The 72,089-nt window shown below is 42.2% G+C and overlaps 3 protein-coding genes and 1 pseudogene across 5 annotated transcripts; 2 read left to right on the top strand and 2 right to left on the bottom strand.

The window, feature by feature from the left end:
• Window positions 1–12,937: 12,937 nt before the first annotated feature.
• Window positions 12,938–24,569, bottom strand: vps72a (vacuolar protein sorting 72 homolog a). The gene is made up of 6 exons (XM_083646932.1): window positions 24,233–24,569; window positions 22,314–22,469; window positions 21,257–21,377; window positions 19,318–19,494; window positions 16,871–17,015; window positions 12,938–14,081 (listed from the first exon to the last, which is right to left on the bottom strand). Exons 1-6 carry the CDS (start codon window positions 24,347–24,349, stop codon window positions 13,691–13,693), a joined length of 1,107 nt encoding a protein of 368 aa, XP_083503058.1. The 5' UTR covers window positions 24,350–24,569; the 3' UTR covers window positions 12,938–13,690.
• A 1,577-nt stretch (window positions 24,570–26,146) lies between these two features.
• Window positions 26,147–27,964, bottom strand: LOC310784932 (leucine-rich repeat and immunoglobulin-like domain-containing nogo receptor-interacting protein 1 pseudogene; annotated as a pseudogene). The gene has a single exon. The product of its transcript is annotated as a leucine-rich repeat and immunoglobulin-like domain-containing nogo receptor-interacting protein 1 pseudogene (transcript).
• Window positions 27,965–36,563: 8,599 nt separating this feature from the next.
• On the top strand, window positions 36,564–44,834 carry ctss1 (cathepsin S, ortholog 1). Of its 2 annotated transcripts, none has more exons than XR_014553186.1 (8): window positions 36,564–36,656; window positions 37,462–37,582; window positions 38,437–38,556; window positions 40,027–40,179; window positions 40,327–40,551; window positions 41,347–41,535; window positions 42,413–42,518; window positions 42,769–44,834. XR_014553186.1 is itself a non-coding variant. In XM_083646711.1 (8 exons), exons 2-8 carry the CDS (start codon window positions 37,463–37,465, stop codon window positions 42,866–42,868), a joined length of 990 nt encoding a protein of 329 aa, XP_083502837.1. In that variant the 5' UTR covers window positions 36,564–36,656; window position 37,462; the 3' UTR covers window positions 42,869–44,834. The 2 variants fall into 2 exon arrangements, 1 of the variants encoding a protein (XP_083502837.1); XM_083646711.1 differs by having other exon boundaries at window positions 41,347–41,512.
• Window positions 44,835–54,126: 9,292 nt separating this feature from the next.
• LOC310785583 (cathepsin K-like) lies at window positions 54,127–67,039 on the top strand. Its single transcript, XM_083646708.1, has 8 exons — window positions 54,127–54,167; window positions 56,519–56,639; window positions 56,828–56,947; window positions 57,261–57,419; window positions 58,715–58,936; window positions 60,490–60,655; window positions 62,148–62,259; window positions 66,381–67,039. The coding sequence occupies exons 2-8, from the start codon at window positions 56,520–56,522 to the stop codon at window positions 66,481–66,483; spliced, it is 1,002 nt and encodes a 333-aa protein (XP_083502834.1). The 5' UTR covers window positions 54,127–54,167; window position 56,519; the 3' UTR covers window positions 66,484–67,039.
• The last annotated feature ends 5,050 nt before the right edge of the window (window positions 67,040–72,089 follow it).

The following is a 72,089-nucleotide window of genomic DNA, read 5'->3' as shown; positions in this document are numbered from 1 at the left end:
AGAGGGGTGAATATGCACGGATGAAAGTTGCACACGTGTTGCAGATAACAGAGCAGAGAGGGGTGAATATGCACGGATGAAAGTTGCACGCGTGTTGCAGATAACAGAGCAGAGAGGGGTGAATATGCACGGATGAAAGTTGCACGCGTGTTGTAGATAACAGCAGAGAGGGTGGGCAACAGAAGAGGGGAGAGGACAAGGGAAGGAGTACAGCACAGAGTACACCACCTACACTCGTCGCCATGGCAACTACCACACTAGAAGGAGTGATAATGCAGTCCCTTCTCTTCCTATTCTGAAAAGTGTTCAGTACTGTAGGCACTGTGCTGTATGTTGGGTTGGAGACAACACTACTGGTATTTGTTGGTGCAGATGACATAAGTCTTTTAGAAGTGTAACATTTGGGTTGATGATTTTGAATTTGACCGCCTGCTACATCCATCTATCTATTATCTCTGCAGGAGTGACTTGATCATCTACAGAACTGTGTATATATAACTCCAAAGATATACAAGTCTGATGAAGGCATGCATAATAATGTTAGATTACAGTGGAACAATATGTGAATATGTGAGGATTTAATGATGAGAAATGTGTTATGAAATTGTGTCCTTAGCCATCTTTCCCTGTGCCTCTCATCCTCCTCTGGAATCTCATGTTGTTTTGTCTAATCGGGTTGGTTAACTGTTCAGTGGCTGCAGTTGATCATGCAAAAAGCACTGCTCTTACCTAACGCTGTCAATGTCAATGACATGTCATTCTTGCTAATAATCATGCAGTGGCCAGGAGCAAAGAGGGGTTAAATGCTGGGCAGACGCATCATACGCTCTTCATAAGGGGGAGGGGATGGACAGACGGACGGACGGACGACTTGGATTCAAAAAAGGAAAAAAAAAGGGACTGGAATTTGGACCCAGACTGGCACATGAGCGACCCACACATCACACATCACACCCTGCCCCTCGTGAAGAAATGCGTATATTGTTTTCTTTTTTGAATATTTTATTTTCAATTTTAACAATATATATGAACAAAAATGAACAAGCTCAGACACAGTAATGGAAAACAAACAAACAAACAAACAAACAAAAACATACATATATCAACAGTTATCATAATGTGGTGCTACCATCCATATAAGGTGCTTCGCGCATGGGGTCCCGCGCAAGGCGTCCAACAGAAACCAGCCAGGCAAGTCACCCACCGCCCCTAACCTCGTCGAGGTAGGCCAGAAACGGGTCCCAAATAGTTAGAAACTTTTTAAGTGAGTTGGTTCTCAAGGATCTGAGCCTCTCCATCCTTATAACAGAGATCATGTCCGTCAACGACAGTTAGAAAGAAGGTGAAGAGGGGGACTTCCATTCTTTCAGAATTAGTTTTTTTGGCAACAGTTGTCAAGAAATGCGTATTACTAGAGAATCTTCAAAATGTGTGTGGCTTTTGTTCTTCTTCATAAATTGGGTGAAATATTGAGTATCCCAACATTTCAAGCCTATAGTATAAAACAGAGTTGTAATGCTGCCTTCATGTGCTCCTTATAAGCCCCTACTTCACAGTTCAGAAGGTATAAATTAAATAGGACTTGTTTTGACTCTTTTGGCGGGAAACAAAATGGATTACTGGTACATGGCGGTTGTTTTAATTAATAAATCCAGCAGGAGATACTGCGGCACTTTGTGGTGCAGCAGTAGGAGAAAACATTCAAAGTTCAACAAAGGGGAACGAAAAACACAATATCACAAGTGATTTACATAGCATGCAAAACAATAACATCATACATCACTTTTACTGTCAATTGTTGACGTGGCCTCCATGCTCTCAAATCATGATTATGATGATACTGTATTTCTGACAACCCTTGAAGGCAGCACAATAGCTACAATAGGTGGTAAAATTAGGCCGCTGATGTCATGCTGGCATAGCTTGTTGCCATGATTTTCATTCTCGTCCTATCAGGTAAACACATTTGTGGCATTTGGTTGCATCAGCCTCACCGGACGTTTTTCAGCCCATTTATTTGGCAGACTGGTGTGATTAATACACAACAGGCTGTCACTGTCCACTCAGCGGATGACAAAAGCAGGTTGGTTGTTGGATGGCCCATCGGGAAAACTTCCGATATTCCAGATGGAGCCATCCACCTCTGCTCTTCACTTCACCAGCATTGTTCACATCATGATACTGTCAAGACAATCTGCCAGCAAACAGCAGCCAGAACCTTGATCTTTTCACGTCTAGGCATTCAGTCATGCAGCCCGGTGCATATGGGGAGATCATGATTACTCAAAATTAGCTACTGTAGCCTAGCCTGGGTAAACCCAGCCTCCACGTGACCTCCATGTAACTATCTATCGCTACATACTAGTCTGTGACGTCACGTTGAAGGCTGGCTTCACCCAGGCTAACTGTAGCCTTATATGTTTGTATCTATTAATGTAATTCTTTCATAGGCTTCATTCAACATAAAAAATAGATACTGTTAGTAGGCTGGATGCAGCTAATGTGCAATGTTTGTCCCTAGATGGGCTTTCAGTTGCCCATCACTTTACCTGTTGGTGGATTAATTAGCATCAGCTTTATCTCCACACCTTCGCCAAGGAGCTGAAAGGCTACAGAATTTGAAGTCACTTTGACACCAGCATTTTCAGATGTTTTAGTAGGAGATTAGGAGACTTGAGGAACGTTATGTGACCACTCCCCCCCTCCATGAGAACCATCATAGTTCCCAATTAAAAATATCCAAGCTGTAGACTAGCCTGTCAAAAGCTTTATAGTCCAGTCAATCTGTGGTTTGAGATAGAACAAATTGCAATAGTAATCATTCAATGTTTTATGTGATCCCTAGGGTCATATCAATAACATATTAAAAGTATAAGATTATATATTTAGTGGATCAATGTAAATTCAGGGGTTGAAGTCTGGGCAGCCTTCTTGTCACTGTCTCACATAAAGAAGTGAGTACCTCTGCTTCTGAACATGTTTTTTAGGGTGTTCTTTCACATAAAACCATCAGATATGACCTGTTCTGAATGTATTAGTATCCTTACCCCAAAATTACCTTTAAAAAAAATCCAAACAAAGTCAATAAAATCAGGTTATAAACGTTTTATTACCATTGAATTTTCTGTACATACAAATTTGTCTTGGTAAGCTTGAAACATGCCTTGACTGTTAGGCCAACATGTAATCTTCACTCCATGTCCTCATCCAAATGATGTGCCGACATATTGGCGCACACACCTCTGCACTCTGAACAGGCTCGGGAGCAATCAAGTCCTTGACGACGGCATCTGCAGCGCACAAGCTCCAACAAGGACTGAGGAGCAGGGTCCTGGTCAGAATGGATGGGAATAAGACATGAGTCTTGGATCCTCCAGCCCTATTCCTCCGGTGTTAGCAAGTTTCCCCTCCATTCCTGAACCTGATGGTACACTCTGAAGCTGTGAAACATGGCAGACGAAGATGTTGGTGGCAAGTTTGCGAGGGTGGATAGCTGTTTTGCTGAAAATGTCACTACCAAAGTGACTCTGAATTTGTTTTTTCATGAAGCAAAAGCTGTATGGCTCCTCATCATCTCCTAGGTAGTCCGTCATCCTGCTGATAAGGTCATGTATTGTCATCTGCTCCTCTTCACTGTGGCGCAGATCATCTACAACTTTCAAAAAAGCATCAGCACGAGAAAGGGACTGGGGCCTCCCAGTTTTACGCCTTTTTGAGCCATCACTGTCTTCATCTAGAAAACACTTGGGGACTTGTCTTCCAGTTCTGAAGTTGCCGTTGCACGTCTTGTGGTATACTGCGTCGGCAGCATGAAGGTCATTCACATATGCCAATCTTCCTCTCACTATATCAGACCAATGGTCCGAACGCTTGGTGCAACATTCAAGTAGCTTTGTCTGGAAATCTTTGGTCCTGACAGGAATCAGTTTGGTTCTTTTCTCTTGCCTGCATATCTGTCATGCACCCCACAAAACAAACAGTGATCTTTGTATGAAAATGAGGGGCCAGACGATCTCCGCTTACAACCAACTACCCCTGCTTCGATACGTTGCTGCTGTTTCTTGAATTGTTCTATTTCATGTGGGTTGATGAATTTCCTCCTGCATTCTACATGAACCACTTGGCCAGGAACTATGGTTATGCCTGCGTTGCGTTGATCGCTGGCTCTGAGAATGGCATCACATCCCTTCTGGGTTAACTTGACAGTCGGTGCTTCATCAGATTTTTGGTTCCCACAGAATACACACTCAGCCATCTCCATCTGGAACAAAGGCATTACACAAGGCACACTTTTATACTTTTGCAACATGTGCCTGGCGGGGAACTGCCCATTGGTCCGACCTCCCATTAGTCCAACCATTAGCGTTAAGGTTAGGGTTAGGGTTTTGGGTTAGGGACATTGAGCGGTCGGACTGGGTTATGGTTAGGGTGAAGGTTAGGGTTATGGTTAGGGTTAAGGTTAGGGTTAGTGGTTAGTGGTCAGACTAATGGATGGTCGGACTAATGGGAGGTCGGACCAATGACATGGACCCGGGGGGCGTGGGGCGCAGTGGATCAAACCATTGTGAGTTAAAGTAATACACAATTTCTTGCGATTTTACATATATATTTTTATATACAGTATTTGGTTTGTATTCTACATTAAATAACCCAATTCATTTAAAGAGATGGTATAAACACAGAGCTGTCAAAGGCTTCATTTATTTTTTGGAAACTAACATAAGTCATAGGCTATAGACTACTGCAGAAACTGACAAATAATCTAGTTACAAGAAAACATTAATTCATTTTGAGTATCATAGTTATTTTATATTCTCTAACACCTTTTGCTTTGGCATCCTACCTGTTTCTATGTTGTGCTAACAGGAGGCTATCATCTTCAATCTGTTGAAAACATCTCACTTAAGCTTTGCGAGATATAGCATACCAAGTGCTAAACACAGTTTCAGAGAGAAAGACAGAGGCCTTCGGCACACAAAATATGACATAGAACGTTAGCCAACCTAAACCTAGCTAAAACAACAGTTGTTAGCTAGCTACATAAATGTAGGTCACATACCTTTTTAGCTGTGACAAGCACCTCTATAGGTCCATCAGTTGGTTGGTCGGTCAGTTGGTTGCTCCACACACACAAAAAGTTGCCGTTATTGCGTATATGCACTTGTTGACTTCCACCTCTGTTGGAGACACACCTGTGCTGTTTTTATTTGGACTTGTATTTGCCCACAAATTGTGCAATGCTGCAAAGCTATGTCAAGCTGGACATCGCACCATACAAGTACTACTGTGACCAGTTTTAAAAGAGCCCTAAAATACTGGCTCCACAGAAATGCACTTTAAATTACTGGCTTCATGGCAATGCACTTTACATTCATTTTATAGCCTTTTTATTTCTTTTAGTCTTTTTATAAGTGATACATTGCCCTGTTGCTATTTGCTTGATCTGCTGCTATTTATTTTTTCTTGAGTTCCTTTAATGTAACCTTTAATGTAACCCTCTTTTATGTTTCTTTTAAATTGTTTTAAGTGTTTTATGTTTTATATGCCTCGTCTTACTATATGTTTTATGTGAGGACCACAATGGAAATAAGCCCTCTGACTTTTTTGTGTTTTTATCCTCGGTGATTGATATATTGTCTGTTCTTTCATTACTATATGTACTGTTGTGTTATTTTATTTTATCACCAAATTCATTCATTCATTCATCATCCCAATCGCATCGTCCCACAGACTGTGGTATGTAGTGCATGCTGGCAGGTTGGAATATACTACTTGGGCACACAAACCAAATGCAACTATGCAGACAGAGCAGATATTTTTTTACTTAGTCTTTAATTAAATATTAGATTGTAAACATTGAGAGATTTAAATATTCGATTTTTACTAAATTCTGACTTAAAAAAGGTAGTAGTACCTCAAATACAGGTATAATACATTAGAATATCCTCTGAAAAAGTATTTTATTGGAAAGATTGACCCCAAAAACCTAGAAAAAGACACCAAACATGTTGGATAGGTGTACATAGACCCTCTAATATTAACACCATTTTACCCAGACTGCGTTACTCTAAAACATGGAAAATTTGCTTTTGACCTTGGAAAATAGTATGTTCCACTAAATCCATGAAGTTATACTTTTAATATATGATGTAGGTGGGTATTAGGACCAATAAAAACTATGAAACATTACTATTGCAATTACTTCTATGTTGGGCCCTTTTTTGAGTTAGATTGACTGGACTATTAGTGGTATGCGACGCGTAGGACCTAAACCCTGGTTCACAAAGCTGATACCTGCACAACAAACAAGCTGGTGATACAGTAGCTAACAGCATTCACCAAGAGAAAAACAGACAGCTGGAAAGTCAAGACATTAAAACAGGGAAAGACAAATGTGCCAGTAAATAACAGGCACAGTGAGGCTACCTGTAAATATGACATAAGGCCCATAAAGAGGTGATATTCAAGGAAATACACTTCAGCTCTGTCCAGTCCAGCGTCAGTGGAAACACGGCACATTGCTTTCTACACACCTCAGCGTGAAGTGCCTCAAAAAGTTCCCATTCATCCCTATGACAATAGGAAGACTTGAAGGTAATTTTCTGAAACTTTTGTCAGTTCAAACTTGCACTGACATCTGTGTTCCTGTCTGCTTTAACTCGTCAGAACAAGCAACTCTGCCATTTTCTATCGGGCTATATTTCTTTCATCAGTGCACACAGGAAAGGCTGGGTTTGCAGAACTTCAAAGGAGGAGGTTAGGAATCAGGGACACGGCTTCTGAGATCATGCATCGTCCGGGAACCGAGCCCGAGTGAAGCACTTAGCGGGTAGCTTTTCTCACCACCACACCGCCATCGCTTTCTTTAAGACCAGCTCGTAGGTTAGAAAACGGCAAAGATTCGCATCAGCAGCCTGGTTACTTATGGCCATTGGCACAGATGACAGAATGAAGACGTGGGGGGAAGGCGCTCAGCAAGGTGCTCTGCTCACCGGCATCAGGACTTTACTGCAACAGCAAGAGGAAATCTGCCTGAGCACAACATGATCCTTTCTGGCAGCAAAGGCAAAGTGGGATTTGGGGGGGGGGGGGGGGCGAGGCATTCCGAAAAAGGTAGCATTTCTGCATGCACCATCTGGTGAGGACTACATTGCCTTGGTGACAGCCAGCGGGATTTGTCCCTGAGACCCCAAAGGAATTTGAGCTTGGCTTGACCGATCAGCCATGACAACACATTCACCTTCATCAAAGTCACCAGGAATTCCCAAGCAGTAAAGAATGTATTCAGGCAGAAGCCAAGCATGGCTTTTTTCTTTCAATGGTGAAAGTGGAAGGTGATTATTTGACGTTCGCCTTTAAGCAGAAGGAAGACTGAAACTTAAGTGATGAACTTTCAGACAATTCACTTAAAAAAAAAAAAAAAAAAAAAAAAAGCCTTTTGGATTTATACTCTGGACACATTAGCCACGAAACGGTGAGATGAGGCCTTTGATTTGAGACCAGAGACTCACCTCTATTCTGATGGCTTCCTCTCCTCAACATCGTATGTTCAACTCTCTTCTAATTCATGTCCTTTATGCTGCTTGTTTTTCCAGATCATTATGCTGTCTGACCCATTGTGTTTATTTGTTATTCCATATAAAGGCCATTCATTTATTTATTTATTGTCATAATATTTCCAAGTTCCTACTGGCTCACACTTAAATGATTTTTAAATGATTTTTTTTCACCGTCAGTTTTCCACAACTCAAAGGCAGAGATTGGGGATACTTTTGATGCCAAAAATCAGGATAATCCTGGTCTCACTGGAGGGGTGGAATTGTAATTCAATCAGGAGAGGCCAGTTGGTAGGATTAGACAAACTTTATTTAGCAATCGGCATGCATGGCAAATACTTTGGCGCTTGACTCCATTGGCCAGTGGCGCTGCTCTTGAGGCAAGAGGAGGGCACCTGCATAGGCTAGGAGACCCCCCCCCCCGTGGGGGATCAGGAGTCAAGACTCGTTGGTGGCGGACTGGGGAGGTGGGTGGGGCAAAACAACGCTTCGGAGGCCGGCTTCAAGGGAGATGGACTGCCGTGAAGCTGCTGCTGCTATGATCGGCCAGAGAGAGAGAGGTGACGTAGAACCCTTGCTATATATATGAGGATTAACTGACGTCATATTTGACGTCATAGCAGACGTCATACTAGGACTTTTGACTGACCACGTTATGCTAGAACTTGACTGTCGTCAGGGGATGATCGGATTATGCGTGAGTGGCCTTCTGCTTGAACTATGGTCTGGAGACCTCACTTCAATCAGGAGAGGCCAGTTGGTAGGATTAGACAAACTTTATTTAGCAATCGGCATGCATGGCAAATACTTTGGCGCTTGACTCCATTGGCCAGTGGCGCTGCTCTTGAGGCAAGAGGAGGGCACCTGCATAGGCTAGGAGATCCCCCAAAAGGAAGATCTGATTACCGGAGGTTAATTGAGATCTGCAGGCGCCAGTAGTTGATTGCACTTTTCCGGCCTTCGACCTTTTTAGCGACTTACAGCTATTTGCGGCTGGCGCTCCCAACTTGGTCGGGCCTTCGATCTTGCTTTTCCTGCCTTCAACCTTTTTAGCGACTTACAGCTATTTGCGGCTGGCGCTCCCAACTCGGTCGGGCACCTCGCGATAGCGCTTCCCAGCTTGGCCTACCTGGCCGCCTTGGCGCTTCGCGATTGTACTTTTCCGGCCTTCGACCTTTTTAGCGACTTACAAGCTATTTGCGGCTGGCGCTCCCAACTCGGTCGGGCCTTTGATCTTGGTACGTACTTTTCCTGCCTTCGACCTTTTTAGCGACTTACAAGCTATTTGCGGCTGGCGCTCCCAACTCGGTCGGGCACCTCGCGATAGCGCTTCCCAGCTTGGCTCACCTGGCCGCCTTGGCGCTTCGCGATTGTACTTTTCCGGCCTTCGACCTTTTTAGCGACTTACAAGCTATTTGCGGCTGGCGCTCCCAACTCGGTCGGGCCTTTGATCTTGGTACACTAATGTTTGACTTGGGCTTCCCGGCTTGGCCTACTTGGCTGCCTTGGCGCGACTACCCTGACTTTCTCCGACTCTCTCTTTCTCTATCCCCCCCAAAAATGAGCCGGGGAATTTACTGCGCCTTACTGGGCGCCATGCTTACGGGGAGCCACCACCAACGAGACATTTTAAAGTCCGGGACACTGTTCGTTGCCATGCTCGCCGATTAAGGGAGGAGGGTTCTTTGGGCCGCCAGTACGGCCGCCTGCTCCGGGCGGATGTGGCTGGAGAATGCCGATGAGGGCCAGCGGCCCATTTGCTGGAGGGAGGCGGAGGACACTCCTTGCTCGGCGGCCGAGGTGGCCGCTCCGATCCTGAAGGAGTGGCTGGAGTAGTTCTTCGTCGGGAGGTTGCATTGCTGGAGCGTCTGCTTGAGGTGCAGGGTGAACCAGGATCTTGTCATGTGGTGACAGGGTGCGATGAGGAACGGGGGAGCCGAGGGGCCGGTCCGGGGCGGTGACGGCCGGTGATGATGTCATCAGATGGCAACCATCTTTTCCCCCTGAGCAAGCGCCCGTTTGCTACGGACTGCTCATAGCCCTGCTGGCGCAGCTGGGGCCAGACCACGGGGGAGTCTGGGCAGATTCACGGTGATTGACGGGAACCGGCTTGGAGAAGCGCTGAAGCTGGAGTGCCGTAGCCTCTCGGGCACTCTGGGCAGACTGAAAGGTCCATGGGGCGAACGGTTCATTCTGGTGGCAGCAGCTGAAATGTAGTGCTTAATGCATGAGATATAAAGAAACTGGTTAATAAACAAGTGAGAGAAAGCGATGGTTTCACCGCCTTGCAAGTGCACCATGGACTGCTAGTTGCAACCCGCAGTGATATGTTATGGTTGGCCACATATAGCGATGGGGTTCGCAGCCTCTTGTTACCTGACTAGCGTGACACTGTATCAATTATTTTAGCTTTGGTATTGTTTATGGTTACGAAGGGGCAAAGCCGTCTCTACTTTCTGAGACGGCTGAGGTCCTTCAACGTCTGCCGGACCATGCTGAGGATGTTCTATGAGTCGGTAGTGGCTAGTGCCTTCCTGTATGCTATTGTGTGCTGGGGCAGCAGGCTGAAGGCAGCGGATGCCGACGACTCAACAACTGATCCGTAAGGCCAGGGACATTGTGGGGCTGGATCTGGGCTCTCTGACTGCGGTGTCAGAGAAGAGAACGTTGACCGGCTACGTTCCACCATGAACAATGACTCGCACCCACTCCACGGCGTGCTAGTCGAACACAGGAGTACGTTCAGTGAGAGACTGATTCCGCCTAGATGCAGTACGAAGAGGCCCGGGAAATCATTCCTGCCTGTGGCCATTGGTCTATTTAATGCCTCTCTTAAAAGAGCACCTCGGAGACGCTCAGTCTCCCTGAGACTGAGCCAGCCGATAGGTCAACTGTGCCTGGCTGAGCCACGTGTAGCGTATAGGGCAAGCCGACTTAATATAGTCCAGGGTGCAATAATGGTAATTGACACGGAATGTATACTTGCCTGACGTATTTTGTATTTTGCTACTTAGACATTCCACTTATTTTTGCTTCTAGCGCATTTACTAGTTATTCTATGCTATGTTGTGTTTTTCTGCTTATTGCTTACTACTGCATTTGCATTGCATTTACTACTGTTTATTTTATTTTAAGCTATGTGTGTTCTGTGAGCGAGCTACTGTAACTTGTCCCAATTTCCCTTCGGGGATCATTAGAGTCATTCTGATTCTGCTTCTGAAGAAATGCCGGAGGCATTTTACTTTGAAATTCGTTGAGCACAGGAAGTGGTGTATTAAGACCGGGTAGCTTGACACGGAAAAGACGTCAGCATTCCCTACGCGTCTGCGTGATTTCTAACCCCACATGGGATAAGCAATAACCACGCCCTGTGGCGCTGGGATTGGCCGGGAGCATTGAAGCTTGGGACTAAAGCACCTGGGTTTTTTTTTTTTTTTTTTTTTTCATCTTTTAAAATAAAGATGTTTAAAACTATTGCTTGTTACATTTTCAGTGCTGTACCTTTTCTCTGGGTAAGAATTGAGCTTGAAATTAACGATATGATACATTATATTATATGAGCTATGGTGAACACAACACGCCGTTTATATTATTGCATGTTTTTTGTAGATTGTGTACATTGTGTAGATTACAATTATTATACTTATTATTATTATTATTATTATTACTATGCTAAGGAAGGTAGGTGACCATAATTCATTTCAATGTCCGCTCTCAATGTCCGCGCTCGAAATCGCTGTCCATTCTCAAGAGCTATTCAGTTGGTTCATGAAATCGCTGGGCTGCGTGCCCTCCAGTGTTGCTCCTGGCTTCGGTCTGGGAGTTGTGCAGTAACGCTCATTCTAGCTGATGCTCAGACGAGCTCCATGGGCCAGGGGTGTTAGAATGGCCCCTTGCGTGGTTATTATTATTATTATTATTATTATTAAATTGTGACTCCCGCTGGCCATTTGCCAGAAAGCGATTTCTCTTCATGAAATCGCTGGGCTGCGTGCCCTCCAGTGTTGCTCCTGGCTTCGGTCTGGGAGTTGTGCAGTAACGCTCATTCTAGCTGATGCTCAGACGAGCTCCATGGGCCAGGGGTGTTAGAATGGCCCCTTGCGTGGTTATTATTATTATTATTATTATTATTATTAAATTGTGACTCCCGCTGGCCATTTGCCAGAAAGCGATTTCCGCCAGCGTTGCCAGACGTACGATAATTATCGTATGTGTACGATAATTTCGACCTCTGTACGATGTACGATCGACGATCCCAAAATCCCCCGCGCCGCGCTGGGGAGGGGGCGTACGATAGTTTCACTCCAAAAACGATAATTTTGACCCTCTGGTACGATAATTCAACATTTGCCATCTGGCAACACTGATTTCCGCTTAGGCGTCGGAAATGGCAGGCTGAGATGCCCACTGGATAGAATGGTCAGATCACGGCCGAATAACTAGTCAGTCAGCCTCGCTTTATTTAGTCAAAGCACGAGGGACACCTACGGTACATGTGGTGTTTTCAGAGCAGTGTAAGACAGTATTTCTGTTTGGTGAGGCGGGCCGTTGCGGGCGGACGGAGTGTTAAATAGATGAATACGTCTGAATTTTACTGGACTGGTAGATTGCCCGTTTAAATACTGAAGTAATGATACTTTCTCTCATGGGTCCTTTCGCGTCCACGGGTGGCTGGTCCTCCGGGGTATGCTCGGTGTGCTGTGGTCGTCGGCCCCGTCCTTGGTAGGGCCTGGGGACGCGATGATCGCGGTGCGGAAGCCTGGATGCTTGGACGCCTAGACACCCGTCCGATGAAGAATAGTGGGGCTGCATGCAGCTGCTTGCTGGACGAAAATGTTAGTCACTGATTGTCAGTCTGAAAGTCTGTTGTTGACGTCATAGCAGACGTCATACTAGGACTTTTGACTGACCACGTTATGCTAGAACTTGACTGTCGTCAGGGGATGATCGGATTATGCGTGAGTGGCCTTCTGCTTGAACTATGGTCTGGAGACCTCACTACCACACACAAACACAAACACGCACGACAAAACGTCATAACAGATTTGTCCGAAAGAGAGATACAGTGGGTCTGTTAAAATGCAATTCTTGATTTTGCAATCTTGTCGTGATATCAGACTGACCGTGAATTGCAAAAAAAGGATTAGAAATTATGCACACAGAATTCTGGTTCAGATTAAAAAGACTCCTGATAAACACTGTCCTGAATCAGTCTTCATGGCAGTGTGATGTAGATGTAAAACTATTATGCGTTATGAAAGTGTTATAAACCAGAGTTCATGGTTATAAATGATACACACATTCATTTTTGTCTAATAAAAGAATCTGATTTATTCCAAGTTTCAAATATTTTATTTTTGTTCAGAGATACATCTGTAGAAATTTAATATTTTAACAGTAAAAAAAAGAAAAAGAAATCAAGAAACATCAAAGCTGATGAAGACTTATTTTAATTCCTAAGGACATTGTCTGGTTAACTTGGATCTGCTAATCAAGGTATACATTTACAAGATCAGCACACAGTGCCATCGGCATCACAATACTTTTATTGTTTCTTCTTCTGGAAGTTTAAGGGAAAGGAAGGGAATTGACTTATTCTTCCTATTGTTAATATTGGTTATGAGTTCTTCAATGAGTCGCCCCCCCTAAAAAAATATAAAAAAAATAACAAACTTGGCAGCCGAAGCTTAGATGTATTGTGTTATCAACAGTCAATGTCTGTAGCATTGAAAATATTCTCAAGTGACCAATCTACAACTGCACTTGCACTGCAATTTCCACATTTCTGTCATTTAAAGTCTGTTGACGGTCCAACTCTTGGCATTCGTGGTGCCAGGGATATTTTGAATACATCAAGATCAAAGCTGTTAGAGCTTCAAACTGAAGTGATTGGTCCATTCAGAAGATTGACTAATTGATGGCCTTGTTCATCCACTCAAGCTTATGAACGCTTATTCAACTGTTCTGTTTCCTTGTTTGACAGTTGGCACATGGTTGGAAACAACTCTCTTACCAGGCCTTTTGTTGTGCTTTTCCCTCATGTTCACTCAGTCAAGTCACTGCCTGAACAGAGATACAAAAAACGGACCAAAACAACTCCAAGGCCTATTTCCTCTATTCCTTGTGGGATTACACTATGTTCCACCTGCACTCTGCTTGACAAGCATTTTCTGGCGGGCACCCTTGGGTGCTGAGGCATCGAGTCCTGTCACCGCTCCCGAAGTGTTTGGGAATCCATGAGCTGTCACGTATTTGCGGTAGGCTTCCCGGATGATGCGGAAGGCCCGCGTGTTGGCGTAGGGGATGTCGGTGACCGGGTCTCGGTACAGCGCCGCCTTGTGGGTGACGGGACATACCTCCTGGACGGGCGGCTGGGGGCTGGCCTGTGCATTGTGGGTAAAGGCTGCCTCGAAAGCCTCCTCGTCACTGAATGTTATATAGGTACGGGAGCACAAGCCTCCGGCGGGCTGCTGGGAAGATGTGGTGGGATTTGCCGGTGCAGTCTGAGGAACATCCTGGTCCAAACTGTGGCAAAAGAATGAATAATGAAAAAAAGAAATGACACCATCTTACATAAACTACTAGAAATTAGCGCACACTCATTTGTAGGGTGGAGACTCTGCAGACGATGCACCATTGGGCGCACATTCTTTGACCAAACTCAAAATTCAGAAAATGCCAAAATTCGGCAGTGCACTCTGTTGGGTCCCCCCAGCAGCGCACCCCCCCCCGCACCCCCAACGGTTCTCGAGATAAAGCACATTTTGTGTTGCCAGTGCGTGGCGCTATGACTATGTGCATGTCTGAAATTTGGCACCACTCTCCGTCGGGTTCCTGACAGCGCACTGCCCAAGGTTGAAGTCGATCGGATGAGCAGTTCTCGAGATAAGCCGCTTTTGGTGTTGCCAGAGGGTGGCGATATGACTACCCTCGTGTCCGAAATTCGGCACCGCACTCCAGCAGGTTCCCAGCAGCGCACTGCCCAAGTTGTAAGTCGATTGGATGAACGGTTCTCAAGATAAAAAGCTTTTTGTGTTGCCAGTGGGTGGTGCTATGATGACTATGCCGGTGTCCGAAATTCTGTACCGCACTCCGTCAGCTATACTGTGGCTGTGTGGAGTAAACAACTGATACGTTGAGTTGAGACTCGCCTATAAGCTTACTTACTAGCTTACTAGCAGTTTTTGTTTTGCAGAGACAGGTTTCCAAACCAGGACACCAAGGAAAAAGACAAAATTGCTCCAATAAAAGCCCGGCAAAAGAGGGTCATCACAGTTTTATCAATGTGAAAACAGGACGGTTTTCTGAGACAAAACAAACGATGTCCCTTTTTACACACTGCCTCACAATTCTTCTCAAAGGTCAATTTAGAGTCTGGCTGTCCTAAGATACTCATGTCCCAAGATAGAATAAGATATATATAATATATAAGATAGCTTTCTACTCCACAGCATGGTCTTTAACTCATTGAGTGCCAAGGACGTCGATCGACGTCAAAGTAAATAGTGACGTAGAGTGCCAAAGACGTCGATCGACGTCAAATGCGTTTTTTGACGGTGGGACGTGGATCAAAGCCTCCTGCATCTCCTGTACAAATATTGTAGCTATTGAAGGTGTATAACCTATTTTACGGACTCATTAGGTGGCGACAGTGCTCTCCAGATTAGAGAAAGGTCCAGAAAACAGCAGGAAAAAGCCCCGTGATGAAAGAGAAACCGCTCATGCTGCAGCCAGAGCCATATAGATTGCTCTGGCTGGAGTTAACGTTGGCTGCGAACAGCAGTCAATCCGCGCCCACAACTGAGCCTCTCTGTCTCTGCTGTATAGTTTCTGCACACGATTAGCCGCCAGAAAAGCAGCACCCGACGCCGAAGGGCCAAACCATTGTCAGCAGTCCGGTTTGGCTTTATGGCAGTCGCGCTGGGAGCCGGCGCACAAAAACGGAGCACTCCGAAAATAGACTGGGTGCGTGTTAGGCTGTGTGTTAGTGTGGGGAGGAGTTTGCTGCTGAGGGGGGGAGAGGGGGGTGGGGCACGCAGGGCACCACACAACTACACCACGTCACTACATCAGAAAATATTATCTTCAGACTCAGTGAATGTGCTTGAAATGCTTCATTTCACAAAAGGCGGAATAACTCAGCTTCTAATTTGAAACGCATGTTTTTGCTCAAAACAACCTATCTTCTCCGGCTCATAACTAAAGAACGGAAAATGGTATCAATAAACTTTTTTTTGCTGATGATACAATAGAGTCAGCTCGTTCTTTGTGCGTGTTCGGTGTTTACATAGTAATATCACACAATATTCTGTGGGCCTCGAGAAATCACTGAAAACGCTCTGAAACTCTGGCACTGGGAGCGTCCGTTCTCCAAAAGTGGCTGGCACTCAATGAGTTAATGATGGTAGTATCATAAATTGCTGCATGAGTTGTGAAACCTATAATCATATATTTTGTTTTGGATCGGTTTGAATGAATGTGATCAAATGTTGTTTACTTTCATTCTTTGTGTTCTCGTTGTCAAAAAAAGCGAACCAAAAGCTAACTCAACAGATTGTGACTCAACTCAAAATACTGGTGAGCTTCATGGCTAAAACATGGGGCATATTATTAGGATGCTGTAATTACATGGTAAATAAATGCATTAAGAATAGCACAACCACTTAAAATTCTTCACTGTATGGCACTGAAAGAAAACTCATTTCTCAGTCGATTAGCAGCGTTCAACAGGAGAAAGAGCTGTGAAGGCTTTTTCACAGCTAAACACAATTAGCCAGAGTTTCTCTGATCATCATGTCACCCTCTGGTGGTTGCATTACTTGTCCGCAATTTTACGCTAAAATTATATTAGTTTGTTCAATTAAACATAACATGACAGGCAATTTACACAATAAAACAAACGTATCAATTTGAATAACGTGTGCTGGTAAAAAACAAGTTTTAAAAATACAATGTGAAATTCTGAACTGTATTTTTGGTTAGGTCGGCAAGAGGGAGTAAACACAGCACCGTGTTAACTGTTGTTGAGAAATATCACCGAATTACATGATTATTAATCATGGACAATATATTGAATTAATCAATGATTGTGAAACCAAATCAAAACACCAAACATAGTCACCTAATCCCTCAACCTCCCCTGAGAAGCTGAGCTTCAGGTCAATGCATTTCCAGCCTTGAAAGAGTGGACTACTTCACGCAGACACAAAAAGTGTATAAAAGGTTTGGAAAGCTCTGCCCTCGTTTGTGAAGGCTGAGAGTCTAGATAGAGATCATACTACTTACATGACATGACATGACATGACATGACTTACCCTTCAACATCCACATTCTCTTCTTTTAGGATGGAATGAGACACGAGGGGCATCAGCACCGAATGGTAACGGATGGTCGGTCCTTCAAAACGCCGCTTCTTGTGGACTTGTTTCTTCTTGTCCGCCTCCAGCCGCTCATAGTTCTCTTCAGAAACAACATAAATAGAGGAATTCATATTTCAAGTATGTTGTTATTTATCATAATATTTTCTTAAGACACGATGTATCGGTAAAGTAATATATAGTTATTGTCTGTTAGGATTTTGGGTATTACTTCCTATCGCACGTTTGCCAAGAATATAGGCTACATTTATTTGTGTCAGATACAATATCCGCTATTTGTTCCCACTCAAACTTGCAACTAACATACTATTTACATTGTAACCATGTCCATCACTATCTCATGCGTGTCCATAGGACTCCAGTAAATCTACATTGCACCTCACTACCTCAAGACTTAAGGTCCTTACACACCGAGCACGTTTTTTTCGTGCGATAAATTCGCACGTCAATAATATTTTCCAAACCTATATCAGTCAATGCAACCGTGCATACCAACGGCAAAGTTTCGCCCAGCGTTATTGCGGTGTTTATTTTTTCGAACCACGGTCGATTTTTCAGAAATTCGCTTCCGACGTGTACACATCTGTGGCTGTGATTGACAGGTGGGTCAAAACTTGCATCGCAATTTCGTGCCGTATATTCGCATCGCTCTTGATGTGTAAGGACCTTTATACTCGTTTCAGTGGACGATCTCACTACTATAATAAAGCAGCGGTGCACAGTTGCTCAACTGCCGAGCAGGCGGGTGCGCGAACCGTGAAAGATATGGGCACGCAAAGCACGCAATATTTCTAGTTAAGATAATTCTGAGGATCTTCATCATCTCAAATATGTATATTTGGTATTTCTACTGTCACTTATCCCATTTGTGCAATAACATTTCTTTGTGATGTTTGCTGACTTTATAACAAAAAACCCTCTGAAATAGTTCTACTGCTTTTACTAGACAAGCACTTCAAAATGCAAAAATGATCAAGTCAGATAATGTGCAATCACGTTAGTCACCTACAATTACTTAATATAATGTATGCTAAAGCATTAGCACAACCATCTACCAGAGACACAGAGATGATTTTGGCACAAATCCTCTCATTACATATTGATATTGGGTACGTAGTGTACGGTGTCCAATAATGGGCCAAACTCCCAAACACGGTGTCATCCTTTAACACATTCAGTGCCAGCGACGCCATATGGCGTCATTAGAAATTTACCGTACAGTGCCAGCGACGCCAAATGGCGTCATAACTCGATTTTTTTTTTTTGACGGGGGGGTGTCGATCTATGCCTCTTACATCGCCTCTTACAATATTCAGAGGTATTGAATGTGTCTAACCTATTTTACAGAACCCTTAGGTGGCGACAGCGCTCTCCAGATGAGAGAACGTGGAGTGAAACACACAGAAGAAGTCATTGGGGGGAAGGAAATCGCATCGCATCCGTCCGTATGCAGCGGCTTCATTGAAGCAACGTTTAGCTGTGCCCCTGCAGCAGCCAATCTGCTATCACAATTGAGCACCTCGATGTCCGCTGCAACAGCCTCCGTGTCCGCTGCAACACATGATCAGCCGTGGATTTGTTATTATTCTCAACTCGAAGCATGGGAGCTGGTACACGCGGCTGTAAAAAAGCAGGATCTAGCTGACTTTTTCAGTGCTGAGCACAGGCAGAGAAAACGAGAAAACAGCAGAGCAGAGAGATACTCCTCCCACAACGGGGGGGGGGGGGGGGGGGAGGAGGAGGGGGGGAGGTGGGCACGCAGAGCCAAGTACACAACACAGACCCAGACAGCAGGACAGGGTTGGCAAACGCAAGCCAGAATATCCGATGCCCACCAGCAGCAAAAGATCAGCAAGAAGCTGCAACCAGCAGCGCATGCAGGCGCCAGCGCTGCTGGTTTCAGCTAAAAATATTATTCTTCCAAACAAAATTCCCTTGCCTTCACTGTTTTATTGAAGGAAATTATTTTTGAGGTGTGACTACATCAGAAAATTAGCTTCAGAGTCAGTGATGTGCTTGAAATGTTTAATTTCACAAAAGGCTCATTATCTCAGCTCGTAGAAAAAAAGCTCTGTTTTTCGTTCGATCAAGCTATCTTCTCCGGCTCATAACTAAAGAACGGAAAATGGGATCAATAAACTTTTTTTTGCAGGTGATAGAAGAGAGTCTCATCGTTATTTGTGCGTGTTCAGTGTTTACATAGTAATTATTAAAGAAATTATATGACTGTTTTAAAATGCATTGCGGCCTATGTGGCACAGCAAGCAACCTTTTGCCCAAGGGCCGTGGCACTGAAAGTGTTAATGGTCTTAACTATAACACCATCTCTGGGAGAAATGCTACTGTAGCGTGGGGTTGTTCAGTAATTCAAGATGCTCTCTCACCTAAAGAGCGAATGTTGATCTCGGCTGTTATTTTGGCCTCGGCCAGCAGTTCTTCCTGGGTCAGGGGCCGGTCACGATGAGCGCCTCTCCGTCGCCGAGGGGCGTCCTGCCGTTCTTGTAAGCGAAGATTGGTCTTCCGGGTGTGTTCGCTGGTCGACTGCCGCACAGACTTCCGGGCTACAGAAGGATTAAGACATACCGTTTAAATTAGCCTGAAGGACAAGAAAGAAATCTGAGGCAAACACACATCCTGAAAGCCACCCTCCGATGGTGCGGAGGTTTTCCTTCTCAAAATGATACAAGAAAAACTTTGTGGCTCGCCCAGCTGGTATCTTATGGACCCCTTGCGTGGGATCCTTGTCTATTATCTCCTACAAGCACATAAACACTTTGTACGGCTGGTAGCACCACGTTGCAATGTTGAATGTTCATGGGTTAGGGTTAGGGTCATGCATGTTTTTTTTCCTATCTTACGTACTTTCTTTTCCTGTGTCTGAGCCTGTTTGTTTTGTTCGTATATTGTTCTAAAAAATGAAAATAAAATATAAAAAAGAAAAAGAAAAAAAACAACGTTGTGGTGCCAATGAGAACACCCTGCTGGATAAGTGCCAACACTTCAGATCACTGCGGATCGAAAATGCAGGCGTTTCTTATCATTTCATCATCGTCAAGTTCAGTTTCCCTCACGGACAGTGTCTTCAGAAATTATTCAACTCTCTTCTCAAGCTACAAAGCAGAGAGGTTCAGAGTAGGAGAGGCTACAGCGACTGGTCCACTTATACTGTTACTGAATTGATCTACACCAAGACCAGCATTATATATTTGTATGTAACTCTTTTTCTAGCCCAGTGATTCCCAAAGTGTGGGCCGGGGCCCACTAGTGGGCCGTGGAGGTACTGTAGGTGGGCCACGAGTGGTCTGCCAACACTCTCGGCTCTTGGCTGTAGCAGGGTCATTTTTAAAGCTACAGTGGAGATCCTGTTATCAGAAGAAACTAGAAGACCTAATGCATCCATTGGTACCAAGTATATTATGCTAGCTTGTCGGGAAGAGGGAAAAAACGCTCCAAATGTAGGTTAAATTTGGGCGAGAGAAAACTATTTCAAAGGGGTCCCTTGACCTCTCAGCTGAATGAAATTATCTGAATGAAAATTGGTTCAATGGGTAGAGTATCGACTAGTCTCCCCTTTACAGATAAGGTAGCATTTTTCACAGCCTAGCATTAATAGCTTGTGGATTGATTTCTTGTTGTTGCTCATCACATTTTGTCTCAACAAATGTGTTATGCATACAAATACTTCTGATGAGTAAGGGGGGAGAAAATGTTGGCATCCTGCTTTTGGACCCCCCCCCCCCCCCCCCCCCCCATTTGTAAATTGACTTAATTTCATTACATTTCTCAGAAGAAGCTATTGAAACCTGAGACAAAATCTTGTCTATTACAATATATTATGTCATGCAATAATTCTTTTACAACTCATTGTAAAAGTACATGCATATTCAAATGTAAAAACCCTCCATTTTAGTGATGCAGTTGATAGTTTATGAAAAGGTCGTGGCTTTCTTATAATAGATAATTTGGTGTCACTTTATTTTAGATAATATGATCTCTAAAACATAGTGGCACATACTTCTATATTGTATTAAAAGTGTATAGCTGTAATGTGCTTCTGATATGCTCTACACAAATATACCTGTGGTAAATATATTCGCTGTAACAGTCTCATAACCTGGTCACTCATGCCACATTCATGAAGCATTACATTGCATTATGACATTATGACATAGTCATGCTGTTATAATGTGCTTAATTATTTGTGAATGATGATTTATGTGTCATAGCCAACAATTGAAGTAAATCATCGCCAGATCATTTAAGAGAGGTAACTGGGTTGAAAACATGGAAGCAGCATGTTGGGAAATATTCCATCAGTCTTACACTCGTTAAAGTCCTGGTACTCGTGTGGAATCCTCCTTTTGAGCTCGACTTTGGCTTTCTCCGTCTTCTTCGATTCCTCTGCGGGTCTCTTGGGTTTGGGCTTTGCCACCTTTATCGGTTCCTTGGATAAAACAAAGACAAAAACACACATTTTTTAATACCTCTATGACAAACCAGGGAAATAACTACCAACCTCAAGCAGGAGAAATAATTGCTTTTTGAAGGCAGCAGAGGCTCATGGTTAGAGACGCCCCCTTGTGACCAAAACGTCACTGACTGTAATTACAAGAGCAGCTAGGAAAGGGGGCAGCTCAATGAATCAGTCATTCTCTCTGTTACCTCAACAACAGATGTCATCAAGCAAGACATTTAACACCCATTGGACAACAGCTTCCAGGTGATACTGTGTGTAATTGTATGAATGTGAATAGTATTGAAAAATAGCACACATGCTCAGGAAAATGCTTCACAGGATGAATTATGGATAAAAACACACACACACACACACACACACACACACACACACACACACACACACACACACACACACACACACACACACACACACACACACACACACACACACACACACACACACACACAGCTGAGAAAATGTATTTGTGGCTGGTAAGTTTGTCTTCCTTCCTTGGGCAGTTGAGCCAACTATTGTTTCTTTTTCATTATAAAGACTGTTACTGGGGGACAAATGAATGTCCACAAATTAGTAAAGTCACTCGATTAGTGTCCTTAAATGGTATAGTCTTTAAAGACTATGCGTCTGTCACCAACAATATATGTCATTAAAAAACAAATCCCGGTATAAATTCATGAATGACACAGTGAAATTCAGCTCATAGATAATTCATTTATTAACCCATTGATACCTGATGCAGCATTTGTGTGTGTATACCTTTAAGACCGCGAACCACGTTAACGCGGTTCACGGTCTTAAAGGGATACGCACACAAATGAGGGATATACACACAAATGCTGCATCAGGTATCAATGGGTTAAGGTAGAGACTAAATTCAAATACTGCTGAAATGTGTGTTGCTACCTTATAAGCTTTAGTGACGACTCGACTTTTCCTCCGAGGTGCGCCGTCGTCCTCCTGGTCACTGTCTGGCTCATCACCCTCATCGATGTCAAAATCACTGTCCACCTCATCTTCTGTGTCTGAATGTTCTCCATGATACTCGTCATCTCCCTCTTCCTGGGGGAAACAAAATAAATTATTCAGACGACAATTCCCACTGGTGTGTCATTGGATCATACACATACAATCCAACAGTTTCTGTTACAATCTTCTTACTCAATACAACCTGGAGGTCAGCAAACCAGATTTCCACAGGTTTCCAAAGGTTTTTGTGTGGGTTGCGTTGAGACTCAAATGACTCGGACTGCAAATGACTACAGTTGCCAACACATGGTTAACGGGTGGTGGGCCTGAACATAAAACTATATGATTGAGATGGCAGAACAAGCCTTCTATTCAGAGCAGGTGGTGTGAGTGGAGGGAGGAACAGACAGTGACCACAGTACACCACTATCCCATAAAGACTTTATGACAAGCCTATAAACTATAGGTCTGTGCATAATAAGCCATGTGTTTACTCAATGCTATGGGCACACTATTCTTACAAAATCATGACTGCAGCATCTGAGGATTTGATGGTATGGTGCTGCTTAATTTAGTGCATTCATTCCAGTCAATTGATTGACGTCAGACCTGCCAGATCTACCAGATCCACTGATGCCAAATCAGCCTACACTACACAGTCTGACTTGGTTGAGGAGCCAAATCAGCATGGTCAAATGTAAGCCTTAAATTAAGACGATATAACCTCAAATAGCACTACACTTTATTTTTTTTAATTATTATATCGGTTTGAGTTTGAGACAGGACAGGCTGGCACTCTCAACCAGCCTTCAGTTGGTTAGCGTTATAGCTGGACTGAGCCACAATATATCAGAGTGAAAGTCACAGTTTCAGATGAATCACACTGTCTGGAATGATGGGATTGATTTTTTTTTATGATCAATTGTTTTTATTTTTATATATCATATATAATAAAACAAGGACAGTCAGAACACTTCTGATAATAAAGAGAACATAGACATTACACCTGCCATGAAATACACCATACATTACTTCTTCAACTAGGTGAAGGTATGCAATATTCAAGATACAGTAAATATGTCACCACAGTATCAAAAATAAGAATAAAACAAAATTATTAGTGAAAGCAAGATTAAACGGAAAAAGCGTTATAGCTGGACTGAGCCACAATATATCAGAGTGAAAGTCACAGTTTCAGATGAATCACACTGTCTGGAATGATGGGATTGATGATGAGCAGAATGACTGCAGGCCTAAAGGAACAACCTGACCATAAGATGTGCAGGTCCACTCCTTTGTGCCCTCAGGAAAAAAGAAAACAACAAACACCTCTTTGCTCTTTGTTTTCACAAATGAAGGAATGCTTTATTTACTTCCCTGTTTGAAGAACTAGCCTTCACATAAACAGGATGCTGTCCAGGGTGCTGAAAGTATTGATATCCTATTGCACATAGACAAGCATGAATAATTGAATCGATGGATTTTAAGCTTAATTAAATTAAACCAATTTGACAGTTCAACAACAATGTTTTGGGATTGTTTGCTTTGCATAATCAGCAAAGTTGAAAGCTGATGCATTATCTTATGGGGCAGAACCCAGCTTATGTCTTATAGCTTTGTAGTATTTTGTCTCATAGCTAAATCATTCATTTTATCTAAATCATTCATTTATTTTGTGCCGCTTAAGCACACGATAGAGAAAAACGTAACAGACGAGCATGAACGTCAGATCTTTTTAACTGAAATGTGCATGTATTCGACATGTTCACCGAATCTCCCCCCTCAAGTCAGAACAATGATGAAGTGGAGCAGGTGGATTTTTCTCTTTGATCTGTCTCGTGTCTCGATTCACTCACATCATTGAAGCCGCCATACGTAGTCTTGTAGAAGTCATCATCTTCTTCAGCATCGAGTAATTTTGACATGCGGTTTCCCGCAGTCTTGCGGGACTCTCTGCCAACTGCAAGACTCATGGTTGAGATTGTAACGTTAGCTAGCTAAACAATGCTAACGTTAGGGTAGCAGGGGCTAGCGTTATGCTACTCGCTATGCACTGTTCGGGTCTCGTTTGCCACTGTTACTCGCTTTCCCTACTCGTCTGTCTGTTGTTACCGGTATTCGATTTACTTTTAACCAGTTCGGGTTTCAACTAAGTAAACACTTTCATTCTCGTCTAACGTTAAGCACTGGTGTTAGCTGGGCCCGCCTTCTTGTTGTTAACGTTACACATCCAGAGCATAGCAGTGAGGACTTCCGGGTTGCATATTCTTCTTCTCTTTGGTTTAACGGCAGCTTGCATCCTTATCGTTGCACTACTGCCATCTTCTGGATTTCCTACAATGTCTACATACTGCAAACAGCCCTACTAAAATAAAATAGATAAGATAGATAGATAGATAGATAGATAGATAGATAGATAGATAGATAGATAGATAGATAGATAGATAGATAGATAGATAGATAGATAGATAGATAGATAGATAGATAGAATAAAAATAGATAGAATAAAAATCCCCCCACACACACCTCAATATATATCATTCTTAAATTAATTTTGATGGCATAGTATATTAAAAGCTGTAGACAAATGGGAGGAGATATGTAGTCTTGAATTGAAGTCTTAAAATTGTTTAATTTGTTCTTGATGTGTTTATTCTAGGACTACTGGTAGCCAAGTGGCTAACTGTTTCTGAGCATATTACTGATATAATAGTCAATAGTGCTGTTGAATGTGTAAGAGTTCCTCTTGGTTAAAGCTGTAACATGGTCACAAAATGAACACACTTATATTTCCTGTCACACCTAAAATGAGATGTTTTGAACTTTAACTTATACATTTAGAAAAACATAAGCTGTCATGTCTTTTCAGAACATACACAACTTAAATAGAGCAAACAAATAGGCCTATAGCCTACATCAATTTGATCAATAATACATTAAAACATTTAGGCTACCGTGAGAATGAAATTGTAGCACTTCTCTCACAATCACACAATTTCACAGTCACAAGCAAAGAAAATGCTTATTGTATCTGCTGTTTATCATTCTGCATTTTTATCTGGGAATGATTAAGCACACCACAAAACAACAAAGTATCCCATTTACATTAGCCTAACTTTATTTATATAGCACTTTTAAAAAGTAAACTTATGAAGTGTTAATGTTTCAGTTTCACAGCAGGAACGTACATAAAGACCATGAATAAAGCAGTGAATAAGTTCAGAATAGATCAAAATCAGTAGATCAGGCCAGTAGTATAAAAATGATCAGAGTTCCAGAGTTATAAACTTTATTATATTTTTAGGTGAACATTCCAGTTATTTTTAGCTGACGGTCAGTTCAGCACTCTTATTTACAGGGCAGCATACAAACTGAATTCCTTGTACATTCTAATGAGATTTAAAACATTAACAAGGACATTCCAAAAGTTGTGCATTAACTTAATTTTTTTTTTTAAATCTTTTACATCTTTCATGTGCGGTGGTGGCCCTGCTCTTCTTCATCCTGCAAGACTGATACAGGGCAACTAATTAATTTTCTGAATACACGTACCTCCATGTGAATTTATGAACAGTTAACACAAGCTTGCATGCTTTGTCTAAAGAAATCAATTTCTTAATAGCCTAATTGAATGTAGCCTACTCAGTACTCACTCTATGGTGTCGTACCTTTACCTTTTGGTGAGTTTTTTTTAACCACATGATTCATACATTGGCAACAAATACCACGTTAAAAAGCTTTGAAAAAGCTTGACAGCATACTGTATTGACTTATATCAGCTTCATTGTGAACCTGCCTGTTTCTGTACTCTTGCCTCCAGTATGTGTCTTGGAGCTTCGGGGCACATATGCGATTGTGGCCGTGTGCTTTATTTGACCTTTGCCCTTACTCCAAAACAACATGAAGACGAAGCATATGGTCACAGAGCTGAAAAATGAAAGAAAGCCTATGGCTGCAGCTACCAGGAAGGTTTTCACATCGAATGAGAATTGTTGAGTTCCATTCGTCGCCGGAGAGCCAGAGGGGAAGTCGAACAATCTTTCAAGACGAAAGCGGTTTCGAGGAGACAATGGAAAGCCTCGGACATGGAGGCTGACAGGCAGGCTGTCGTTCCCTGCGGCGCTGTACGCCACGCAGAGATACGTGCCGCTGTCTTGAGGCTGTGCGTAGCGAACCTCCAGTGAGCCGTCGGCCAGAACCCGAATCCTACCAGTGATTGATACGGGTGTTAGCTGTGGGTTTAGCCAGATGATGGAGGGCAGAGGGTCACCATCTGCCCTGCAATAAAACAAACCCCTGTGTCCCTGATCTACTCGCACATTTTGAGGTTTGCGGTTCAAAATTCGAGACTGCCGACATGAGAACAGGCCTGGGAGCACCGCCTCGGAAAAGTCTAAAAAATTCAAGCCCTGCAACTGGACCGAGCTAGTGCAAATCGGCAGATGTCCACCAAAGTCCAGATACAGGCGCCTGTGCAGCACCCACAGCAGACGGCAGTCACATGCTAGCGGATTGTTATCAAGTCTCAGAAGTTCTAGGTTGTCCACCGAATGGAAAACTCCGACTTCAAGTGTGGTCAGGAGGTTTCCAGACACATTCAGCACTTTGAAATGTCCCAGACCACGGAACGCCCCAAGTTCAATGCGCAGCAATCCTCCTCCAACCAGATGAAGCTCTTGGAGCCGTGGCAAGTCCCCAAGCAAGTTCCCATGGATGTAGGTGATTGGATTAAAGGAAAGATCAAGGTATACAAGATATACAAGGTGATGCAATGGGATATAGGGTACAGCACTAAGGTTGCAGTTGGTGATGGTTAGAGATGTAAGATTGAGTCCAAAGAGGCTGTTTGCTGCTAGGGTCTCCAGCCCGGGGCAGTGCGAAATGACAAGTTGCTTGAGGCGCCCTAGATGACGGAAAGAGTTGTTTGATAGTGTGGTGAGTCCAAGCCGGCGAAAACCCAGACTTGTCAGCCCACTAAGTTGCGTGAGCGCCTCTGTTGGCACAGCGGTGAGATTGCATCGGTCGAGGTGCAGCTCTTGTAGACGAATTAGGCCTGCGAAAGCATCACGAGAGATGAAAACAAAGTCATTTTCTCCCACCTTGATACGCTGCAGGGCTGCCAAGTCACGGAAAGTAAAGTCTAGCAAAACCAGGATCTCATTGCCACTTATGTCCAGTATCTGCAGTTTTGTTAAGCCAACGAACGCTCCCGCAGGAATAACCTTCAGGTGATTGCGTGCAAGACGCAGAGCCAGCAGGCTCTGCAAGCCAACGAAGGCTTCCCCTTCGATCATCACCAGAATGTTGTCGCTTAAATCCAAGTCCCATAGTTGTGTTAAAGTCTTGAACTGCTGATGCACGAGAGTCTTGATCTTATTGTGAGTTAAGTTCAGTAGTCGAGAGTCTTGTGGGAGACCGTCGGGCACTACGGTCAGTTGGCGATGGGAGCAGTTCACCTGCAGCAGCACGGCGTCACACGGACAGAGGGGCGGACAGGGCCAGGGTGTTTCTGCTGCACATGCCAGCCCCGCCACCCACAGGCAGAGCGCCGCCCAGCGATGGCTGTAGGGGGCAGAGCCCTCAAACATCTGGTGGCTCGCCTGTGTGTGAGAGAAGAGAAGAAGAGGGTGTTGAAACAAATTGGTAGCATTTCTTATTGCAACACAGAAGCAGGGACAAGAAGGCAGGCAGCATTATAAGGCCCTTCACAGACACCACTACAACCCCTGAAAGATGATGTGAACTCTCTTGAATTACAACCTCACTGAGATGACCAATGTATATGTTTACAATGTGAAAAACAATCAAACTTTAAGTTAAAAAAATTAAGCCTATATTGCATTTATCTATGCATTTCCATTCAAAACAGCATCGGCTCACACATGGCATGAGCCTGTTAGCAGAAAAAGTGTTTTACTCACCACTTGGACAGCAGCAAGTAGCTTTTCATAACCAGAAACCTGTTCATGAAGAGTTCAGTCTCGTTTTGTCCATTAATGCTGAATAAGCAGAAACACAAAAACAAACAGGTCACATGTTGTCAGATGGTGATACTGAATCACCACTATAAATGATTTTCAGTTTAGAATTATGGTAAATGGACTGCATTTATATAGCGCTTTTATCCAAAGCGCTTTACAATGTGCCTACATTCACCCATTCACACACCGAAGGCGGCAAGCTGCCACGCAAGGTGCTGGCACAGCCATCGGGAGCAATTCGGGTTTCAGTGTCTTGCCCAAGGACACTTCGACATGCGGACTGGAGGAGCCGGGGATCGAACCACCAACCTTCTGATTAGTGGACGACCCGCTCTACCTCCTGAGCCACAGCCGCCCCTGTATAGCGCTAATCATAAAATCATATAATATAGACCAGTGGTTCTCAATTTTTTTCACATGAAGGACCCCTAAACTGACAAAAATTAGACCACGGACCCCCATTTGATAGGATCTTGTCCCACGGCCCCCCATATGATAATAAGATTGATGCTTTTAGATGTTGTATTACAGAAAGTGTATAAAACCCATGACCAAAATAGTCATTGTGTTACTTATGAATGGAATTATAGCTAAATAAATTACCCCCCTTTTGCCTGGGGACCCCCTGGAACCCCCTCAAGGACCCCCATTGGAGAACCACTGATATAGACATATCAACTTTTTAAATCATAATGTTGATATTCTTTGCTGTGATGATGTAAATTGTAAAGTGATGCAACATGACACAACATACAGTGCTTGCACTTAGTATTGCCAGCAACACCGGAAGTACGCATATGATATCCTTCTGCGCAAGACATTTTCACACACACATTATTTGCATTTGTGGTGTGCGTGCATCACGCGTGCATACAGTAGGCACCAAACAGGGAAAAGCTAGTTCAGCTTAGTTAGCAAGGTCCGACCATGGCAAGTTGTTTCTTGTCAGTTTCACAGTTTTATATTTAATTTGGACATTCAATCTGTAGCTGGTTTGTGGAACTGCTGATCCTGTTGTTTTTAAAGGCTGTATAGATCATACGTGGTTTGGCTCTAATGGAGGCACTCATATTCCTCTAGACGGCACTTTTAAACCAGCATTAAGTCATCTATGACCTCTATAGGACCAGTGGGAATTGTGGTTACATCAGAAGCGCTCATCTCCTCCTACACAAATCTCTGGCACAGCCCCCTTGCATCGCCATATTTGCTTTTTTCCCTTCTTCTTCTTCTTGAACAAGCTCTTTTTTAGCCTGGGCTTTGTAGCTCTGCTGAGCAGCTGAGAAGCATCAGAAGTCTCTGCCAAAGTAACTGTTGGCTATATTGATCAAGAACTCTACCAAGCCCTTTGCAGATATTTCATGGTCATTTTGTGCTATGTGCATACTTATTTGCCCATTAAAGGAAACATCCACCATCCAATTTTATATAAGATCTCAGCAGTTGCTAAAATACCATACTGTGCAGCTGCTGTGGCAGTCTGTGCACTTCCTGTATCTAGAAATATCATCTCCGTCTTGAACCTAATCAGGACTGAAGGGCTGTAAATATCCGCAGAGTGGGGAGATGCCTTCATTTTCACTCCATAGACCACAGTGGTTCTCAACCTGTGGTACGGGGACCACTGGTGGTACGCGGGGCTCCCTCTCTCTCTCAAACTGAGGTGCTACTTGGTGTAAAAAGGTTGAGAACCACCGTCATAGACAATCACCATTACAACACAACCAGGGCTACTTTTGGCTGGCAAAAGCTCAAGTAGTCATTTGAAGGAGGCTGTTGGAAATAAACAGTCAAGCAGATGTTGTTTTGTCATCGGGGATAATTGAGTCTCATTGAAGTTGAACACTCCCAGTAAATCCAGCTGTAAAAGAGAGTTAGGAGGCCATTTAGCATCTTCTTTTGATTCATATCTATTCACAGCTGGAAGGCAGGGAGAGGGGGAGATAGGGTAGAGACAGCAAGGGCACATGACCGGCAACACATTTGGCATCACATGTGGATTGACTGGTGCACTGGGTACTCCAGATTCTTATAACATTAAAGTAACTCATTTTATTTCTCCATTGAAAAGGCGACTTTTTTATTATTGCTGAGACCTGTGATGGGAATGGAAGAATCTATTCAACCTCGTAACAATATACAAACATGAGGGGTAGGCTACAACATACTGGCAGAAACGTCTGAAGGCCCTTGAAGCTAAATATCTCATGGCCAAGGTGGATTTACCTCAGGGTAATACAGTTCCTATCTAGCACATTTTGTGTTTTAATCACCAATGGTTTAATAAGGTGCTGCTCCCGATTGATCTCTTTTCAGAATGAGACTCACTTTTATTGCCACAATATGCAAGATTACATAGGAGGAATTTGTCTTAGTGTCAGCAGTATGCAGCGTAGCACTCATGTCAATATTCAGAGATAAAGAGATAGGAAAAATAAATAAAAGACAATCACAACTTTGCAAGTGCAGTCCAATATATACAATATACGGTATACACGAGTGGAGGAGTGTTCAGTAGGCATTAAATATGAATTTACAGTTCGAGTTAAATAGGCATTAAATAGACAGTGAATTTACATGAATTTATAGTCAGAGTTAAATAAGTATTAAATTAAATATTTAGTTACAGTCTAAGTGGTGCTGGTGCATGAGTAATCTAATGGTGTAAAGTTCTGATTTTTTTCCATCATTTGTTCAATTTCCCATGTTGCAACTTTGTACAATGTCAATTAAAGGACGACAATTTGCTAAACTAGCCAATAGTGACTCTAACTATATGACCATGTGTCCAATTATATCATCAAACTTGGCAAACATGTTCGTCAGACGCCAGCACTTATGCTTATAAAACTGGTGCTGAATCCACCAATAGGGGGCAGCAAAGGCCAAAACAATGTATAATTCAGGAGTGGACAATGCTTCATAAAATGTCGTGATGCTGCCCAGGTACAGGTATTATATCAATGTATGAATTTTGGCTGTGAGTGATCAACATTGCTGCAATCCTACTATATTTTCATCTGTGTCATAAACACATAGAGAGACTACATGTTGTACATGGGAGGTAACAAACCAACTATGTGTGAAAAACACTGAGGAAACAACTCATCAAAAAAATGTGTGAGCGGCCAAACTCACAGTATAAAGTGTGGTTACAAAGAAATGACACTTTGAAGTGTGAAGCCGCCCTCGGTTTTGGCTGTTCTCACACACTTTGCCTCGCTGAGAGATGCAACACTATGATTTGGCAGAAGGAATATGAACAGACACCAGTAGGCTTGCTCTCTTCTTACATTTGTGACATTATCTGCACAGAGAATACCATCAAAAGTCCAGAGAGATTCAAACTAGCCTACTAAAGAGTAACAAGCTCTGATATTAATGTGAAAGATATCATTAGTCGTGCTCGCTAAAGCTAGGAAAGCCAAATAGTTCACTTTTAGCCATTTTCTTTTCAATTAGATAGGCCTACTATTCTCGAGCAGACTTACAACTTTTACACTTTTTAGTAATAATAAATAATAATAATACATACGGTAGGTTTTATATAGCGCTTTTCTGGGGAACTCAAAGACGCTTTACAATACATAGAAAAGTAATACAGTAAACAAAACTAAATAACAAGAACGAAAACAAATACAAATCAATAGATTGCAGAGATGGAATGGTGGGTAGAGGTAGAAGTCAGATATTGTAGGCTGTTTTGAAGAGGTGGGATTTGAGTTGGGTTTTGAAGGAGCTCCATATAAGTAAAAAATAAAAATAAAAAAAAAAAGTCAAATGCTACATGGGCTGTTTTTGGAACTCATGGTCACCACCAATCACTTTTATTTTTGACAACTCAGTCTAATAATCAAACTTTGATGGAACAAACATGCCAAAGTAAAGCTTGGTAATGTGATGTCTTGCTGTATGTAGGGTCACATTTGTCTCTTCACAGTTATATGGAGAGCTGGTGGGGGAAATAGGCTGAGTGCTGCTGGTGACAGCAGATCCCCAGGGATGTGAAAGATGGAGACTGACCGCTGCTCAACTCCTATGAGAGTGTGCATGCTGAACGGTGCAGCAGTGAGATCACAGTCCTTCACTGTGGTGACAGTTTCAAAAGTTAGAATACTGAAGGTAAAACAAATATATATATACCAGGTACTGCATTTGCTCTCAAAATAAATAATACAAATTGAATAACTCACCGTCTCTTCAGTGTGGAAGTCTTGCCATTGCGATAGCTCCGTTTTCACAGTTTCATGATGAAAAGCAAACCAAACAAAACCAAACACATTAATACATGTGCCTTCTTCCTTCTGAAAGTGTATCTGGATCATTGTTGTTCATCATTGTTGAAACTCTGTAGATGCAAGATGCACCGTTTGGTTGGTCTTTTTTTTTTTTTTACTTCAAATTCCTATAATTCACCCCTTTAAAAACCTGATGCTCAAAAATATCTCCAAATGAAATGTGCAATGTGAGAAAAACGTGACGATTGACCACAGCAAAAATGCTTCATCGTCCCTTGTTGAAATTTGGTCAATTCTATGGAGGAAGCGTGTTGCTATTACCTTGCTGTCCTCGTGGCAGCAACAGCAACCTGGCTCTGGCCGGGGCCATGCTGGGGGATTATATACAGAACGGGCCCATGGAACCGCTCCAGAACTCTGCTTTGGATGACAGGAGGCAAACACAGGTCAGCCAAGTACAGAGATTTAGGTGTATCACCAGATGGAATTAATTCAGGGACCCACGCAAAAAGGATATCACATCTTTGATCAGTGTCAGACTCTAGTATAAGTTTGATATACAGACACATGATCTGTACATTTGCAATTGTTTTGTAAATGACTGGTTTGCAGCAAACAGAGTTTGATGTTAAACTGTCTTGTTACAGTCTGTAAGTAGAGATTTTCCTTTCACAATTACAGATAATCAGGGATTCAGTGTGTGACCTGCAACTGTGACAGTAGCCAGCAGCTCCTGCTGTGCTGTCTTGTTGTTGTTATTTATAATCTCCTCCCAAGTCACCTTTTAATGACATTTTATTGATTCGACACAAAACAAAACAAATGACATAAAAACATCCAGCGACATAGCGACACGTGTCTAACTGAACTCAACCTGAATGATTGTTTCTAGTTGAAAGGAACATCGGGTCTGGGTCGGGTCTGAAAGGCATCTGGGTCGGGTCTGAAAGGCGTCTGGGTCGGGTCTGATAGGCTTCTGGGTAGTGTATAGGTAAAAGCACTCGCTATACCACCGCAGAGACCCGGGTTCAGATTGGTCAGACGTTCCTACAGACACAAGGGAAGCCGGTGGGGTATGAGTCCTGGTCGATGCACTAGCGCCTCCTTTGGTCGGCCTGTTCGGGGGGAGGGGAACTGGGGGGGACTAGCGCGATCCTCCCACGCGCTACGTCCTGCCGGTGAAACTGCTCGCTGTCAGGTGAAAAGAAGCGGCCGGCGACTGCACATGTATCGGAGGAAGGATGTGCTATATAGTCTACAACTTCCCCCCAGATTGGTAGAGTGGCTGGGAGAGAACGGCAGAAAAAACTGAAAAGCAGTCAGGTGTCTAAGCGGAAGCCCTCGGCTGCAGGATTACAAGGTGTGTGGAGGAGATGCGTGGTATCACCGCTGAAGAGAGGCCAACGATGAGTCAGGAACTCGCCATCTGGTTGCTCGGAAGTTGCGCTCATCAGCAGTTCTCTGTCCAAACCCGGGTTCAAGGACCCTGGGTTCAGGAAGAGGAAAGATCAGTGACGCAAAACTGACGCAAGAAGGTGTCCCAGCCAAATCAAAGCTGCACATTCTAATATCTTCTGTCGCCCCCCCATATTGCTTGTTTCCTCCCCCCTGTGGTGGCGGCTGCTGTTTTGGGTAATTCTTCAATATTGCTTTCAGTGTCCATAAGATATGCGGCAGCACTCAGCATGTTATGTAGTGTGAGATAACCTAAAAATATTTTAATGACGCTGCATAATTTGGGAATACATCATATCAAGTATTTTGATACTTCTTTTGAATGAAGAGGTGCAAATTATAACTGTTTATGTACATGGTATAAAACCATTTGAGGGTCTTTTTTTGTATAATACACCTATACATCTTTGCCATCATTCAATATAGTCTATTTAGATGTAACCAAGCCTTTTCTACATCAGTGTGGTGCCAGACATTTTCCTTGCCTGTTCTTAGGAAGCGCTCAGTTATTTAATGAGTCTTAATTATAATTGGCACTGGGATTTATGGGAACACACACAGACAAGAGCAGATGCAAGTACAATGCATCAGAGAGTACATTTCACACTCTGTATTACTGGAAACATTTCTTTAGGCTGGCAGGTTCACACAATAGCTCACACACAAAAAGACATCACACAGCACAAATTAACCACGACAAAGCAGATCCAGCACCCATAACCCCACACACAGATCCAGCACCCAGAACCCCACACACAGATCCAGCACACCCAGAACCCCACACACAGATCCGGCACCCAGAACCCCACACACAGATCCAGCACCCAGAACCCCACACACAGATCCAGCACCCAGAACCCCACACACAGATCCAGCACCCAGAAGCACACACACAGATCCAGCACCCAGAACCCCACACACAGATCCAGCACCCAGAACCCCACACACAGATCCAGCGCACCCAGAACCCCACACACAGATCCAGCACACCCAGAACCCCACACACAGATCCGGCACCCAGAACCCCACACACAGATCCGGCACCCAGAACCCCACACACAGATCCGGCACCCAGAACCCCACACACAGATCCAGCACCCAGAACCCCACACACAGATCCAGCACACCCAGAACCCCACACACAGATCCGGCACCCAGAACCCCACACACAGATCCGGCACCCAGAACCCCACACACAGATCCAGCACACCCAGAACCCCACACACAGATCCGGCACCCAGAACCCCACACACAGATCCAGGACACAACAGTGAGCTGATTGGCAGATCACACTGCATTCACTAGACTAGTCCATCTAAAATAAATCCAGCCATCACACAAACACATCTCATCACATACATTCAGTCTAGTCCTGCATAACTGCCATGGACTGGCAATCTGCCCAGTGCATGCTGGGATAAGCTCCTCTGGCCCTGAAAATGAATGCAGGTAATGAATTAATGAATTAATTCAGTCTATGCCTATAAACAGACACGCTTATCATTGCCCATTTATGTATGAAGCCAAATCCAGGGCTGGGACCATATTCAAGGCTTTACTACTGGGTGAAGAAGAAGTCATACAGGCTAACTGTAACTCAAGCAATGCAGCAAGCTCTGCACAACAGTCATCAGCCACCACTGTATTTTCCATACAGGGCAAAGTGTCCGCTGCCGTGGTAACGTAGTGACATGGTCACGTGCTGCCGTGGTTGGTGCTGACGACATTAACGATTCTCTGAATGGGTTTCTTAACAGCCGAAACGGTGAAGTTGACTTTTCAAGCATGCCTGCTGAGAATCCAAGCTAAACTGCCACTCACATTACCAAATCAGACTGAGTTTTTAAGAAACAAATAAACGGACTGACTGACAAATTAACATTACTGGTACATTTGCACTGCGGTTGGTAAGTCAGCCAATTCTACAACCCACTTTGCCAAGCAGCCAGCTTCTCCTTTTCTGTTCTAAAAACTGCAGATGTAACTGAATGACTGTGAGTCCTCGTGAGTCCTGAGTGGTAGCGAGTAGGTTGGTTAAACTCACTCCCCAGTATAAAGGCTCGTTAACCAGCACCCACCTCTTGGCATAATGGTTAGCGTGTGCGCTTTGGAAGCGGGAGGTCGGTGGATCGAATCCCGCTCCACCCTTGGGCAAGCTCTTAACATGGGTTTCTGGCTGCCAGTGCTGTCAACACAACGCAGGTTGCACAAAGATAGATGATGAAACTAGTCTGACTTTACTAACCACTGTGGTCACTGGAGAGGACGGTTAGGTTCATTGTGTTATCCTTTTTACGTTAACCCTGTGGAGAACATTAACAATGTTTTTGTGGCTTTCTGTTAAAAAAAAACCTCATGCCAGAGATTCCAAAATGTATCTTTACACGCAAGGTATTGGGCAAAAAACCAGCAGGATATTTGGTCACTGCACAGTTATTTTGAAATGAGTCTCACGACAACTCAGACAGATAAAAAGAGAGAAAAAGTGTGTCCAAAACCCCAGCTCCTTTGGACTAGACTTCCTCTTTTAAGTGTGAACGTTTTCTAGCATGTTAAGTCTTGTGTCTTCTGTCCAAGACACACACAACCCAGCTGATTGTAGCAAGGTAAATGTCAACCCTTTTGTCGCAATGTGTTTTGGATGGTTTGGGTGGATGGTATTCTGTGAACAGTTTCGTCATACTGATTACTGGCAGGGAACAGAAATGATTTACTGAGACATGGGATGTCAGATTACAATAAGATTAGATGTTGAACTTCCTCTTTTTGCACTGTTTACAGTACACTAGAGGTTTACTAACATAACAGAAGAAGATGACAGCCTAGTACCATTTTAATTGTATTGATTATTGTGATAGAACAGTTCTTAAATTAAAAAAGGTACACATTTTTGACAGTATGTGCTCATTTAAAATATCATAGCATATTGTGTTTTCAGACTTTGCAATGCTCAAGAGTACATTGTTAGCACAAATACATTTAATACATCTAAATGTATGACAATATTTCCCTACCACAGAAAACTTTATATGGGCATCTGATATATATTTGACTGTTGAACTAGTTATCTCTGATACAGGGAGCGATGCTACAAACATGTGAATTCTAAAAGTCAGCCTATTATAAATCTGTAAAATATTTATGTTGGTATTATTTGATTTGAGCCTTAAAAGTCAAGTTAATCAAGCTATTTTTTTAACAAATCTAATTTGAAATGTTACTTTTGATCCTTGTTTAGTCATATATTTGTAGACACGCACTGAGATAGTAATACATAGAGATGTATTAAGACAATTTACCACAACCCCTGTTTAACTGTTTGACAATTCGAAATGTGTGATTTTTCAAAATTGTCAGAATGACATGAGAATTACATAATGTCCTCATTAATGTATTTTTTTTTCTTTGCAGAATGCACATGCTGTGTGTCGTGTTGCTTTTGGCCTCTCTGGTTCTTTGTCAGTCTTCCTCTGCTTTAGATGAACAATGGGAAGAGTGGAAGATCAAATATGAGAAGGTTTATGATCATCAGGTAAGATTTGGAAAACATCTCTCTCTCTCACACACACACACACACACACACACACACACACACACACACACACACACACACACACACACACAGACACACACACACACCCAAGGCCGTATCTAGCTATGGGCAGGGGTGGGCTAAGCCCACGCAGACATGAGTCTTGCCCACCCAATCAAAAGTTAGGAAAATATTGTAACAAGCTAAGTGTTAGCAGTGGCATAACAGGCAGAGAGAGATATTATCTCCGTTTTAGTAGCAGATCCTGCATCCCATACAACACAAGACTACAGGAAATACCATGTATTGCACTAGAACACACTTACCCACACACAGCAACTCAGAGGGGCTCACTGAACTGCACACCCGACTCACCCATGGTGCCAACATTTCAACATTGTGAAGCAATGTAATTAACATGCAGAACAGCACTATAATATCAATAAGGAAAATACATGTAAAATAAGTTGTTGGTCGCCCATAGTAAACATCAACATAATGAACATAAACATCTTCCGATATCTGTCAACCTGTCACAAGGAGGTGGCTGACTCCTACTGGAACAATTTGGTGTACCCATTACCCTTAACTCTGGAAATGGCTTCTACACCCTGCTTCAAATCATTCTTTATAAATTAGAATATAATGCAACTTAATCCCCATCCCCGAACCCACAACCTCTGGCAACCTAACACCAAAGTTGCCCCCTACCAGCCCACCCTAATGTAGCAGGCTAAAATCGGCCCTGACACACACACACACACACACACACACACACACACACACACACACACACACACACACACACACACACAGCTGCACCATCTGACAGGCAGCCGATGTGTTTGTTTCAGAGTGAGGTCTACAGGAGGACTGTTTGGGAGGAGAGCCTGAAGCTGGTGCTGAGACACAACCAGGAGGCTTCAGCAGGACAGCACAGCTTCACTATGGGACTCAACCACTTGTCTGACATGGTAGGCTTCTACTCCACTGTTATACCCAATAAAATCAACCAAACAACCAATCAATCAATCAATCAATCAATCAATCAATCAATCAATCAATCAATCAATCAATCAATCAATCAATCAATCAATCAATCAATCAAAGGTTTGCATTGTTAGTTTTATCTCTAGAAAGCAGGGTTTCTTTAACTTTTTCATTGTTGGACCAGAATGAGAAATGTAGGGCTCATAGACCTGTTTTAGATTTTGATTTAACATATCATAATCTGGTGAAAACTGAACAGCAACATTTAAGTTGCTCTCATACACAGCCCAAACGATTGATTAGCTTCTGGATTATGATGTTCAAGATTTATAATAAGGTCAATCTGGCAAAGTTTCCTCAAAATATGAATGTAGATGCAGACATGCGTTTTGTGTACTCAACTGTATCTGGATTGAGATCAAACTGACGAATCTAAGAAAATATTAGATGCAAAAACCATTGTGATCTTAATAACTGCAACAGACAACTCATGAAGGTACAAATCAATAGCAGTTACAAAAGATAACCTTGACCTGGGGCAAAGCCAGCCAGGAGAAACATTAAGAAACCCAATTAACAGTTTTCATGATGACAGGAATGAACCTGCTGCCACAAGTTAATCCCTAATGAATCACATTTGTCAGTATCTTTGTCACCACTTGGTGGTGATATTTGGTAAGGCTCTCACTCCATCCCACTGCCACAAGAACCCCCTAATATTCTGTTCTGCTAAGCACTTCTTGCTGATTATATGTCAACACAAAGTGGATATTTGTTTGATGTTTAATACACACATTCATCATCACCTGAGCCACTGATGAAATAGATTGCCATATTAATAGATACATTAAAATCATTATTATTACCTATTATTACCATCTACTATGAGACTTGCTGTATACACTCGCCAGATGCTTGTATGGCTTCTCTGGACTTTAGATCAAGCAGCACTAAACCACAGCTGATCACTCACTCATGTAACCTCATGGATGGGTTAGACCACTTTACACAAGACAACAAAACCACTATGATATTGATAAAAGAAAAAAGCATTCCACGATTACAAATACTCAACAATCTGTTAGTACCAAACTGTCCGTCAGTGCAACACCACACTATACTACAGTATCAGGATAGATATGGGACTGAGAGACCTCTAGTGGAAACAGATTGTATGAACCACGTCTCTTTCTCAGCCCCATCTATCCTGACAGTGTCATTATCCTGAACTGCAGACGTGCCACCCAAGTATTTTCATCCTCAGCCAATAAAAGGTGGAGGTAAATACTGTCACTCATTCTGTCTTCTGGCAACTTCAACTCACATGTGTCAAGGAACATGTCCAAACTTTAACATGGAACATGCCTGAGGCTTTTCAGTGCGTTTGACACTGTGACACCTTTGTCCTTCAGACCTTCACACACACGTTTATGAATCCTCTTTTTTCTATTAAGACAGCAGAGGAAGTCAATGAGAAGATGGCCGGCTTAAAGGTGGAAGACCCTCATATCTTTAGAAACCAGACCTTCAAGCAAGCGAGTGGCACGCCGGTCCCTCAGAGTGTGGACTGGAGGAAGAAGGGCATGGTCGGTCCTGTCCGAAACCAGGTGAGCCATGCTGTGAGATGAGAAGAAAAGTGAGCGAAACACTGAGGCACTTGACATGATGATTCTGATCCCCCCCCTTTTCTCTGTCTCCTTTTTGTGCACGCGCGCCCCCCCCCCCCCCCCACACACACACACACACACACACAGGGTTTCTGTGGATCGTGCTGGGCGTTCAGTGCTGTAGGAGCCCTTGAGGGCCAGATGAAGAAGCGGACGGGGGTCCTGGTCCCCTTGAGCCCCCAGAACCTGGTGGACTGCAGCACCACTGATGGAAACCATGGCTGTCGAGGGGGCTACATCTCTAAAGCCTTCGGATACATAAAACGCAACGAAGGCATCGACTCTGAGAAGTCTTACCCCTACGAATACAAGGTTATCCTCAGTATTTATGCAAATAAAAACATTGTGTTGATGCTGATCTCAAAATAGCACAGGCCCAATCCCTAAACATAAGAAATGTCTTGTCTAGTCTTGCTGCCGAAAACCAAAATAGAAATGGAGACATCTTCATTGTCACACTGACTGTCAAAGCAACGCAGCTAGCCTAATCTTATGAAGCATGATGTATGAACACAAATTTTTATTATATTTTGAATTGGGAATTGCATTTTGACTAAATGTGTATCTGCAGCGCCAAAATTCCAATCTACGTTTCAAAAATCACACCCAGGTGTTGACGTAAGCGATGCAGGTTAGAAGCAGTCATCTGAGGTCGCCCACTTCTCACCCGCCCCCCTCTCCAATAGGCTACTCCTGATTAGCCAATCCTCTCATGCTACAAACAGACATCGTGCTACAGACACATCGTGCTACAGACATCGTGCTACAAACAGACATCGTGCTACAGACATCCTGCTACAAACGCACACACACATCACGTACTGTATAAAAGCGGCTGCACCGCTTAGAAATCTGTTTTATAATGTACTGTAAATAGTAGTACATGATTACAGTATATGTATATGTGTATTATATTTAACATTATGGTATAATATTATAGGACCAGATCTATAACAAACAAAATATATAATAGATAAAAACCTGGATTTAAGACAAAATATTTTTATAATAGTCTAAGATCTGCATAATGTGTCACCTTTTATTGTATATATGTCATAGTGATGTATTCTGTGAGTCAGTTTTGTTTGTATTTGTCACCACCTCAAGGATGAGAAGTGCCGCTACTGCGTCGTGGGAAAGGCGGGATACTGCTCCGGGTACCAGGTCCTTCCCCAGGGGGACGAGAAGAGTCTGCAGGCTGTGGTGGCAGCAGTGGGGCCGGTCGCTGTCGCTGTGAACGCCATGCTGCCATCCTTCCATCAGTACAGAGGGGGTGAGGCTGCAAACATCAGCATGGCGAGTTTACGAAAAAGGGAAGATCCACCGAACTCAGTTACTGGTTTGAATAACACCTGAGAAAACTGAAATCTGTATTTTTAGAGAACGTAAGCAGCTAAATGTAATAGTACAGTCTCTCCCAAAGTTTCTTGTTAAACATCAACATTTTTGGCCGCTTGGATGGAGCTAACACCTCAGGCCTTGGATTTTATTTGTATTTATTTATTTATTTGTTTATTTATTTGTTTATTTATTTATTTATTTATTCATTCTTCAATCTTTGAAATATTTTAAAGTTATCCCTGTTCATTTGCTGATTCATTACTCTACATATCGGGGGGGGGGGGGGGGGGACCTAATACCTAAATACCATAATACACCTGCTCCACCAAACAAAACCCACAAATGTCATGGAAACTGAGAACCTATAAGCAACTTAGGTGTGAAAGCACATTTTAAAATGACATTCACACATTTTAAAAGGATAATTCATACCATGCTAAACATAATAGTGTCAACACCATGCTAAACATAATAGTGTCACTTCCTTTTTCTGTAAGTGGTCTATTACACAGCATCTGAAAAAGGACTCTCTATGTACGTTGTGATGCTACACTTCCCCCACATCACAAGAAGGGCTTATGTGGCTAAAACCACACATGGGAATTGGAATGTGTTTTCTAACTCAAGTATCAGATTCAGGTATTAAGGGTAAATAAAAACTGAGGCTGAAAAAGGCATGACTCAATAGAAAAACCTGTACTACACCACCAGAATTGTTGGAAAAATTTACATTTGGCACTGTTTTACCATTGTATTGTATTATACTGTTTTTTGCAACCGTTTTAGAATATTATTAACTACTGTACTGTGTGTTACTGTGTTCATCGTTCAGGTTTATACAATCCAGCAGGCTGCAATCCCAGGCTAACAAATCATGCTGTGTTGGTGGTGGGCTATGGGACAGACAGAGGAGAAGACTTCTGGCTTGTGAAAAACAGGTGGATTCATCTCCTTTTATGTTAAAAGCTTCTTTACACCTTGTACCCTCTCCCTTAAAATGTCCCCTTAAGTTGTTCACAGCACTGAACCCAGGCAGGCTGAACCAAGATGGCCTGCATGTTACTATATGGGATGGAGCTGGAAGGCTGACATGTTTATACCTGCTCCATTTGGGAAACGTGGAGGAGATCATGAAGGTCTGTGAATGCTTCATGTGTGCAGGTTTGAGATGTGTCTTTGTGCTTCTAGCTGGGGAACTGCATGGGGAGAAGGAGGATTCATCCGACTGGCCAGGAACAAGAAGAATCTCTGTGGCATTGCCAACTTTGCGGTCTACCCTACACTGTGAAACTGTGGCTTTGTCAAATAAATGATCTGTCAATATAATGAGGTTATTTCGTTGTAAGGTACAGTATATCAACTAACCACCAGACGCTTGTTGTTTGCATGTGTAGCATTGAATTTGCAGATGAAGTACTGAAATAGCATATTATCTCTTATTTAAATAACAGTTAGTGAATCATAGTTGGCTAAGCTTGGCTTCTCCATGAGTGTGATCAGGTTTTGCTATAATGTTTTGTTTGTTTGCTTTGTTCTTTTAGCAATATTTACAATAATTACACAGTGGAATCTGTTTATAGTGATGATCACGGTTACAGGGATCAACCGCTTATATGGATCAAAAAGATGGCACAGAATCATTCCTATACAGTACATTATGATGTTTTACTAATTTGCTTATAGTAATCAGGCCCTCACGCCGAAGGTGGAGGGCGAACATAAATAAATAAATAATATAAATAATAACTAATATAAGAAATAATATATGTAGTGTTACATTTGTGTGAACTGAATTACTGGTAAGCATATTACGAGACTCAAGGTGCTACATGCTTTGACACCTAGGTATCACACTTGAGTGATGAGGTCAGGACCGAGGATCTTGCAACCTATAAGCAACTTAGGTGTGAAAGCACATCCCCTCTTGTGTAATCTTTTGCACACATATTCACACATTTTTAAATGACATATTCACACATTTTAAAATGATAATTCATACCATGCTAAACATAATAGTGTCAACACCATGCTAAACATAATAGTCACTTCCTCTTTCTTTAACTGCTCCATTATACAGCATCTGAAAAAGGGCTCTTCCTCATATAGAGTCTGTAGGCCCACTCCATCATGGAGCGCCCATCTGGCTTTTTATTAAAGGACTGAAAGTTTCTTTAAGCTAAACCGAAAGGTTATCAAATGTTAAAAATAATAATAATAATAATAATATTTATTTGAGGGACAATGCACATTAATGAGCATTACTGTAAATATACCAGTGTTAGCCAGGTGGCTCATTTTCAACTGCTGTCCCTTGGAACTCCAGTTAGAATTGCCAGTGCAGTGCCTCCCACACACTGACAGGAGTATTAACCCTAACATACATGTCTTTGATGGTGGGAGGAAACCCACACGAACACGGGGAGAACATGCAAACTCCACACATAAAGGACCTGGGACGGACTGGGGTTCGAACGCAGCACCTTCTTGCTGTGAGGCAACAGTGCTAACCTCTGAGCCACCGTGTCGTGAGGCTATCTGTAATATTTACATTATTCAGGGTGTTAAAGGTTGAGCAAACATGTAGTTTGAGTTGTGATGGGTTAAGAACTTTTGTTGTATGTGCTTAATTCTATCATGTTAAAATCATGTGATGTTGGAATAATCAGAAAAATGTGTTCTGGACCGTTTCCTTTGCTCTTCGTTGTCACGCAAAACAGCCTGAGTGTGTTGTTTAGAGATGCTCTGAGCAATAAAACACAACACATCTTCTTTGTAGCGTCCAATGTTTCCACATCATGATTTAAAAGCTCATGAAAACATAAAGTCAGAAGAACGACTTCCCAACAAGGGGAATGGGATCATCTGAGGAGCATAGGTTGAGTCTGTCTCGTCATAAACGCTTTGGTAGCTGGCTGGGGGCGTGGTCAGGGTGAGGTAAATCCCCCCGTTCTCCCCATTCAGCATAGTTAGCATTTAGCTGCTAGCCCAGCCCAGGCAGACACGATCGGGGATTTAACCCCTGCAGTAAACGCACCAGGCGTCTATGTACCTGCTCTAGAATTCCCAATCCTGTAGTGTAGAGCCACAGCACCGTCCTTTGGTGAGTCAGCCCATTGAGATATATGGGGGGTTTTACTAGGGCTGTGAATCTTCACTGGCCTCACGATTCGATTCGATTACGATTCAGAGGGCTACGATTCGATTCGAGTACGATTATCGATGCATCTCGATGCATCTTAAATCGATGCATCACTTTTTTCCGCAATACATGATTTATTTTTTATCACTTTCTTTTTTCTCACTGTGTGGCTACTTTTAAAATAAAAGTGCATTTGGAATTGCATTGTATTATAATCCATAATTAAAATAAACAACTGCATGTACTTCCATTATATTTTATTTGATTATTATTTTTATTTTATTTTTATAATCGATTTTTGACATTTGTGAATCGATGCACAATCGTGCACGTCCGCATCGCGATGCATCTTATAATCGATTATTTTTGACACCCCTAGGTTTTACCCCCCTAGTAACATTTTGTGGGCGTTCCTACACAGACCGACTGTATCTATGTCAATGCAGCATTTGTCACAGGCTCCGCCGTAGCCTACTCTGTCGCTACTGATCTGGATGTAAAATAGAAGAGCCGTATGATTATTACATTATTTTATCCACATTCATGTTAGCAGAGGGCTAACCAGAATTTAGCAGGCTCGGCAGGTGGAAGTCTCTTGTGCACATGCTCTGTGCATTAAAATGGCCATTTTCATAAAAAAGTAAAGGTGGATATCAGGGGAATAATTGACTATGGATGTGTTTGAAAATGTAACTGCTGTTAATTGCAAGGCAGTGGTGGCCCAATGGTTAGAGAAGCGAGCTTGAGACCGGAAGGTCGTCGGTTCAATCCCCGGGACCGGCAGGATAAATCTGGGTGGGGAAAGTGAAAAGGCAGCGCTTGCCCCTCCCTCATTACCACCACTGAGGTGCCCTTGAGCAAGGCCCTTAACCCCAACTGCTCCAGTGGAGCTGCTCAGTGGCCAACAGATCAGACTGTGGTTGTACTGGTCAGCTTCCAGGTATGAATGTGTGTGTGAATGTGAACAGGGCACTCCTGAAAAAGAGAGCATTGCTCTCAGTGAGACTCCCCCTGTATAAATAAAGGTAAAAAAAAAAAAAAAAAAAAAAATTATAATAGCACTGTGCTGATTGTTCTAGTTGTAAGTGGAATGAGATGTAACAGCAGACATTTTAAGTTTTCTAATGATAGATATTGATTGATTGTTTATTTGCACCTCAAGTAAAGGCATCAGAAAGGAGCTGCCTGAATGAGTTCAAGTCATTAAAAAATGTCTGACCCATAGAAATAAACCCTGTTTTGGACAATTAACTTTGTAGAAATAATAATGATCATGTGAAACTTTTTGATCCCTGAAGGAAAATGCTATTTTTCTCTTGCGGCCCAGGTGCCCACCACAGGGCTGCAGGGTCTGCTACTTGGAAGTGGTCCAGTGCTACCACATCCTACTATACTATCCTACTTACTACTATAGAATGAAGGAAACTGTCTGTCTGTCTGTCTGTCTGTCTGTCGCACATTTATCTCCCCATGCAGCGAGTTGGCCAATCAATCTGAAACTGCACATGGGTATTGAGTATTGCATAGGCAGGAACTGACGAAGCTCCCCCCCCCCCTCTCTCTCTCAATTTTTCAACATTTAAGCTGTTTATGAGCATTTATGCCTTTGCCATCCTGGGGGGGGATATTCCGGGCAAGACATGCTGTCGCCATCCTGGGGAAAAAAATATCATGGGCAGGACATGCCGTCGCAATCCGTGCGCATCCTCGGGTATGGACTAGTACTACACTAAGCACAATATTTCAACTTTTTGTGTTATCAGATTACACAGGAGTGTATCTACTATATACTAGAAAAGTGCACTGAGAAGAGTGCAGATCTCCGCCAGGCACCGCTATGCCTAACCATGGCCAAACCCAAACCCAACTGCAAAGGAAACTGTTTGCCGATAACAAGGCAACATTAAACCGCCACATTGTTTTATTGAGTTTGGTGTACGGCCAAGAATGAAGGGCACATATCACGCTTATATCTTGTCTTAGTAGCCTATATCGTTTACAATAAAGACTTGAAAGCTCGTTTGATTCAGTTATTGGAGAAAGGGTGATAAAAAAATAAAAAATAAAGCAGACTGCATGCCCCCCAAAAATCTATAACATAGTAGCTATAGGATAATATATTGAAATTAACGCTGATATATCCTGGTTTTCATTAAATGCCAACATTTTATTCTGGCGATTGGGTTGCTTGGGGAGATGTAGCCATCCCACACAGTAGAGCGGCAAAGTCACGCCCACTTCCAGTTTAGGCATACACACCAGAGCCATTCGTTCACCATTCTTTTTTCCATGTACATTTTGTAAAATGCTTATAAAAATTCCACATTGAACTCAGATATTCACATTTGTCACGTTTTAACTTGTAAACGCTTCGCTGCTCTCTGTGGTGTGCGAATGAGCTGCCCAGCCCCGACTCCGCGGCCGGGCTCCCCACCGATGCTCCCTGAGCAATCCGGCTCTGAAAAAAATTGGAGCGCGACCCCCAGCCACGCCCCCCAGATCGGGGAGGGTGGAGCAGCGACTGGGTGCAGCAGGGAGAAAAATTGGCCAAGTAAAAATTGGGGCAAAAAAGGGGGGTGGGGAATATCTGAAAAAGAAAAAAATACTTATTGGACATTGTACATGGACTTATTACATGGACATTTATATGGACTCCACTATATGTCACTTTAAAGGTCTGTTTACTTTGCACTATAATTTGAAGATTGTCTTTCTGTCTGTTCCATGTTTGTATTGCTGTGATCGCTGTGCTGCATACTGCACAAAGACAAATTCCTTGTTTGTAACATATTTACTTACTATGGCTATTATAGTCTTGAATAGGGGTGTCACGATACACTCAGTTCACGATACGATACGTATCACGATACTGGGTTCACGATAACGATACGATACGATACGATTTTAACAATATTTTTTTAAACTTGAATAATGACAATATATGACTGGAAAAGTAGTATTTTATTTGAAATGCACAAATACAAAACATGCTGTTGTGGGAAATTGTTATTACAATAACAACTAGAAAAAACATGAGATTGGAGATAAGGCTTATCTTGAAATAGAATGAGTTACACCGTCACTTAGATTTACTTTGAACTAAAAGGTTTCTCAGCAGTATAAATTCTCATTATGCATCTTCAGTTTTTCTTCAAACTCAAACAACAAGACTTTTCATAATCTATTTTTTATGCATCTTCAGTTTTTAAACAGTTTTGCCAGAAACTCAATTGAATGGTTTCTCTCCTGTATAACTTCTCATGTGTCTCTTCAGAGACTTGTTCAACTGAACTACTTTCCACACATTGAACTTCAACAAACAAAGACGTTTCTTAGTCTATTTTTTGAAATTTTTTTTTTTTTTTTTTTTTTTTTTTTTTGCGATATGAGATTTCATCTCAACGATACATATCGTGACGTTTTACTATCGCGAAATTTCGTGGGACGATATATTGTGACACCCCTAGTCTTGAATCATGAATATTCACCCCAAATCACACTTATGCCCCCTTATTATTATTAGTAGTAGTAGTAGCAGTAGTAGTAGTATCAAAATGTCCTTGAGTTACTGTGTTACTGGAGAAATGTATACGAAAGCAAGATTTAAGCTGATGCCTTCAGTGTGAAGTGACACCTACTCTCAAATATTGCGAAATTTGCTGACCGTCTGACAGAAAAAACACATTGCTTTGGTTTCTCCAAACTTGGATCAGCTGCCGTTACCACATACTAAGTACAATCTTTTAAAACTGTGTTATCAGATTGAACATTACCTACTATAAAAAAAAAGAATACTGCTACAGTTTAAGTTGAATTATATTTGTTAACTTTTTTTTTATTGCAAGAATGAAATATGCCCTTTTGGCACAAACATTGTCACAATATAATACAGCCATGCAAAATATGTGTGTATGTAACAAAACTGTAAAATACATACTGTAGACAACCATTCTAGCAATTACAATTAACACAAATGTAACAGTAGACCTTTGTAGAAGGTTTATAATGATATATGTCTGACGATTGTTTATGATTTGTTAATGATTTGCTCCTCAAGTAAAAGCATCAGAATGGAACTGATGCTTCTGGCCTGAATGAGTTCAAATCCTTTACTGTGATTCCCAAACTGTGTTCCGGGCCCACTGGTGGTCCGTGAGGCTCCACCTGGTGGTATTCAAGAGCCTTGCTGATTGCTATCAGTCTATCAGCAAATAAGATGTTTATCTGTTGTGTCACATAAATGTTGTGTTGGTTATTTGTGATCCGACTCTCCAACAGTAGCCTACCCTCCAGCTGCACAACTGGCATCTGGAAATGGCTGCTGAGCGCACATGTGGTTTGTTTTCAAATAAAAGTGAAATGTTGGCCATGTGGGAGTATTTTACTGTCTCTGAGAAAGATCAGCGATATGTAGTTTCCAGTGACATTTCAACAGGAGGTAACTTACTACAAGCAAGAATTTGAACATCAAATCTCATCAACTATTTGAAAAGCAGACATGAAGAAGTGTACAAGATTAGCTGAAAGCTGATAAAACACAGAGAAATGAACTGGACAAATAACTGACATTCAACCTCAACTATTCAATGATCACATTATGATGCATTCAAATGCACATAGGAAAATTGGCGATGTCATGGTGTGTTGAATGTACCATTCAGGCTAGGAAATCCCATTGTTTAGCGAGCAAGCTACAGCATAGCTAATGGCGGGGAGCATCTGCTACTGGCCAAATTCTTATTTTAAACATCGATATCATCCTAGAATTTCACAATCGTTGCATTTCAAACTTTCAGCCTTTCAGATGCTATTGCATGCATGGTTAAATCAGTGATTTCTTAAGCTGCGTTCACACCGACCTATTAAAGTTTTTCGCTGGCGTCGAGTTTACATACAAAGTCAATGCAAACGAGCGATTGAGCGTATATTCGCCTGGGAGAAAAATCGCTGGGCGTCCGAGCGACAGAGACAGAGCGATAGGGAGAAAATACGCTCGTCGCCCGAGATGAAATATCCCAACTCGAGCGAAATTACGCTGGCATCAGTCGCTCGCTGTTCAACGCTGATTGGCTGCCGTGTGAGAGTGAGTCAAGGATCACACTGGCTTGGAACAAACCGCTGGTTTATTGTGTGGCAACAAACCACATTGACAGCTGATTGACAGGCTGACAGCTGACATGAAGTGAAGTCTGTCCTACCGGTATGGAGCTCACATTAGGAGCACGCTGATAGGCTTTAGCTTGTAAACAATGACGGTGGCTCGTAGTGGACAAATATCATGACATTGCGTAACGTTATAACCCCCACATGTCCGTCAAATCGTGTGCCTGTTGATGAGCGATTTAAACAGAGCGACAGAGCGATTCCAAAGGGTTGAATCAAGCGACAGAGCGAAAAATAAATATCTTGGTGTGAACACAGCTTTAAATGAAGATAATAGGCCACTGTGACATCATCTGTGATGTCATAAATCCCACTGTGACATCATCAGTGATGTCATAAATCCCAGTGATGTCATAAATCCCACTATGACATCATCAGTGATGTCATAAATCCCACTGTGACATCATCAGTGATGCTGGTCTCATTGGCCACACAGCAGCCGAGCTGTGAATACAAGCTGCAGGGCCAGCTTGGCGAGCTGCAGGACGGGTGAGGCCATGTAGCGAGCCCGCGTTGCGGGCGAGCCTAGGAATCGAGCCCGCGTAGCTTATATTTATTAGTGTTATTAAATATAAACAGGCTGTTTATATTACAAATAATTTGTAAAATTATTATTAATTTGTAAAAACAATGTCCACACGTGAGTGAATGAAAGTCACACAAGAGCAGGAGATTGAATTGTAGATACAGCTCAGGTGTTCTTTGAGCCAGTTTTTTAGTTGTTTTTTTACAGTCCAAAGGTAGAGCAGGCCCTTCCTTATATATGTATATACAGAGTATTCCAGTGCTGCATGGCTGTGACAGAGAAGACTGAACATCCAGAAGCACTCCTTCTAAATGGAATAACGTAGTCCCCTCTGGATTAGGGTTGGGTACCGAAACAAGGTACCAATATGGTACCGGTACTTTTACAACCAATACTACCGGTACCGAATTGCAACCCAGATTTAGGTGCCTCATTTACTGTAGGTGCCATGCCCGAGCTGCTGAGTGAAATATCTGCCCTCCGGTGCTCCGAAACAGGCACTGCACGCACCTTCACTAACATTCTAGGGCATAACACATTATTGTTTGAAATCCTCTTTAGAGCCTTTTTATATAAAAAATAGGTTTATTATGCTTTAACGTTTTTTTTAAGTACCGTTTCAGGCACCGGTACCGTTTTAGAAGTATCTTTTTAGCACCGGTATCAAAAAATATGAAACGATACCCATCCCTACTCTGGATATGGACCTTGTGAATCTGTCATTGTACCTTTTGGCCACATACAGACTCAGTGTGGTGGAGGGGCAAGACCATGAAGGATTTTATAAACAATTGAAGAGTGTCCAGGGAGCTTATATTCTGAGTCATGTGACAGTGGTGATATCTGTGAGGCTTCTTGTCCATGATCTTAAGTGCTTGTTTAGAGAGGGACTTCCAGTTGATGTAAGGTGGATGATCCTGCTTTGTGATACAGTATGACAGATGGGGGGAAAATCATAGTGTGCATATAAACTTTAAAGCCAAATTCATTCAAAATCGCACTTTCACCCCTTTGATACTACTGTATCATATATTGTTCCAAAGCAAACAGTCAGGATACTCACTGTATCATATATTGATTCAAAAGCAGTCAATATACTGTATCATATATTGATTCAAAAGCAGTCAATATACTGTATCATATATTGATTCAAAAGCAAAGAGTCAATATACTGTATCATATATTGATTCAAAAGCAAAGAGTCAATATACTGTATCATATATTGATTCAAAAGCAAAGAGTCAATATACTGTATCATATATTGATTCAAAAGCAAACAGTCAATATTATACTGTATCATATATTGATTCAAAAGCAAATGAAAAGCAGTCAGGTGTCTAAGCAGAAAGCTCTTTCTGCCCTCGGATGCAGGATTACACAGTGCATGTCGAGATCCCTAATAACAGCCAGTTTGGACTTTACCTCATTCATTACTTTCTTACATTAAAGTCAAGGAACAACTTTTGTTTTGTTTTTATATATTTATTTATTAGTATTACTATTAGTAGTAGTAGTAGTAGTAGTAGTATCCAAATGTCCCTTGAGTTACTGCGATCTAGGCCAATGTATACGAAAGCAAGATTTAAGCTGATGCCTTCAGTGTGAAGTCACAACTACTCTCAAATATTCAGACTTTGCTGACTGTCTGACACAAAAAACAAATTGCTTTGGTTTCCTCAAACTTGTATCAGCTGCCGTTACCACATACTAAGCACAATCTTTTAACTTTTAGTGTTATCAGATTGAACATTACCTACTAAATAATACTGCTACAGTTTAAGTTGAATTATATTTAAAAGAAAATGCAAGAATGAAATATGCCGCTTACATGCGAAAAGTCTTATTGCTAGACACTGGAAAAATGTTTGTGGTCCTTCTTTGAACATGTGGATTAAAAAGCTTTCTTCATGCTTAGCGATTGAAAGGCTTACCGTACATACATAATCAAACAGAAAAGTCATATTTTTCATAAAATATGGGATTCGTTTATTGCGTTCTTGAAGTCAAATCCTGATAACCTAACTTTGTAACAATGACATTTACTAAGTGAGACTGCACAGTGCACACCCCCTTTTTGGTTCTTTTGTTGTGTGACGACCAGCCGGGGCTGTAATGTAAATATGTGACATGAGTCACATGATTTTAGATGGGTCAAAGTAATATTTCCGATGTATCTTGCTCATTCTATGGCCAGACGAGTTGTAATATATTGTCATGTCATGGTGTTTTGGGGACATTAATAAACGAGATTGATTCTGTTATTTTTCTATAATCTTCTGGGGTAGCGCTATTTTACATTGAAGTCAATGGGGAAAGGCTTGTTTTCGCCCTAAAAGGGGGTGGGGCCTAATTGATGATCTGAGAGAGAGTCGGGATTCGAGGGGTGGGTACTAGGGGGAGTGGGTGGGGGGATGTGGGTGCTTTCTCTCTTCTACAGCACTTTGGTCAAGATGTACTTACTTTAATAAAGCTTTTTAATAAACCTCTATAGACATAAGAAACTACTTTTCACTCTAAACTTGATAGTATAATACATTTTTGTATGTGTCCGAGCCAAGGACACATCACTTATTGAGGTGTCCTCATTTGTTCACACAGGACGCCGAACGTAAGCAGAACTGAAGCTTGAAGCAGGGGTGCCGCGTCTATGTGCCGACAGGCCGCAGTGCCGACAGGCCGCAATGCCGATAGCCCACAAGCAGAACCAGCTGTGCGAGGCGGCGTGCAGCGTGTCGGTGGACCGGCTGGAGCTAAGCTCTCCCAGCCCCCACGCCTAAACCTAACCTCCCCCAGACCCTAACCCTAAGCCTAACCTAAAGTCGGCCTCTTAATGAGACACTGGAATAAAGATCAACTATATAGGCTATAAAGAATTAGACTACAGAGAAATAAATGGATTCAAAACGTTTATTTAGGAAACAATTATTTCATGACAACCTTTTCTTAATAGTGGCCGGTAGATATTATACGGCCGGAATTCTGGAACTTTACCGGCCGCATTGGTCATCTGAAAAAATGCCTCGTGGAATCCCTGCTTCACACAGCCCATATGGAGACTTTTCTGTGATCAGAATTTCAACTGCATACTGTAGTAACAAGAGAGAAGCACACAAGACACACTGGATGTAGATGTCTTTATTTGCATATAGAGCGGGGAAGTGAGATCCGGATACTCCAGACCCATGTGGGGCTGCATTCTAATGCCAGGTGTGAACTGACGTACTTTACTCAGGTCGGATCACCCAAGATCCGACTTTGGCCGGTTTAAAGCCAGGTCTGAACGGCCCTTAGTTATTATTCTGGCCTTAATTGTGCGCATGTGCGCTGTGGGGGGCCCATCATGTCATAATCCGCCTATGGTAACACAGATAACTTCAGCTACCAGCAGTGTTACTATCAGAGCTCCTCTTGACCATTTCACACTCCTAAATTATAAAATAACATTTGGAATCTTTAATCAATTGGAAGCATTTCATGGGAAAAGTATGTGGTCATGCTGCCAATGCTAGCATTACTTGCATCAGCATGAATTTTTAGTTTACCTAAGTGCTGTTAGAATCCTCTCTACCCACAATGCTTGTTCAGTATCAAAGTGGGTTTTTGCTGGGTGTGAAAAGGGCGTAAGTGCAGTACACCCTTTTGTTACCCAACAGCATTTTTCCTCCAAGGAAACTATAAAAGAAGCGTGGAGGCATTCTATCATGTTCAGTCTGAGAAGAGCTCTTCCTTTTCACACAGAACACATCTGATTGGAGCAAGGTAACTGTTAAACCTTTTCTCTTATTTGTAGCAATGTGTTTGGATAGTTTGGATGAAATAGTATTGTGAAAAATGCAGTTTTGTCGTAAAACAAGATGTTGAACTTCTTTTTTGCAGTGTTTACTATATTATAAGATTAACTTAACAGAATAACATGACAGCCTAGTATCATTTTAATTGTATTGATTATTGTGATACCAAAGGTTTAACAGTTCTTAAACTGAGAAAGGTACACATTTACACTGTAGCAACTGCTATCTGTTTAACATTCAAAATATCAGTACCATACTGTTTTTTTTTTTTACTTTGTATTGCTCAACAGTACTACATTGTTAGCACGAATACATGGTGCCCTATCTTGGTAAAGGCACTATCCCCTTTTTGCGCTTGTGCAGTTTGCGTGCCTTAACGCCTGCTTTATGCTATCGTCCCTGCAGGGATAGCAGTCCGCCAGGAGCAAGTGTCCAAGTGATAATTATGCAGAGTTTTGCACCCCCGCCCGGCCGCTAAACACATCCCTACCTCACGGGAGCATATTGTAATGATTTATACATAAACTTAACGGTTTAAAAATTATATAATTGTCTGGGTAGATGTGACCTCCCTGTTTTTTAAGTTAAAACGAAATATGGTGGGGATGCAATTCTCGGAGGGGGTGCGGAATTGTTCACGGCACCTGCCATTGGAGGCGTGCCAAGTCATCTGCGCCCCCAAAATTCCAGCGCAAATGGGATTTGGGTGGTCTTAAGCACCAGAATTATTCACAGGTGTTCCCTGGCAATGCCTGGGCATTACATCAATCAAACCAATCAGATTCCCATCTCACAGTCCCTGTAATACAGTTTGCACGAGGCATGCAATATACGCTGTAATTCTCGCCATGCGTAATTTGGATAAGCCTATCTCCATTGACTGTATATATTATCCCTATCTCACAACACCATCACATCATATACCTGTTGATGCAATTCAGGTTCTTTTGTTAACTGGAGATAACGTATTTGCAGCGGGGAAACGGGGGGGAAGACAAAAGAAAAGATGGGAGGATTTAGAGTGGACTCAATTAAAACTCGGCGAAACAGTAGTGAAAGCTGCCGTGCCGAGGACAGAGAGAGATGGAGAGAGCTTGTCGAGAGATCATCTGTGGTGCCCTAACGACCCTCCGGGTTATGGGATAGGTGAAGGTGAAGGTGCATTGCAAGTAGGCTACAATGTCCAAGTTTCCTCAATTAATTTGCGATTAACCCCTCTTTGCGATGTGATAAAAGTTTCTCATTGAATTGTAGTTGATTGGCTTCCTGAATAATCTGCTGGTTAGCCAATTTTAGCAGCAGCGTGGCACGTCCGTGCGTAATGACTTATCCAAAAGGAGATTATGGTGCGCTCAAGCACAGCGGGGTATTTTTGCACTTAAAGCGCAAAGTAGCGCAAAGTAATTGCGCGCATGCTCACGATAGGAGAATGCCATCTGTCCCCACATTTAGCGCGGAAACGCCTGGTTTGGCATGTGGCACGCCATGCATGTCCAGTACAATTATAACAGGCATGCGCTTGGGGACGCTCCCAATTTGCATTGCATGCGGCGTTAAACGAGCACAAAACAAGCGCAAACGCAAAGTTACCGCTTTTGCGACGATAGGGCCAATTTTTTTTATTGTTGAACTAGTTATCTCTGATACAGGGACTGATGCTACAAACACACAAATTCTAAAGGTTGGCCAAGTATGAATATGTAAAATGTTCAGTTCTTTTTATCCAGAATGCAACTCGGGCAAGTTATCAGATATCTGCACTGATTGCAAAAGGTGGACACGCTTTTTCATGTGGTGACTTTGTGAAAGTGTCTGAATGTGGCTGCGGATATACTGTGTTCACTCCTGAGATTGCATCCCTGCAAATTGTCATGGCAAATTGTTTACAAAAGATGGACAATAAAGCTGATTTTCAAAGTACCTTGAGGATTTTTCAAGTTGTGAATTAGGTCAAATTTCTCTCTTGATTACAAACTGTTTTTAACTGGGTGTTTACTGATTAAATGTTTAAGCTCCCCACAAATGCAGATGTTTTTTTAAATATATATAACCAATTGCAAATTATTACAATTACCAAACAGATAAAAAGTAGATTATTATATTGAAATGTTATTTTAGATTTAGAATGTTAATTTTCTATAAAACACAATACATTTTAATGTAATTCCACAACGTTTATTTTTGGCCCTCGGCCCTCCACCCAGATTGAGTTTTGGCCCTTCATGGGAAAGCATTTGGGCACCCCTGGTCTAAATTGTCAGAATAACATGCAAATTAGACATCTATCTGCTCATTAATGTGTTGTTTTTGTCTTTGCAGAATGCACATGTTGTGTGTCGTGTTGCTTTTGGCCTCTCTGGTTCTTTGTCAGTCTTCCTCTGCCTTAGATGAACAATGGGAAGAGTGGAAGATCAAACATGAGAAGGTTTATGATCATCAGGTAAGATTTGGAAAACATCTCTCTCTCTCTCTCTCTCACACACACACACACACACACACACACACACGCACACACACACACACACACACACACACACACACACACACACACACACACACACACACACACACACACACACACACACACACAGGTGCCCCTCTGACAGACAGTCGATGTGTTTGTTTCAGAGTGAGGTCTACAGGAGGACTGTTTGGGAGGAGAACCTGAAGCTGGTGCTGAGACACAACCAGGAGGCTTCAGCAGGACAGCACAGCTTCACTATGGGACTCAACCAAATGTCTGACATGGTAGGCTTCTACTCCACTGTTATACCCAATGAAGTCAATCAATCAATGAATTATGAATCAATCAACAGTTTGTATTTGTAGTTTTATGCCTAAAGCAGGGTTTCTTTAAAATTGTCATACATGTAGTTGGACTAGAATGAGAAACTGACTAATAGACCGGTCTTAGATTATGATAAATTTGGGGACAAGTGTGCTGGTACCGGTGAGAAAGCACCTATATATTTTAACATGAAACAGCCCTGAGGTAGTGTTTCATCCTTTGAAACTGTAATACTTCACACACATTTATGAATCCTCTTTTTTTCCCTATTAGACAACGGAGGAATTCAATGAGCAGATGAACGGCTTAGAGGAGGAAGACCTTAGTGACTTTAGAAACTGGACCGTCAAGGAAGAGAGCAGCATGCCGCCGACCCCTCCTTGCAGTTTGGACTTGAGGAAGAAGGGCCTGGTCGGTCCGGTCCGAAGCCAGGTGAGCCATGCTGTGAGATAAGAAACCAGGTGAGCCATGCTGTGAGATAAGAAACCAGGTGAGCCATGCTGTGAGATAAGAAACCAGGTGATCCATGCTGTGAGATAAGAAACCAGGTGAGCCATGCTGTGAGATAAGAAACCAGGTGAGTCATGCTGTGAGATAAGTAACCAGGTGAGCCATGCTGTGAGATAAGTAACCAGGTGAGCCATGCTGTGAGATAAGTAACCAGGTGAGCCATGCTGTGAGATAAGTAACCAGGTGAGCCATGCTGTGAGATAAGAAACCAGGTGAGCCATGCTGTGAGATAAGAAACCAGGTGAGCCATGTTGTGAGATAAGAAACCAGGTGAGCCATGCTGTGAGATAAGAAACCAGGTGAGCCATGCTGTGAGATAAGTAACCAGGTGAGTCATGTTGTGAGATAAGTAACCAGGTGAGCCATGCTGTGAGATAAGTATCCAGGTGAGCCATGCTGTGAGATAAGTAACCAGGTGAGCCATGCTGTGAGATAAGAAACCAGGTGAGCCATGCTGTGAGATAAGAAACCAGGTGAGCCATGTTGTGAGATAAGAAACCAGGTGAGCCATGCTGTGAGATAAGAAACCAGGTGAGCCATGCTGTGAGATAAGTAACCAGGTGAGCCATGCTGTGAGATAAGAAACCAGGTGAGCCATGTTGTGAGATAAGAAACCAGGTGAGCCATGCTGTAAGATAAGTAACCAGGTGAGCCATGCTGTGAGATAAGAAACCAGGTGAGCCATGTTGTGAGATAAGAAACCAGCTGAGCTATGCTGTGAGATAAGTAACCAGGTGAGCCATGCTGTGAGATAAGAAACCAGGTGAGCCATGCTGTGAGATAAGAAACCAGGTGAGCCATGCTGTGAGATAAGTAACCAGGTGAGCCATGCTGTGAGATAAGAAACCAGGTGAGCCATGCTGTGAGATAAGAAACCAGGTGAGCCATGTTGTGAGATAAGAAACCAGGTGAGCCATGTTGTGAGATAAGAAACCAGGTGAGCCATGCTGTGAGATAAGAAACCAGGTGAGCCATGCTGTGAGATAAGAAACCAGGTGAGCCATGTTGTGAGATAAGAAACCAGGTGAGCCATGCTGTGAGATAAGAAACCAGGTGAGTCATGCTGTGAGATAAGAAGAAAAGTCAGTACGCTAATGGAAACACTCATTTTACATCATGATTCAGATTTGTTCTCCTTTTTCTCTGTCTCCTTCTTCACACACACACACACACACACACACACACACACACACACACACACACACACACACACACAGGGTGATTGTGGATCGTGCTGGGCGTTCAGTGTTGTAGGAGCCCTTGAGGGCCAGATGATGAAGCGGAAGGGGGTCCTGGTCCCCTTGAGCCCCCAGAATCTGATGGACTGCAGGATCGATGGAAAGCACGGCTGCCAAGGGGGACATAGGGATAAAGCCTTTGACTACATAATCCGCAACAAAGGCATCGACTCTGAGAAATCTTACCCCTACGAAAAGGAGGTAATCCTCAGTATTTATGCAAATAAATCATTTTGTTGATGCTGATCTCAAAATAGCCGCCCAATCCCTAATCTAAACATAGATTGGGGCAGTCTCGATGCCCAAAAACCAAAATAGAATTAGAGACATCTTCATTGTCACACTGGCTGTCAAACCACAGACAGAAACATCAAGCAAGGTCATTTCAACTAATCTTATGAAGCAGCATGTTGGATAAAACATGAATTTGTGTTCTGTTTTGAAGTGGGAATTGTATTTTGACAATCAGCCTTTCAAAGATAGGTGTATATATATATATATATATATACGGTATATATATATATATACAGTATATATATATATATAATTATATATATATTTCAATCATGAGAGACCATTCACAAATGGTATGGCAACTAATTCTTTGGCATAATGACGCCGTGGTAAGATGCCTCTCTTCTTGTGGTGAGAGAGGAGGGCATCTGCTCCGTCTAGGATAGAGAATCCCCTCCTGTAGGGAATTCTTCAGGAGTCAAGACGTTGGTGGTGGACTGGGGAGGTGGGTGGGATGAAACACAGCTCCAGTGGATAGGATACGATCAGCCCAAGGTACAGCAACCATTGAGGTGAAGGATCGGGGAGGGAGGATGATGACGCGCTGCCCATGGTTATATGTACTGCCATGTCATAGCCTCAGCAGCGACGTCATAACCGACGTCATATTGACAGGGGCTGATTAGCTATTGAGGATGGGGTGATGAGTCAGGAGACACACTTCATAACGGACGTCACGCTGCCAGGAGCCACACGTCATAGCAGACGTCACACTTGGCTTACACTTGACTTATGCTGAGAGCTGATGCCATGCTGAGAGCTGATGCCTATTGTGATATGTGGTAACATGACTGGTCCTCATCTTGAAACTAGGTCGAGACATTTCAACCATGAGAGACCAGTGGGTAAAATTTGACAAGCGAGCTTTATTCACAAATGGCATGGCAACTCATTCTTTGGTGTAATGACTCCATGGTAAGATGCCTCTCTTCTTGTGGTGAGAGAGGAGGGCATCTGCTCAGTCTAGGATAGAGAATCCCCCAAAAAGAAAACCCCAAAAATTTCAGAGACTCTGGGCTTCCGGGCTTTTAGCGACTTACCACCGACCGGCTTGGCCTCAGCGACACGGCGGGCGCTGTTCGCCAACTGGCTTACTTCGGCGCGCTCAGTCTCATCAGCAACTTATGAACCCACCGACCGGGCCTCTGGGCACGGCGGCCTCTGGGCAACCGGCTTACTTCGATGCGCTGAATTCACATATGACCTAATTACCTCACCTAAAAGACGCCAAGCGGGCTGCTTGGCCTCAGCGATACAGCGGGTGCGTGCTGGATGGAATGCAACACTTGTTCAGCCGGTTTACTTGGCGCACAGCGACTTATACATATGTATATACATATATCATATATATACTGTGTGTGTGTATATATATATATATATATATATATATATATATAGCTTATTGTGGGAATGTTACATCTGATGTATTCTGTTTTGTTTGTATTCATCACCACCTCAAGGAAGGGAAGTGTCACTATTCCGTCATGGGAAGGGCCGGATACTGCTCTGGGTACCAGGTCGTTCCCAAAGGAGACGAGACGAAGCTGAAGGCTGTGGTGGCAGAAGTGGGACCGGTCTCTGTTAGTGTGTACGCCAAGCTGGAGTCATTCAAAAACTACGAAGGAGGTGAGGCTGGAAACCTCAGCATGGGGATGAAAGGGAGGCTCTGGGCTCAGTTCCTGCTTTGAATAACTGAGAAAACCGAAATCTGTGTTTCTAGAATGAAGCAGCTAAATATACTGTATATATAGGGCACGTGCAGAGCTAGGGATGCCCGAGCATCCCTAGCTCCCTAGGGGGGGGGGTTGGGGGGGGATGGTTTACAGTGAAGGCATGCCCTTCAACTTATAACAATAAATAACAATTTAGCAATAAATAAAATGTCCGAACAGTTTACACACGTTGACCTTTCAACCGGAAGTTAAATAATCGTCTGCGTCTCTGTGACGTGCGCAGTATTTTTTTTCCAGGATGGCGAAGGCATGAGCCGCCCTTCTCTGCTTCTGATTGGCCTAGCATCAAACGTTGTTGATCCAATCACATTCGCTTGGCTATCCTATCCTGCGTCTCTCCTCGTCTCCCGCGCTTTTTTAACTTTTGAGCCCCTATATATATATATATATATATATATATATATACGGTATATATATATATATATATATATACATACATACATACTGTACATACACACACACACACACACACACACACAGTTATTAACATTAGTCTCACCCAAAGTCTCTTTGTGACACTGTAAACAGGTCAATGGGCCACTTCCAAAAGGACTAACCCAATGAGTGAGCTGGAGCACACGAAGTCACTTAAATAAATTTAATAAAGGTACAAAAACTGACGTTTCGACGCGCACTGCGTCTTCTTCAGAGTCAAACAGTACAGGCATAAATCCCAGCCCTTAAGAGAGCCTCCATTCTAGGTGGTAGTTTCTGATTGGTTACAATGGAGTGGGAGGTGCTTAATCAATAAGCCTATACCATGAGAGCACTCACAGAAAAAATAGAAAAGGAGGGCAGTGCTGTGTTAGAGCAGCACTCCCTCATAATAATACATAACAAACAACAAGTACAATACAACAACACATCACTTCCTCACAATAAGATCACAGGTAACAAGAGAGGCTCAGTTCCTCGTTTAGTCCCTGTGGTTCCACTGTATTCAGGGTGAAGATCCAAAAAGCCTCTCTTCTAAGTAGCCTGTTGACAATGTCTCCCCCTCTCTGTGAGGGAGAGACTTTCTCAATCCCCCAAAATCTGAGTGTGGCTGCAGAGCCATGTTTGGCCTGTGCATAGTGTCTGGCTATGGCGTAGTCCATATTGTTGTTGCGGATAGCAGCCTTATGCTCAGCAATTCTTATCTTAAGTTGGCGTTTGGTTTGACCAACGTATACCAAGCCACATGGACATTTTAAGATGTAGACTACATGTGTAGTACTGCAGTTGATGAATGACTTAATGTTGTATTTTTTACCTGTACGGGGGTGAAGAAACTGTTTGGTGTCTGATGAGTTAGAGTCTCTTTGTGACACTGTTTTATCACTATTATATTGGTTTATGCAACCATTGTAGAATATTATTAACTGTGTACTGTGTTCATCTTTCAGGTATATACAATGAACCAGATTGCAAATCCACGCCAAGAACTCATGCTATGCTGGTCGTGGGCTATGGGACAGACTTCGCCTCAGGAGAAGACTTCTGGATGGTGAAAAACAGGTTAATCTCCTTATGCTTTAAGGTTCTTTACCCCTTACACGCTTTCCCTTCAATTTCTGGATTCTGGGCCAAAATATTTGACTAGTACTCTAAGGCCTACGAAATAACCCTTCTGCTGGAGGCAGAACTCGCCATCTTCAGCTGCTCTGAGTCCTGTCTGAACTTTCTACAGCTGTGCAACAGTCTCTGACACAGGGAACTGTCGCCAAGAAACTCATTCTGCAGGAATGGAAGTCCCCCTGTCCTTGTTTTCAGCTGTGGTTGGCGGACATGCTCTCTGTTACTGTATATAGATGAGAGACTTAAAAGATTTTTAGTTATCTGGGACCCGTTTTTTGCTTACCTTGACGAGGTTAGGGACGACGGATGACTCGCCCGGCTGGTTTCTCATGAACCCCTTGCGTAGGATCCCATGCACAACATCTCTTACAAGCACATACTGTATGCACCTTATGCAGCTGGTAGCACCATGTAATATTGGAATGTCGATATACCGTATATATATACAGTATATATATATATATGCCTCAGCGATACAACGGGTGCTGGATGGATGCCAGCCGGTTTACTTGGCACACAGCCAGTGGGATGATCAGGTGCTGGTCGGTTGCAGGAATATTAACACGTTCACTGCCGTCGACGAGTTGACTCGTCAAAAAAAATCCAACGGTTGACTGCCGTTGACGAGTCAACTCGTCAAAAAAAAAAAAAAAAAAAAAAATTTGACGGTGGGACGTGGATCAAAGCCCCCCACGTCTCCTATAAAAATATGGGAGCCACCGAACGTGTACAACCCATTCCACCGACCCACTAAGTGGCGACAGTGCTCTCCAGACTAGAAAAAGCCGAGCCAAAACTGCAGGGGAACGCGCGAGGAAACCATTCTCATACTGTAAAATGGATTGGCGAAAACGCTTTCGCTTTCGCGCTGGGAGCTGGCGGTGGGGGATTGCAAATTTGCATAATAGATTATGGGTGCAACACACTTTGAAACACCGGCAGAAAGCCCACAATCGCACGCAGCTTCATTCCAGCTGAGCTCACAACCGAAACGAACGAGCCCCATGCAGACTCGCCCAAAGAGCGGCCGCCAGCAGCCAGGCAGCACAGACAGGCAGAGCCTCGCTTGTACCGCTGCAGCCACGGAGGGAGGAGGAGAACACACACGGAGGGAGGAGTTTGAAGGAGAGGGGGGTGAGGGTGCTGCTATGGAGGAAATTACTGTTCAAAACTATTGTTTAGATGTCTGACGTCTTACGCCAAAAATAAATGGTTAAAGTGACTGTTCTATCGAATTTCACAAAAAGCCATTTATCTCAGCTTAAATTTTCAGACGCTGAAACCATGCTGTATTCAACTGCTAATGCCTACATAACTACTAACTCTACAAACTAACTCTTTTAGACAGAGAAAGCACACATTCTATTAGTTCTTTTGAGATATTTTGTGTTCACAAAATCTTAGCAGAAAATAATCCTCGGCTCTTGAAAGAAAAACCTTGGCAGAAGCTACCTACAGTAAAAAAAAAACTGCTGGCAGTGAATGTGTTAAGAATCAGAATCAAAGTAATACCAGCGCACACTGGAGTAACTTTACTGTGATTTATTAGCGAACAACGCGTTTTGCAAGTTGCTTTGCAAATAGCTTCCTCAGGTTCGCTTGAGCGATTGAGCGAACCTGAGGAAGCAACTTGCGAAGCAACTTGCAAAACGCGTTGTTCGCTAATAAATCACAGTAAAGTTACTCTAGTATTACTTTCTGATGTTTATATATATATATATATATATATAGTATACAGGAACACAAAGGTAAATATTTTGTTTTTCAGTTTTCAGAATATCAGAGAAAACAAAAACAAACACACACACACACACGCATGCACGCACGCACACACACCCACCCACCCATATATATCTATATATATATATCTATATATATATATATATCTATATAGATATATATATATACACAGTATATACATATATATATATGCGGGCATATATATATTTGCGGGCGGCTTTAGCTCAGGAGGTAGAGCGGGTCGGCCAATGACGCAAGGGTTGGCGGCTCGATCCCCGCTCCCTCCCAGCTGCCGTCGCTGTGTCCCTGGGCAAGACACCCAACCCTCCTTGCTCCCGATGGTGTGCAGGCACCCTGCGTGGCAGCCTGCCGCCATCGGTGTATGAATGGGTGAATGTAGACTATCTACTCATTGTAAAGCGCTTTGGATAAAAGCGCTATATAAATGCAGACCATTTACCATTTATATATATATATATATATGGGTGGGTGGGTGTGCGTGCGTGCATTCTTTCTTTTCTTTGTCTGTGTCTGAGTTTGTTTTTGTTTTCTCTGATATTCTGAAAACTGAAAAACAAAATATTGACCTTTGTGTTCCCCAAGATAATCTTCACAAATGAACACAATTTTGTATGATTTTTAACCACTTTCTCGCTATCAGAATTTTTGGCGTTCGCATTTACACTTAAATAATAAAAGTGGTGTTCATTCGTGAAGATGATCTTGCTGAACTCAAAGGTCTCAGTTTCATAAACCTTTGTTAAACACATACCTTATTTCAGGCATATAACCAAAATTCCCCTACAAAAATGGAGCATTCGGTTTGTATTGGAAACTAGGGATATTTCAGTTGAGTGACGTCACACCCGAGTTCTGTGCGTTCCATTTAAACAGTTGAGTAACCATGGGTTACAGAAGCTCTAGCCAGGCTAGCCATTGTTTGAAATAACAGTTGATAAACACATGTTGCAGTATTTGCGCATACTGTAAAAACTGGAGCAACATTGTCCATAGATAGAAGTTAGACAGTGAGACACAAATAAGACAGTAGTATTTACTACAACAAACAGTATTTACTTAAGCAATATCACACGAGAGGGAGTGCTGTTGTTGGCTAATATCACTGCTGTGATTCGGTCGTATGCACGAGGCCGAAGGCCGAGTGCCGAAGATAATCACAGCAGTGACGAACAGCATGACCTCGAGTGTGATATTGCTTTTATACAACAGTTCTTTTAAACAAAGCTGATTAAAAAAATTACAAAAAGCGGAGAAAATATATGATTTCTCTATTTATTCCTCCGCCAACAAAAATAGTTCCCTCAGCTTTCTGCTTTGCCGAAAATGTAGCCTAATCAGCCTAATTAACTGCAGGCTGTCTACTTTACTACTGTCTAATCTACAGCTGTGAAGCGTTTTGTTGATTAGCGCAGCTGTGAAGCGGAGTGATCTACACACAGTGAAGCGCCAGTGCATTATCGTGAAATATCGGCACTGGTAGGATCCCTCTTCTCCAATCAAATTGCCCGGCCGGAACTACCTGTTGTATAAGTTGTATTATACAACAGGTAGTTCCGGCCGAGCAATTTGATTGGACAAGAGGGATCCTACGAGTGCCTATATTTCACGATAATGCACTGGCGCTTCACTGTGTGTAGATCACTCCGCTTCACAGCTGCCCTAATCAACAAAACGCTTCACAGCTCTAGAGTAGACAGTAGTAAAGTAGACAGCCTGCAGTTAATTAGGCTGATTAGGCTACATTTTCAGCAAAGCAGAAAGCTGAGGGGACTATTTTTGTTGGCGGAGGAATAAATACAGAAATCATCTATTTTCTCAGCTTTTTGTCATTTTTTTAATCAGCTTTGTTTAATAGAACTGTTGTATAAAAGCAATATCACACTCGAGGTCGTGCATTGTTGTCTAATATTGGCACTGCTGTGATTATCTACGGCACTCGGCCTGCGGCCTCGTGCCTGCGACCGAATCACAGCAGTGCCAATATTAGCCAACAATGCACTCCCTCTCGTGTGATATTGCTTAATTTAACTGCTGTTGACTTGAAGCGCAGACCTTCTTGGATTTTGAGGTCGGGGCTGGTGAGGCCCCACTGAGATCGGTGGAGGTAATCCAAGAGCAGGTGCATGACGTCACAGGGGGCCTTCCTGACCTTTGAGCCGTGAAATCCCCAGTTCCCCAAAATCCTATTGAATTCCTAAAAAATTGCCTACAAAAATACGTCATCCCTGCGCTACTCTATGAATTCATATGAATGCTTTCATGTCGGGAGGTTTTAAATGTGAGTGTTTTTGTGATTCTAGCTGGGGAACTAAGTGGGGAGAAGAAGGAGGATACATGCGAATGGCCAGGAACAAGAAGAATCATTGTGGCATTGCTTCGTTTGCAATCTACCCTACACTGTGAAAATGTGGCCTTGTCAACTAAATTAGCCTATCTGTCAATAAACAATAACATTGAATTTGCAGATCAAGTGCTGAAATAGCTATTATTTCTTATTTACATAACAGTTCATAAATCATTGTTGGCTTGGCTTCTGTGTGGTGTAATACTCAAGTTGTGTTACATTGTTGCTTGTTTGCTTTGTTCTTTTAGCAATATTTAAATAGAGAGGCAAAGTGAATGTCCCTTCCTGCTTCCGCACTCGCTGTACCAGAGAGTTTCATCCGCCATTTATTTTCTCATAGACATTTCGTAAAATGCTTATAAAAATAGTTTTACTTGGTCAAACCAAACGGTTCAGATATATTTAGAATCGGGAGAGACCATAGAACATTTTACTCTGACCAAAACTTAAAAAAACAACAGTGAATTATTTTTTCTTTAAATCCGCAGTTTTTTACCTTTTGGTCCGAGTGAAATGTTATGTGGTCTCTCCTGTTTCTAAATATATCTGAACCGTTTGGTTTGACCAAGTATACGCATTTTACGAAATGTCTATGGGAAAATAGATTGCTGATGAAAATCTCTGGTACAGTGCTGAAGCAGGAAGTGACGTTCATTTTGGCTCTCTATTACATTTTAAATGGTAGCTTTACTCTGTTTTTAATGCATTGAACTGATTTGGATAGGTAAGATTGTGATTAATAAACTTGTGCTAAAATTGCATGCCTTTTTTCTCTCCTTGTGGTCAATGAACAAGATGTAGCCTACATTCCAATCCTACTCTACTGTTGTTGTTCTTAAGCAATAATGGCCATTCATTAAGAATGGTATGTTGTAGTGGAATCTGAATAATGAAAAAGCCTTTGTATTATTGATAATACATTAACCAATGTTTCATCTGTATGAGGATCTATGGATAGATCAAAATATTTGGCTCCAAATTGAACCAAAAATCTGTACATTTCGATTATCTCAACTTTTGATCAGCTGTATAAACAATATCTAAAATAATTTGAAGTCTCAACATTACTGCAATAAACTGGAATACTTACACCACTACATATAATTCAATAGCTTGAGTAATGCTTTTATTCAAAGGCAAGTGCAGCACAGTATGCATGTGAGAATTTCACACATATTCAACTTTATCAATGATGAAACAGTTGAAACAGCAATACTAGATTTCAGTCCAATCATTGCAGACCAAAACAATCAACAATACATTATCTATATAGTATCTTAAATAAAGTCTCAGACTATTTTCAATGATGCAAGACTACTTCCCCTAATCAATGTCTGATTAACAATCTCATTCATTAATCCATTGTTCCTTCCATTCATCTCTCTCCCCCTGCAGCAACGCCCTGTTCAGGTGACATCACTCATTCATAAATATGCACGTGCCGTCATTCCTGTTCAATCAATGTCTCCCACGCTTTCCCATGCTCTCCCTTTCTTTGGCCTGCTGGCCAATCACCTAACTGGAGTTCTACATCAGTTCCCTCGTATTTTAGAGTGTTGTAACACTTTGTGTGTCTCCCCTCAGTGATGGTTTTCACCGTAGCAGTTGCTTCGCCCCACCTCCTCCCCTGAACACCACCAATGTCATGACTCCTGTAGAATTCCCTAGTATAGGGGATTCTCTATCCTATAAACCTCCTCACGTCTCAGGAGGAGCATCATCATACCATGGAGTCATACGCCAAATCTAAGTGTTGTTTGTTGCACCATTAAAGTTTATTGTACTTTCCATGTAGCCTCTGACAAACATACATAAGGAAACATCTGTGAAAAAGACTATAATATCAGGGATAACATCTGTACAGATTGTTTTGAATGATTAGAGTATCTTTTTGCAGTGAAATGAAGCCAGATCAATATATCATGTCCTTTACTTTAGATGATTAAATTGGACCAAATGAATAATTGCACAGTACTGTGATATATGTACCAGTATGATGTCATTCTATATTTATTACCTTTGCATTAGCACCCTGCAGCTTCTTCTGAACTCGCTCAATGACTTTGCAGACTTTACAGGAACCAGGCAAAGATGCAATCTGTGATGTACAGTATACATGTATAAAAAAGAATCACACCCAGGTGAGAAGTAAGGCGGTGCAGACATCATCAGCCTATCATTGTCTCTCATAAATCACTGATGACATAGTATATATGACATCACTGATGATGTCACAATGTCTATGACATCACTGATAATGTCACAATATCTATGACATCAAAAGCGTGTATGACATCAGTCACCACTGGCCTACTTGATGATGATTGTGGGACATTCAAGCATTAATTGTATTTGCTGATTTTGTTCCATTTTTCTCAATGATGGTCAATTATTAGAACTTAAAAATAAGCTATTTTGATTTTTTTTTCAGTATTTCAAAGTGAATGAGCATAAATATGATCACAAACCCTTGAATGTGAAAACGACTCTTTAAATCGGTTGAGAAATGTAAATGTAGTGTGTTTTACCCCCACCCCCCATTTAGGCTACAGTACGTCCATTTGTTTACACTGTAACGCAGTCTTGTGGGGACGTTGATGTAGGCTATCGCAGCAACGGGCCAAAGCAGTCAATGCGGTGTCTATGTTAGTTAGACTAATTTGATCTTAATCTTGTACCGCCTGGCGGTAAAGCCTAGAATCAACTATGGTCACACCTAGTCTCAAATATTCAGAATTTGATGTATGACACAAAAAAGACATTGCCTTTGGTTTCTTCACACTTGGATCAGCTGCCGTACTAAGCACAATATTTTAAGTTTTTGTGTTATCAGATTGAACATGACAAACTACAAAAAATAACACTGCTACAGCTTAAGTTGAATTATAACTTTTTTAAGAATGGCAAATGAGTAAAATACACCATTTTGGCACAAATATTGTCCCAATACAGCCATGCAAGATATGGGCATATGTAAGTACCGTAAACAATGGTAAAACACATTCATTTTAATAGCCTACATACATACTTACTATCTCTCTTGGATCAGCTGCCATTACCACATACTAAGCACAACATTTTAACTTTTTGTGTTAACAGATTGAACATTACCTATATAAAAAAGAATACTGCTACAGTTTACATTGAATTGTATTTGTTAACTTTTTTTCGAAGGGCAAAAGAGCAATTACAATTCAATCAACACTGAAAATCAGAATGCATATCTTTATCTGGAATGCTCAGCCACTTTCACCAAGGCCTTTACGAAACATATTTAAATTGTTAGATTTTTTTTCTGTTAAAAACTTTTAATAAACCTTTTTAATAAAACTATAGCAACTACTATTGATTATATATTTATTATTATTAGATGATGATGACGATGACCATGATGATCCAAATGTCCTTGAGTTACTGCCATGTTAGCTAATGGAGAAATGTAGATGAAAGCAAGATTAAAGCTGATGCCTTCAGTGTGAAGTCACACCTACTCTCGAATATTCAGAATTTGCTGTCTGTCTGACACAAAAAACACATTGCTTTGGTTTCTTCAAACTTGTATCAGCTGCCGTTACCACATAGGCCTACTAAGCACAATATTTTAACTGTGTTATCAGATTAAACATTACTGCAAAAGAATAGGCTACAGTTTAAGTTTAATTATATTGACTTTTCTTTTTAAATATGCCATTTTGGCTCAGAGATTGTCACAATACAGCCATGCAGAATATGGGCATATGTAATAAAACAATTGTAAAACACGTACACGGACCATTCAATTACAATTCAATCACAAACACTGAAATATAAAACATGGTCCCATGAAACCAATCGAGAGAGCCCGACAGCATCCAGATCAAGTCATATCATCTGGCCCAGAATATCACCCTATTTAAATCATAGAGAAATATAATAATATAATATAAATAATACTTTGCCACTGAAATCTCCACGAGGATAACTAAATGCTGACCAACACTTAACACCAAATGTATGTCTTTGTTTTTTGTTGGTGAATATTTGATTGACACTTTATTTGGTAACCCTTTATTTTACAGGTACCCTAGTTACATATGAACTATTTGTAATTACACATGAACACCAAATGTAATTACACAGTAATTACCAATAGTTATAAATGAAGTTCATATGTAGTTACATTGTAACAGACCTATAAAATGGAGTGAGTCTGTTCAACTGTAGTTCATATGTAGTTACATTGTAACAGACCTGTAAAATGGAGTGAGTCTGTTCAACTGTAGTTCATATGTAGTTACATTGTAACAGACCTGTAAAGTGGAGTGAGACCGTTCAACTGTAGTTCATATGTAGTTACATGGTACCGGACCTGTAAAGTGGAGTGAGTCTGTTCAACTGTAGTTCATATGTAGTTACATGGTACCAGACCTGGACCTGTAAATAAGCTCCCGGCTGGGACAGAGATTGCTAAAACCCAGTGGTGGATTCGAACCACTGAACTTCTGATTGCAAAGCAGGCGGCTTTAACCCCTCAGCCACGAGGGCTTTCCAAATTTCATGGTGGAGTTTAAGAGGATAACTGTATGTCAGTCAGATGTAGTTGCTGTCACTTCATAGCTTTGTTATTATACACAGAGACTTGGGGGAAAATATTGATACTTTATTTAGTTGTAGGTATGATTTTGTCCAGAATTCCCATACAAAAATTCTAATAAAAGTATTGTAGATATAGAGGTAACAGTGAAACTATAATCAAAATAGCCATTCTTCTACATTCTAATTGTTAGCTTATTGTAAATGAGTCATTTCCCCATCAATTTCCCAATTTCTCAATTTGTTGGGGACCCAGTCGAAGCCCCTCAAAGACCCCTTTGGTCACCAGACCCCCGGATCATCTCTCCCCAAAGTCTATACCCAGCCCAGCCCCCCCCCCCCCCCCACCCCCCAAAGTCTATAAATCCCCTAATCCGCATAAGGGGGAACTCCCCCCTATTTGCTAAATAAATTGTATGAACTGTGCTCTAGAAACATTTAGTTATATTTAAAGATTTTAAATAAAAAAATTCATTCTAATAATTTTCTGAATTGTGGTGTAAATAGTCCCACGAGCCATTTACAGCTCATGGGGGGGAGGGGGGGGGGGCTGGCACAGTCACACTGCAGAAATGCATTCACATTAATCAATATTGCCTGTCTTTCAAGCTACAACTAACAAAGTATCAACATTTCCCCCCAAGTCTATGCTTATAATAAAGCTAGGAAGTGACAAACTACATGTGACTGACATACAGTTATCCTCCCAAACTCCACTAAGAAACTTGGAAAGCCCTCGTGGCTGAGTGGTTAAAGCCGCTTGCTTTGCAATCTGAAGTTCAGTGGTTCGAATCCACCACTGGGTTTTAGCAATCTCTGTCCCAGGCCAGAGCTTCTTTACAGGTCCGGTACCATGTAACTACATATGACCTACAGTTAAATAGACTCACTCCACTTTACAGGTCCGGTACCATGTAACTACATATGAACTACAGTTGAATAGACTCACTCCACTTTACAGGTCTGTTACCATGTAACTACATATGAACTACAGTTGAACAGACTCACTCCATTTTACAGGTCCGTTACAATGTAACTACATATGAACTACAGTTGAACAGACTCACTCCATTTTACAGGTCTGTTACAATGT

The sequence above is a fragment of the Poromitra crassiceps genome (assembly GCF_964638095.1).
Source record: "Poromitra crassiceps genome assembly, chromosome: 11".
NCBI lineage: Eukaryota > Metazoa > Chordata > Actinopteri > Beryciformes > Melamphaidae > Poromitra > Poromitra crassiceps.
This window is presented reverse-complemented; position numbering and strand designations above follow the sequence as displayed.

Excerpts from the sequence above, each read along its gene's own strand:
- LOC310785583 (XM_083646708.1), top strand. The coding sequence starts at position 56,520 with ATGCACATGTTGTGTGTCGTGTTGCTTTTGGCCTCTCTGGTTCTTTGT. Across the intron at positions 56,640-56,827 it reads AGAAGGTTTATGATCATCAG|AGTGAGGTCTACAGGAGGAC; the intron begins GTAAGATTTGGA and ends TGTTTGTTTCAG. Across the intron at positions 58,937-60,489 it reads CTTACCCCTACGAAAAGGAG|GAAGGGAAGTGTCACTATTC; the intron begins GTAATCCTCAGT and ends CACCACCTCAAG.
- ctss1 (XM_083646711.1), top strand. The coding sequence starts at position 37,463 with ATGCACATGCTGTGTGTCGTGTTGCTTTTGGCCTCTCTGGTTCTTTGT. Across the intron at positions 37,583-38,436 it reads AGAAGGTTTATGATCATCAG|AGTGAGGTCTACAGGAGGAC; the intron begins GTAAGATTTGGA and ends TGTTTGTTTCAG. Across the intron at positions 42,519-42,768 it reads TTCTGGCTTGTGAAAAACAG|CTGGGGAACTGCATGGGGAG; the intron begins GTGGATTCATCT and ends TTGTGCTTCTAG.
- vps72a (XM_083646932.1), bottom strand. The coding sequence starts at position 24,349 with ATGAGTCTTGCAGTTGGCAGAGAGTCCCGCAAGACTGCGGGAAACCGC. Across the intron at positions 19,495-21,256 it reads GTACCAGGACTTTAACGAGT|CCCGGAAGTCTGTGCGGCAG; the intron begins GTAAGACTGATG and ends ATCCTTCTGTAG. Across the intron at positions 17,016-19,317 it reads GATCAACATTCGCTCTTTAG|AGAACTATGAGCGGCTGGAG; the intron begins GTGAGAGAGCAT and ends TTGTTTCTGAAG.